Source organism: Paramormyrops kingsleyae, unplaced genomic scaffold (assembly GCF_048594095.1).
Source record: "Paramormyrops kingsleyae isolate MSU_618 unplaced genomic scaffold, PKINGS_0.4 ups95, whole genome shotgun sequence".
Taxonomy (NCBI): domain Eukaryota; kingdom Metazoa; phylum Chordata; class Actinopteri; order Osteoglossiformes; family Mormyridae; genus Paramormyrops; species Paramormyrops kingsleyae.
The window spans coordinates 41948-114036 of NW_027326033.1; the positions used below are offsets into that span (position 1 = coordinate 41948).

Here is a 72089-nt window from a genome sequence, read left to right on the forward strand (position 1 = left end):
TAGGTCGAACTCTTGTAGGGGAAGCGCAGGTTTCATGAAAACAACTCAGAATGTCAAGTTATAATGAAATCTTCATTTTGTGTTAGTTTGTCATGATTTCTTCACGAAAACACGTTTTCCTATAATGGTAGGTCGAACTCTTGTAGGGGAAGCGCAGGTTTCATGAAAACAACTCAGAATGTCAAGTTATAATGAAATCTTCATTTTGTGTTAGTTTGTCATGATTTCTTCACGAAAACACGTTTTCCTATAATGGTAGGTTGAACTCTTATAGGGGAAGCGCAGGTTTCATGAAAACCACTCAGAATGTCAAGTTATAATGAAATCTTCATTTTGTGTTAGTTTGTCATGATTTCTTCACGAAAACACGTTTTCCTATAATGGTAGGTTGAACTCTTATAGGGGAAGCGCAGGTTTCATGAAAACAACTCAGAATGTCAAGTTATAATGAAATCTTCATTTTGTGTTAGTTTGTCATGATTTCTTCACGAAAACACGTTTTCCTATAATGGTAGGTCGAACTCTTGTAGGGGAAGCGCAGGTTTCATGAAAACAACTCAGAATGTCAAGTTATAATGAAATCTTCATTTTGTGTTAGTTTGTCATGATTTCTTCACGAAAACATGTTTTCCTATAATGGTAGGTTGAACTCTTGTAGGGGAAGCGCAGGTTTCATGAAAACAACTCAGAATGTCAAGTTATAATGAAATCTTCATTTTGTGTTAGTTTGTCATGATTTCTTCACGAAAACACGTTTTCCTATAATGGTAGGTTGAACTCTTATAGGGGAAGCGCAGGTTTCATGAAAACAACTCAGAATGTCAAGTTATAATGAAATCTTCATTTTGTGTTAGTTTGTCATGATTTCTTCACGAAAACACGTTTTCCTATAATGGTAGGTCGAACTCTTGTAGGGGAAGCGCAGGTTTCATGAAATGAACTCAGAATGTCAAGTTATAATGAAATCTTCATTTTGTGTTAGTTTGTCATGATTTCTTCACGAAAACACATTTTCCTATAATGGTAGGTTGAACTATAATAGGGGAAGCGCAGGTTTCATGAAATGAACTCAGAATGTCAAGTTATAATGAAATCTTCATTTTGTGTTAGTTTGTCATGATTTCTTCACGAAAACACGTTTTCCTATAATGGTAGGTCGAACTCTTGTAGGGGAAGCGCAGGTTTCATGAAAACAATTCAGAATGTCAAGTTATAATGAAATCTTCATTTTGTGTTAGTTTGTCATGATTTCTTCACGAAAACACGTTTTCCTATAATGGTAGGTGGAACTCTTTTAGGGGAAGCGCAGGTTTCATGAAATGAACTCAGAATGTCAAGTTATAATGAAATCTTCATTTTTTGTTAGTTTGTCATGATATCTTCATGTAAACACATTTTCCTATAATGGTAGGTCGAACTCTTATAGGGGAAGCGCAGGTTTCATGAAATGAAGTCAGAATTTCAAGTTATAATGAAATCTTCATTTCGTGTTAGTTTGTCATGATTTCTTCATGTAAACACATTTTCTTATAATGGTAGGTCGAACTCTTATAGGGGAAGCGCAGGTTTCATGAAATGAAGTCAGAATATCAAGTTATAATGAAAACTTCATTTCGTGTTAGTTTGTCATGATTTCTTCATGTAAACACAAATGCACAAATGTCTTGGCATGCTCAGATCTCGATATACACCTTCTGCAGGTGCGCAATACGCCGTCGTCTCGAGAGTTAGCGTGTTATCATGTTAGCATTTAGCATGTCTTAGCATGCCCGGATCGGGCCCGAACTTTCGATCTACACGTTCTGCGCGTCCTAGGCGCGCAATCTGCTCTTATCGCAAAAGTTAGCATGTTAGCATTGTTAACATCCAAACCGGAAGTGGGCGTGTCTCCGCCTGGGAACATCGTAGACATTAGCAACAAAGTTCCTCAGATCCCTCTCCACCAGTAGAGGCCACCTGCACCAACCAAATCAAAGCCCGCCTACATGTAAAAAAAGTTACAACGTTTTTTCACAATATCTCGCAAACGGAGCAAGATACGGCCTTCCTTCGCACGCATGGCGCCTATGCGCCAGGCCACGCCCCCTGCAACGGCTGCGGGGCGGGCCAGGGGGGGTGCAGCCACAACCATTGCACCAGCCTCTCGCGATGCCGTAACCATTAACCTGGAAAATTACACAAAAATAATTTAAATTTAATTAAACAAAGCCACAGTTGTGGATATATGGATGGACTCAGATTGGACAGTGCACTGCTGTGGCCCTGGGACGCTGTGGTCACAGTCTCATATCCCTAACCAGCCCGTACCATTCAGGTCCATTACATCAAGGCCCAGTGGGCCTACAATTTTTTCGCCGGTTCCCTGATGAGGATGTGGCAGTCCGAAACAGCTGTTGGAGCCTGATCTAAAGATCACGGTTACCACTAATACTTTAGTATAGCCTTAACTGACAACCTGGCCCTAACCCTAAAGCCCAGTGAGGCCTAAACCTAAAGCCCAGTGAGGCCTAAACCTTAACCTTAAGGCCTAGTGAGGCCTGGGCCTGGAGTGTATATCACCCTGACTTTATATTAACCTTAAGAAAGGGAAATCTAACCATAGATGAGATTTAAAATTATGCAGAGTAACATAATTATTATATATATGCATTACCCACTGTGTACCCTCATTTGCCTCAATCCTCAGAGGAGGAAGGTCATGGGACACAGTTGAGGTGTTAAAATAGTTTATTTATTTATATTAGATGAGGATGGCAGTGGATTGACCTTGGGGGGTCACCGGCACTGGGATGTGCCTCCGGGGGACACCGGGAGCTGAGCCGGCACCGTACACAGGGCGGCGCTATAACCATAGTACGGACAACAAGCCTCAGTGAGGCACATGAAACCTTAGTAAGGACATAACCTGAGACAGGGAAAATAGGACAATTACCTCCTGAGCCGGCGTAGGTCTCATAGTCCAAGCTATAGTATAGCAGTTAAATATATAATATTTAGTGTATAAACCTCAGTGAGGACATTTAAAAAGTAGTACTTACCTGTTTGTGCTGTCGCTCCTCCTTCTGCTCCTCCGGATCACTTACCTGGTGTCTTCAGCTCTCCTGGATCCTTCTGCTCCGTCGCCCCTGGAAAATTACACAAAAACGATTTAAATTTAATTAAACAAAGCCCCAGTTGCTGATATATGGATGGACTAGGATTGGACAGTGCACTGCTATGGCCCTGGGACGCTGTGGTCACAATCTCATATCACTAACCCGTAACTGTAACCATAACCGTGACCATAACCACTAACCTTGACCGTAACCGTAACCCTCACCCATAACCATAACCGTGAAGAGTAGATTTTATAGGTCATCTTTTCTGAACCAATGGCTTTTGATTAAAGGACTAAAATTCACACTTCCTGTTGCTTGTAGGTGTCAAATAACATCTGCCTCAGATTAATTTAGTCTACTGAATGATGAAACAAGGTCAAAGTGGAAGTGGGCGTGCCCACTTGAAAAATGCAGATTATGTTGAATTTCAAGCATTTTCTCCTGAAGAGTAAATTTTATAGGTCATCTTTTCTGAAACAAAGGCTTTTGATTGAAAGACTAAAATTCACACTTCCTGTTGCTTGTAGGTGTCAAATAACAACTGCCTCAGATTATTTTGGTCTACTGAACAATGAAACAAGGTCAAAGTGGAAGTCTGCATGCCCATTCGAAAAATGCAGATTAGATAAAAATTTAAGCATTTTGTCCTAGAAAGTAAATTTTAAAGTTCCGCGGTCATCTTTTCTGAACCAATGACTTTTGATTTAAGGACTAAATTTCACACTTCCTGTAGCTTGTAGGAGTCAAAAATCATCTGCTTCAGATAATTCTAGTCTACTGAACGATGAAACAAGGTCAAAGTGGAAGTGGGCGTGGCCATTTCAAAATATAGTTTAGATTAAATTTCAAGCACATTCTCTTGGAGACTAAATTCTACATGTCGCACATACTATACTGGTCCAAAGGCATTTGATTAAAGGACTAAATTTCACACTTCTTGTAGCTTTGTAGGTGCCAAAAACCATCCGCTTCAGATTATTTTAGTCTACTGAATGATGAAACAAGGTCAAAGTGGAAGTGGGGGAAGTGGGCGTGCTCATTTGAAAAATGCAGATTAGGTTAAAATTTAAGCATTATGTCCTGGAAAGTAAATTTTAAAGGTCCGCGGTCATATTTTCTGAACCAAAGCCTTTTGATTAAAAGACTAAATTTTACGCTGACCTTAACATGTAGTTCTCAAAAATAATCTGCCTCAAAACGTATTAATCAACTTAATGATCAAACAAGGTCAAAGTGCTAGTGGGCATGCCTATTTTAAAATGCAGATTAGATTAAATTTTAAGCATATTCTCTTATAGACTAAATTATGTGTTTTAGCATGTTTCAACAATGAATCAAGGTGAAAGTGCAAGTATTTTCATTGCAGTCCGAATTCTACAGGTCCCAGGTCCTCTTTTCTGTATAAGATGCTTTTGATTAAAAGACCAAAATTTAAAAGTGTGGTAAAATCTGGCTTCCATCTCTTCCTGAAACCTTCAGTCAATTGGTTTGTATTGCTTTCTGAGACACACTTCTACCAAATCACAATTTTTGTTATTGCACTCATTATTGACATCAAACTTGCTTTTTAATGGCATCAAAAACATTCCCCAAGAATTCCAGCTGGGTTATTTTCAGACAAAAGTCAATCACATTCCAGTCAGCATAGTCATCTGACACTTCTCTCATTTTCACGCATAAGCATGATATGCTTTGGACTGGGCTAAATCTTTGCCAATGAAAGATTTTCTCGCTGGTTTATATTTCTCTGATTATTACAATCATCTATTATGAGCAGGTTTCCTGTTAAGGTCCATTGCAAGAGAAATATTACAATAGTTTCATTTAGGAACATGTCTTTTTCACAGCATGCAGTTTGATTAAGTTGAGGACCAGGAAAGCCAAGCAAAATATGGAATGCTTCACGAATTTGCGTGTCATCCTTGCGCAGGGGCCATGCTAATCTTCTCTGTATCGTTCCAATTTTTGTATATGTGCTGCCATAGCAAGCACATAGTTGGTGCCTGATGAAAGATTATATAGGTGAGGAAGTGGTATGAGCATTCCTCATGTCGGTGGCACAGCAATGGCTATGCCCTGGCCCTATATTTTGCCAGAACATGAGTATAAAGAAGCTAAAGTATTGGGAAATGTTTCTTTCACACTTCCCTTTGCATGTAGATGTCAAAAATCTGCCTCATAATATTTTTGTCAACTTAACGATCAAACGAGGTGAAAGTGCAAGTGGGCGTGCCTATTTAAAAATGCAGATTAGATTAAATTTCAAGCATTTTCTTGGAGACTAAGTTATAATTATCGCAGGTACTTCGAAACTAAAGGCTGTTGATTAAAAGACTAAATTTCACACTTCCTGTAGCTTGTAGGTGTCAAAAATGATCTGCCTCAGATTACTTTAGTCTACTTAACGATAAAATGTCAAAGTGGAAGTGGGCGTAGCCATTTTAAAAAATAGTATAGATTAAATTTCAAGCATATTCTCCTGGAGACTGAATTATACGTGTCCCACATACTCTTTACTGAACCAAAGGCTTTTGATTGAAGGACTAAAATACACACTTCCTGTAGCTTTGTAGGTGTCCAAAATCATCTGCCTCAGATTATTTTAGTCTACTGAACGATGAAACAAGGTCAACGTGGAAGTGGGCGTGCCTATTTGAAAAATGCAGAACTGCCCACCCGGGGAAAGAATTGTTTCAGCCCGCCTCCCCCGCTGAAAGAACTGTTTCGCCGAAATGACCCCGCGCGATTGGCCGAGCCGCAAGACTAGCTCCGCCCGCCCGCGCGCTTATATAAATGAAGACCACGGTTGCGGGGACATTATCGTCGCATCTGTCACTCCTTTTGCTTCGTCTCCGGCGTCCTACACAGCTCTAACAAGTAAGCCTGAGAAGCTGCTTATTCTTTTTTTTCGGTCCTTTAACCGATTGATTTCTTGTTTTGCAGATCGTTAGTTTGATGATGTCGATCCGATATGTCATATTGCATAAGAATGCCGATGCTCACAATGTAATTTTAAAAATATTTTGTATAGAAAAGTTATGTAGTCTTTGTCATTAATAATACTTCTTGCCAGTAATTTAACATAAACATAGCCCTGTTTACTTAACCTTATGCAGTGAACCAGGGGCCCCTTGCATGGGGGGGCATTTCTTCCCTCTTTGCAATAATTACCTTATAACTTCAGATATAAAAGTCACAGACACATGCCTGATACCTAAAAGCAAAGTTGACCACTTTACAATTGATTGTAGGAAGTTCAATAACGAAATGAATAACCTGTGTATAATTTATGGACATGCGAATATAACAAAAACAATATAACGTCTTTGTGTCTTAGATTTTTGTAAATATTTAAAAACTACCTAATGGAATAGGTCCAATTTTAAAAATCTGGTTCCCAAACTTGTTTTCTACATGTGTGCCCAATTTCATATCATTTGATGCAGCCCAACAGGTTTTACGGAGGAAAGAGCAAATGGTGCAACTGGGAGCCTTTCCTATCCAAAACCTAACCTAAACTAATCTGAAACTTATCCAAAATGGCAATAGTGTAACTAGCAGTGTTTTTTGCGGTAGCAACTTTCTTTCTAAATGCATTACCACTTATAGGTCATAAGTAACAATTTGTCACACATCATCACCACACATTTGTAGGAAAATCTATATTTTATTCACATGACTTGTGCCAAACATCCAAAACCTATCCAAACTGGCCACAGTGTAACTAGCAGTGTTTTTTGGGGTAGCAACTTTCTTTCTAAATGCATTACCACTTATGGGTCATAAGTAACATTTTGTCACACAAAATCACCACACATTTGTAGGAAAATCTATATTTTATTCACACGACTTGTGCCAAACCTATCCAAAATGGCCGCAGTGTAACTAGCAGTGTTTTGGGATAGCGTCTTTCTTTCTAAATGCATTACCACTTATTGGTCATAAGAAACATTTTGTTTCTAACCATAACCCTGCATAACTGTGCCCAAACAAAGCCCGACAAGTGCCCCGCATAACTGTGCCCAAACAAAGCCCGACAAGTGCCCCGCATAATTGTGCCCAAACAAAGCCCGACAAGTGCCCTGCATAACTTTTCCCAAACAAAGCCGACAAGTACCGTACATAATGTTGCCCAAACAAAGCCGACAAGTACTGTACATAACTTTGCTCAAACAAGGCCGACAAGTGCCCCGCATAACTTTGCCCAAACAAAGCCCCGCGTAACTTTGCCAAAGTGAAAGCCAAAAGCGCTGCATTACTTTGCACACTTCAAAGCTTGACAAAGGCGATGCGGAACTTTTCCCAATGTACCACAATACAAGTGTTACCAAAGCAAATGTTAATTGTAATTTGCTGAGTCACGTAATTATAAAAATCTATAGAATAAAAGAGTAAAATGTAAACTGTAAATAAATGTACTTATGTCGAGCGTTGCACCCTCTCCGCGCAAAAAAGCGTCCTCCATCGAATCAATGGATAAAAGCGACACTTTCTTCCCCCGAACCACTCTTCAAAATCATCTTCTGTGCTTTCTCAACAGTGAAAGTCATCCGAGCCATTTTTCTTCAGTCAAAAAAGTTGTTGTCCGAAAATAACTGGGTAAACTCACGGAGACTACGTGCGCAATGCGTACTCGAGACACTCCCACAAATACTGCACCTGCAGAGAATAATTTGCGCATTCATGTCCCCAGCGCGAAAAACAATGCCCTATCAGCACATCCCATACCATTTTGCAAACCTTAGACACACCTCTATTGGATGAAGCAAATGACAATGTAATTTGATGTTCATGTAAAAAGTTTATTATGGTGAAACATAACCATGGGCAAAGGTTCAGTGCGTAAAAAATAATGTGCTAGCAGGGAAGCAGAGCATATATCTGAAAAAATACTTGACAATGAAGGATTACAGTGATTGATTTATGTACATAAGAGATCAAGCTTTCAAACGAGGGTAACTTTGTCATTTTATTCACTGGTTTTCTTCTAAAACTACGAAGATAAAAAACATTGCACGAATGTACAGAATGCCGACTGACATTTTTCCACGATGAGTGAGCAAGCTATTTGAGAGCATTACAGTCATATTTATGGAAAAATGCGTGTTTTGTCTTAATACTGTGACGGTTTATGAATTATTGGCCATGAAAGAAATAGTTTGAAGTGCTTAGTTTTCATTTTATTAACACTTATATTTTACTTCCTGACAGTAGACCAGTTAAAAGATGGCTACCATGGTCATTTTATTTTTACTTGTTACAAAAAACCATGGCACAAAAATTGAGCAACTTTCTACAGATATTATCTGAAAGGTTTTTTGTAGTGTAACAAGCCGTTTTTGGTTGATTTGATACATTTGTTTCTTTTATTGAACGTCATTTTTTTCTGTTATTGAAAATTCTGACGTATGCGTCCGAACCACTAGGCGGCGACAATGAAAGAGTTAAAAAGATGCAAAAATTCTCCAGGAAACATTAAATCAATACATCAATAAATTTGCCAAATTCTCCAGGAAACATTATATTAATATATCAATAAATTTCACAGCCCTGTTTACTTCAAAAGATGCAAAATTATCCAGGGAATATTAAATCAATATATCAATAAATTTCACAGCCCTGTTTACTTAAAAAGATGCAAAATTATCCAGGGAACATTAAATCAATACATCAATAAATTTCACAGCCCTGTTTACTTAAAAAGATGCAAAATTATCCAGGGAACATTAAATCAATACATCAATAAATTTGCAAAATTCTTCAGGAAACATTATATTAATATATCAATAAATTTCACAGCCCTGTTTACTTAAAAAGATGCAAAATTATCCAGGGAACATTAAATCAATACATCAATAAATTTCACAGCCCTGTTTACTTAAAAAGATGCAAAATTATCCAGGGAACATTAAATCAATACATCAATAAATTTGCAAAATTCTTCAGGAAACATTATATTAATATATCAATAAATTTCACAGCCCTGTTTACTTAAAAAGATGCAAAATTATCCAGGGAACATTAAATCAATACATCAATAAATTTCACAGCCCTGTTTACTTAAAAAGATGCAAAATTATCCAGGGAACATTAAATCAATACATCAATAAATTTGCAAAATTCTTCAGGAAACATTATATTAATATATCAATAAATTTCACAGCCCTGTTTACTTAAAAAGATGAAAAATTCTCCAGGGAACATTAAATCAATATATATATTTTCATTTCATTATGTCTTGCATTATGTCCAAGAGATGTTTACATTTATTGAGCTGTTCAGTATTTTTTGCTGAGAATGCAAGTATAACATGGACACAGCTCTGTTTACTTAAAGATCTAAAAATTCTCCACGGAGATAATATATCAATATGTATTTTCATTTCAGTATGTCTTGGTTATGTTTGCATTTATTGAGCTGTTCAATATTTCTTTCCTATCAGAATGGATTCTGCACCAGTTTTCCGCTTTGAGCCCAGTGCGGAGCTCACTCTGTGCCCCTCACCCAAGGCACTGGCCACCCAGAGAGCCCGTGTGGGCCAGACTGGAGACGCCCGGGACCACCGGCTGGTAGCAAGCGAGTGTGCTATCCAGTTTGGCCAGTACCGGGGGAAAACCTTCAAGTGGCTTCTGTCCAATGACGCTGGCTATGCTGCCATGGTCCTGGCTGGGCATCAGGCGGAGAAGGAGTCCGGCAACCTGAGCGACACTACAGCAGCGAGCAGTGTTATGAGAAATAAGGATGTGTTCTTCAGGTAAGCCATTAAACCACAAGGCACAAAATCACTACATCCCAACAACATTGATAGAAAAGTCCAGTGTTAACCAATCCCTCATTCCATTTCTGCACATAGGTATGCCAGCTCCTTCCCCAAGATGAGTGAGGCCATCAGGCAGCGGCGGCGGGTGGAGGCTCCATCACACAAGTCACTTGTGGGATTTGGTGCACACCGGCATTGCACCTACAAGGAGCTGTATGAGTGCAAGGGCAGGGAGAGGAGGAGGTAAAGTCTCTGTTTTTGCTTTACATATTGTAGTTTTTGCAGTTATTTAAAGTTCATGCATAGGACGTGAGCACTCACTCTTAGTAGTAGCCTGCTAAATGTGCTTGTAATAGTAATGATTGTAATTTTTGTAATAATGACTGATGATTTATGTCCCCCCCCGCCCCCCGGTACCCTGCCCGTCATCCAGCTATGTCCAGTGGGTTAGGGAGCAGCCCAGCAAGCCAGGGACCAAAATGGATGCACTGAAGAAGTACATCCAGATGAAGGATGCACAGCGGGCACCGCCCAGCTCTGTGCCCTTCGAGGTCCCCCTTGCCGTTCCGGGCTCCTCTAAGGCGATGACCAGCACAGCTCCTGGTAAGCTTTAAATACAGTTTATGCAGAACTAACAACTGCAGTGTTCTTTTGTTCAGACTTATATACTAAGATATTTTCCATTCGTGTTTGTCAGAGCCCTCAGATGCAGACCTCCTGGCCTGTGCAGTGGAGCTTGAGACGTCAGGTGAGTCTAAATGTAGCGTCTCCTCCGAAAAATGGTCCAGCCTTAACTGATGGTTTTACCTTTTTATTGCGAACCTTGTGTAACAGAGTTAGAATTGCACTTTGTTAAAATTATAATATTTTCAGATTGTATTGTGATTTTTATTTAAAGGTTTTATTTAATATTTGTGAATTTTATCATTTTGAAAACACATTTTGCAGTCATTTTTATTCATTGTCTGTGGCAATTACAAACCTGCACATCGCCCCTTTTTGTACCTCCTGTGTTTCCGTAGTTCGCCTTTTTCCCCGCTTCCCCTCACAATGCTGCCGGGTATTGATGAGGGTAAGTTGTGCGGAGAGTTGCTCCTGAGAGTATTTAATCGTCTCTTTTTGTATTGAAAATAGTTGTCATTTGTGAAAGTTATATTACTATATTACGGTATTTTTGTCTCGGTTTTATTGCCAAATTAAGTTTGTGACAAATTTTACGGAGTTTAACATAAGTGCTAAATGCACGTGGGCAGTCCGCCATTTTGTGTTCGTCATTTTTATTTCGCAGTGAGAATACTGTTATTTTTGTATGTATAGGGGTCAGATGTGCACTGCAGTCCGAAGACAATATATATGTTTAATTGTCTTCTACAGGTACGTTTATTGTCTATCATTCTCTTTACAGTTTAATTACCTAAACATATTTAGCTCTGGTGCATTTCATTCTTTTTTTTTCCACATAAATCTTTGTATGTAGTTTTTTGAATTTGGTTTAAGGTTATAAATCAAAAATGTGTTAATTCTGTTGTAACTGGGAAGAAAAGAAAAACGTTTTCCTGTCGATTTTAATGTATCCTTATGTATGGAAAAGTGGATAAATTGTAAAATTTACGAAATGCTTTGACATACATGTTTCAGAAAATAATTAATCTGACCATACAATGCTGCCGGGTATTGATGAGGGGGTCAGATGTGCATTGCAGTCCGAAGACAATATATATGTTTAATTGTCTTCTACAGGATTCAATAAAATAATGGAAAGCAGCTTTTGGTGTTGTTCTGGTGTCTAAGAGTGAAAAGCAGATCCGTCACACTTGCATTAATTAAACAATACACTAATGTACCAACGTAAGGGCTTGTGCCGCTTCGGAGGGCGCAAATCAGTATGTCCTCCCCCTATTTCCCTTTACGTGAGTGCTTACCAGGGCTAAGCACGTGATTTCAAAATAAAAGTCCCACAAAACAAAGTAAAACCTAGGCAATATAAATTCACAAAATTATATAAAAATAATACCTTAGGCATATTAAATAATACAATATTCCCTTGTCCAACAAAAAATAGAAATTGGGCCATTTACACTAAATATATTTTTGAATAAATAAAATGATGCATTGTACATACAAAATTTGCTAAATTATACAAACATATGAACTGTATATTTACTGTTGTTGTTGTTGTTATTATTCATCTTTGTTAGCCGTAAATGCTGAAGTGGGATAAGGTAAGCAGCTAAGCTGAATGTTAGCCTCACTGTCCTTGGTGCTGGTGGTCTACGCTGCACTGGCCTGCATGTCCTGTCTGCTTGTCTGCCATAGTAGGATAATTACATAGAGAACTTAATACTTAACCACAACTTTTCTTTACATGCCTATGACTATGTGCTTAAACTTGCCTTTCATTAATTAATTAATTAATTAATTCATTCATTCATTGTCTTGCTCATCCTGTCATTTATTCTCTATTAATTTTTTAATCATTTAGTAGAAATCAAATAACAGTATGGCTTCTGCTAGTTGCTTTGTAACACTGCTCACAGTAAACTAAAAAAAATGCTGTATGTCATGTTTCCAACAACACTGGCCATGTAACTGTCAGTCTGTCTGTGCCCCCGCCCCCCACCCCCAAAGCGGTCGCTTCACGCTCCTCTCCCCGGAAAGCCTCCGCAAAGGCAGACGTCTCTCGTGCTGCTTCTGAGGTGAGATGTAGCCAAAACTGCATCCTGCTTCATTTATTTTATACTAAGAGTGAGTAGTAGAACGAGTTCCAAATCAGATATTGACATTATTATTGTTGTTTTTTTTGTAGGACGTCCCTCTTCCAGAAGCCTGGAAGCCCCAGCTGCCAAAGGAGCAGCACAAGTGGATCAGCCGCGCCCTGTTCAGGAGGAATAAGGACGGGAGGCCTGTCCTTATTGACTCCTTGCAGTTGTGGTGGCACCCGCCCGCACCACGCCCCGTCTTCAGTCAGCCGCCAGCTTCACCCGCCCCTTTCTTCACCCGCCCCTTCTTCCTGTGGATGCCCTACCGCATTTGGGCGTTTAAGCTCGTGTGCAGGCAGCCCGACTGCTACCGGGTCGGGCAGCGCCTGACGTCCTGCGGCCTGTACAAGACAAGTTAGGAGGGTGCTGGACATAGACGGCTGGTACTTCATGGCCACTGAGTACCTCGAATGCCGTCTGTGTAAGAAGGTGGCAGGCTGGTCACAGGACATCTTGGGGCAGCTGGACCCTGCGCACCGTGCAGAGTTTCCGGCCGTCCTGACGTACAGGTAAGCATTTCTCTATCTGTTATGCATTGGGATGCGAACATCTCTGAGCCCTGGTGTCTGTTTGATCTGACGTGAGGCTGCTTGGCCACTTTGGCAATCTAGCAAAAGGTCAGAGCAGGTCAATCACTCATGTCGCCTCGGAGCCACAGTGTCTGATAAAGTCCCTTTGATCTGACACCTGGCAGCTTGGCCTCTTTGACCTGCTCTGACCTTTTGCTAGATTGTCAATCACTCATGTCACCTCGGAGCCCCAGTGTCTGATAAAGTCCCTTTGATCTGACACCTGGCAGCTTGGCCTCTTTGACCTGCTCTGACCTTTTGCTAGATTGCCAATCACTCATGTCACCTCGGAGCCACGGTGTCTGAGAATCTCTTTGATCTGGCAGCTTGGCCTCTTTGACCTGCTCTGACATTTTGCTGGATTGCTACATGTGAAGTCGTTAGCACCCATTGTTCTTGCCTGGGCCCCACGCACCTTTGAATCACCCCGTACTGTGCTCTTTTACACCACCACAATTACCCTTCCACCCCCTGACAGAGACACACACACGCCTACCTCTTAGTGTAGTTGAAAGGTTGGTCTTTTTGAATGAAATCCTTTAACTTTGTGTGCATGTGTGTGTTTTTGTGCTTACAGGTTGTCCTATGACCTGAAGGTGGTGAGGCTGATGCGACAGCGTTCGCTCGGCAACAGTGTCTCCATGCTGCACAACAAGCTGAAGGAGCAGCACAGTGAGACCTGGATGGCACGCACACTGCGATATCTGGCAGTGTGCAGGAAGTTTCAGGTCCCTGGTGCTGTTGTGCAGCAGGTGGCACTACCACCACCCATGGCGCCCGTCCCCTCAGCCCAGTGGCTCCTCACAGTCCATGCTGAGGATGTCAGGTCTCCAATTGGGGAGATGAAGGCCAGGATCACTTCAATTTTTTGATTTGTCTTGAAGATGGATTCCACAAAGAAGGTAATTTTCACCACCTCTCTCTCTCTCTCTCTCACACACACACACACACACACAGGCTTTCAACAAAACTGGATTGATGGTAACCTTTTTCTTTTTAGGTGACCAAGAAGCTGGCAGGTGCAGCGGCTGGAACAATGGCCTGGTCAACCAACGTGGGCAATGAGCACGGGCAAGTCCTCATGTCCGTGCTCACTGCTCATGAGGGTGACGGGCTGTTGCCCATGGCAACGGGGCTGATGCGGCGCTACCGTGAAGCCGGTGTCCCTCCGCCCAAGCTCCTGTACGTGGACAGAGACTGCTGCTCGTCGGTGGGGAAGTCCAGAGCGGCCGCCATGTTCTGCGAATGGGAGGAGCTGGTCGTCAGGCTGGACGTGTGGCACCTGATGCGAAGATTCGCGGTGGGCGTCACCACGGACAGCCACCAGCTCTACGGCCTCTTCATGGCGAAGCTGTCGTCGTGCATTTTTGAGTGGGACAGTGCAGACGTGGCTCGCCTGAGGGAGGCTGTTCGGGCGGAACTGGAGGGGAAGCAGGGCATCGTGGGCCTGACCGAAGACCAGATCACCGGCAGGCTGACTGCGAAGATGCTGGCTCGGCACTGTCGGCGCCGTACGCGCGGAGCCCAGGAGACTGAGCGGCTCATCGCTGAACTGCTAGAGGCCTTCAGGGATGTGAAGGACACGATGGGCATCCCCCTGCTGGACAGCCAGAGGATGGACGTCATATGGGACACCCAGAGGCGCCACCTTGGTTGCATCCAAGACCTTCCTGGATTATGGCTTTACACGGAGACGGGGCAGCTGACCAAGGGAGGGATCGTCCTCCACACCTACCGCTGCGCGCGCGGCTCCACGTCGTTGTAGTCGTTCTACCTCCACCTCAACCGCTTCATCCCTGGTGAGTATGTCCTCCTTACACTTTCTGCATGTGCCTTTGCTACTGAATTAGTACACGTGTGTGCGTACTGAGCGACTTAACATGCACGTTTCCTTTGTTTTACAGGCACCTCCGCCAACGCTGAAAATTTCCAGGCCTACCTGCTGGAAGGGTTGGTGCAGTGGAACGAGGACAGAGCGGTGGCGGCGGACCAGCCGGAGCAGGTGCTGCGCTGTTACAGTGGGCAGCTGCAGCACAGCCTCAACCACCTCAGCCAGGAGCTCCTGGGCCTCAAGCTGGTTGAGGACTATACAAACCAGGGGGGAGTACACAGGTAGGTGTGGTTATGTGGACCATCACCATGTTCTAACCATGGACCATCTCCCCGGTTATGTAATGGTTACGGCTTTGTATGATCTGCCATAATTCTGTAAGCCGGATTTCGCTGCAGGAGAACTCATCGGGGTGGAGTACCTGTACTCCCAGCAGTGCAGATGGCACCCCCGATGTCCTGGAGAGCTTGGAGGATGAAGGCTTTGAAGAGGCAGACCAGGAAGAGGAACATGACCACACCATTTCCTCTCTGCACTTCCCTGATGGCTCCCTCCCTCTGCACTCCTCACCCGCTGCTGTGGCAGAGGTCCTCTCAGCTCATGCAGAGCTGCCCATGGACCAAGGCCCCAGCACTGTGACTCCTGGCACTGGTGATGATGAGGATGATGATGGCGATCATGTAAGGCCAAAACTGGCGACGCACAATCTACATTCACTGATTTTTTTAATTAATTTAATTTTTTTCAATTCACTTAATGGATATTTGCAGTGCTGTTTCACTCCACTCACACTTTGCTCCCTTTGTCATCCTGTCAGGCTTTCAGAGGCCCCGATGGAGCCCCGGGGTACGACCACGTGGTCAGGCTGGCGGGGTACCTGGTGGGGCTGCGCCACGAGCTCTGTCTCTCGGATCGTCACGTTGCCAGGATCGTCTCTCTCTGGAACAACCTGCCAGAGAGAGACAGGCAGCGTGTCTCGTACCCACCGAGGCACAGGGAGCGGCTCCTTCAGGGCAGGTTCAAGGCTAGCCACTAGAAAACGTCAGTGTGCGCAGGCAAGGAAAGCCTGAAGCGGTGAGTGAATTGTCTGTGATATTACAGATTTCCAGGCATGCACTCCTTTGCTGCTGTGTTACACTTGGCCTAACTTCTACATTTTTTTTGAGCAGCTGCCTGCTGGGCCAAGGCACCGGGCCTGCACAGTGGCCTCATGCGAGCAGGCTCGTGGAGGCCATCTGCTTGGAGCTCTCACTTCACCCAGCTGGCCAGAAGATCGCTAGGGTGAAGCTGAACCGCTGGGCTGCCATCCTGCAGTACTACGGCAGGATCAGATGGCTGGTCCTGAGCAGCCCGGGGCTCATGCAGGCCACGTCGCTGCAGCTTTTCGAGATAAACCAGCGTACGCTGTCTGTTTAGTAAGTGTGTTCAGCCACCATTTGAGATAATTTTTTTTTTTACAGCTTAATGGTAAATGCTGACTAAAGTTATTTACAATAGTCTTCCTGCAAGTGTAGCGGAAGCTAAAACCATAGGTTCCTTTAAATCAGAGCTAGATAAGATTTTAACAACTCTGAGCTATTAGTTAAGTTCTCCACAAACAAGCTTGATGGGCCGAATGGCCTGATTTAACTCTCGTTTGTAAATTTCTTATGTTCTTATTTAAAAAAATGTCTCGTTTCCCGTAGGCATAACGAGTTAGTCAAGCAGCAAGAATGTGCTGTGCTGTCCATGGACATCCCTCTCCCCACCACCAGCCTGACAACAGCCGCCCCTCTACCTGAGCCCAGGCAAAAGGAGCCAGAGTCTGCTGAACCGCCTTCAGACCTGAGCCAGTTCGGCTTTTCGTCCCCTCCTGACCTGTCCGGGCAGGCTGTGCAGAGACGGCAGCAAGCTCCCCCTACTGCAACTCCGCAACCCCAGCCTGCTCCCCTGCCCCCTGCATCAGTCCCGCCTGTCCCCTTCCCTGCCCCGCCGACACCTGCACCAGCCATAGCTGCCCCGCCGACACCACCGGCTCCCTCGCAGGCAGACTTCCCCGGCAGCCTGCCCGGGTTAAAGACTTGGAGCCGGACCACCGAGTGGAGGCGGAGGAAGGCAGCTGAAGCTTTGGCCGTTTCCCAGGGTCTCCCCATCACACCACTTGTCAGCCATCCGCACTACACGTGCACACAGTGTGGGCAGCCGCGGAGGCAGCAGTATGGACACAGGAGATTTAAAAATAAATTCTTCTGTGAGAAGGCGGAAGGGATGTCTTTTGAGCAATGGAAGGCACAGCACGAGGAGCCGCGTTAAATTATAATGTTTTGTTGTTATTTGTTGTTATGTGTATTATTTATTTCAATTGCTTTGTGTGATTTTTGTAAATAAATTCTTTTTCTTTTTTTCCCTGACTTTTCACAATATATTAATAAATATATAATTATTATATATTATTATTATAAATTTTATATTTATATTAAAATAATTATATATATTATACGTTTTTGTTTTGCTGAAGTAAGGCACATATAAGCAAAGTAGGGGTATTTTCAGACTTATTTCAGAGGTGAGGCGGAGGCCGGATTCGATCCCACGACCCCGTGCTCCGGAGCGCTGTCTCTTAGCCCTAGGCGGGTGTCTTAAAGGGGCAACAGCGCTGAGGTAGGCGGGTGTTTACATGAAGAAATCATGACAAACTAACACGAAATGAAGATTTCTTTCTGACTTCATTTCATGAAACCAGGGCTTTGCCTATAATAGAACGACCTAACATTATAGAAAAACGTCTTCACATCAAGTAATCATGACAAACTAACACAAAATGAAGATTTCTTTATAACTTGAATTCTGACTTCATTTCATGAAACCAGCACTTCCCATATAATAGAATGACCTACCATTATAGGAAAACTTGTTTACATGAAAAAATCATGACAAACTAACTGAAAATGAAGATTTCTTTATACCTTGAATTCTGACTTTATTTCATGAAACCAGCACGCCCCGTATAATAGAACGATCTACCATTATAAGAAAATGTGTTTACATGAAGAAATCATGACAAACTAACACAAAATGAAGATATAATTAAAACTTGACATTGTGACTTCATTCCATGAAACCTGCGTTTCCCTTATAATAGTTCGACCTACCATTATACGAAAATGTGTTTACATGAAGAAATCATGACAAACTAACAAAAAATGAAGATTTCATTATAACTTGAAATTCTGACTTCATTTCATGAAACCTGCGCTTCCCCTATAATAGTTCGACCTACCATTACAGGGGGTGCAGAATTATTAGGCAAATGAATATTTTGTCCACATCATCCTCTTTATGCATGTTGTCTTACTCCAAGCTGTATAGGCTCGAAAGCCTACTACCAATTAAGCATATTAGGTGATGTGCATCTCTGTAATGAGAAGTGGTGTGGTCTAATGACATCAACACCGTATATCAGGTGTGCATAATTATTAGGCAACTTCCTTTCCTTTGGCAAAATCGGTCAAAAGAAGGACTTAACAGGCTCAGAAAAGTCAAAAATAGTGAGATATCTTGCAGAGGGATGCAGCACTCTTAAAATTGCAAAGCTTCTGAAGCGTGATCATCAAACAATCAAGCGTTTCATTCAAATTAGTCAACAGGGTCGCAAGAAGCGTGTGGAAAAACCAAGGCGCAAAATAACTGCCCATGAACTGAGAAAAGTCAAGCGTGCAGCTGCCAAGATGCCACTTGCCACCAGTTTGGCCATATTTCAGAGCTGCAACATCACTGTAGTGCCCAAAAGCACAAGGTGTGCAATACTCAGAGACATGGCCAAGGTAAGAAAGGCTGAAAGACGACCACCACTGAACAAGACACACAAGCTGAAACGTCAAGACTGGGCCAAGAAATATCTCAAGACTGATTTTTCTAAGGTTTTATGGACTGATGAAATGAGAGTGAGTCTTGATGGGCCAGATGGATGGGCCCGTGGCTGGATTGGTAAAGGGCAGAGAGCTCCAGTCCGACTCAGACGCCAGCTAGGTGTAGGTGGAGTACTGGTTTCAGCTGGTATCATCAAAGATGAGCTTGTGAGGCCTTTTCGGGTTGAGGATGCAGTCAAGCTCAACTCCCAGTCCTACTGCCAGTTTCTGGAAGACACCTTCTTCAAGCAGTGGTACAGGAAGAAGTCTGCATCCTTCAAGAAAAACATGATTTTCATGCAGGACAATGCTACATCACACGCGTCCAAGTACTCCACAGCGTGGCTGGCAAGAAACGGTAAAAAAGAAGAAGAACTAATGACATGGCCTCCTTGTTCACCTGATCTGAACCGCATTGAGAACCTGTGGTCCATCATCAAATGTGAGATTTACAAGGAGGGAAAACAGTACACCTCTCTGAACAGTGTCTGGGAGGCTGTGGTTGCTGCTGCACGCAATGTTGATGGTGAACAGATCAAAACACTGACAGAATCTAAGGATGGCAGGCTTTTGAGCGTCCTTGCAAAGAAAGGTGGCTATATTGGTCACTGATTTGTTTTTGTTTTGAAATGTCAGAAATATATATTTGTGAATGTGGAGATGTTATATTGGTTTCACTGGTAAAAATAAATAATTGAAATGGGTATATATTTGTTTTTTGTTAAGTTGCCTAATAATTATGCACAGTAATAGTCACCTGCACACACAGATATCCCTGTAAAATAGCTAAAACTAAAAACAAACTTAAAAACTACTTCCAAAAATATTCAGCTTTGATATTAATTAGTTTTTTAGGTTCATTGAGAACATGGTTGTTGTTCAATAATAAAATTATTCCTCAAAAATACAACTTGCCTAATAATTCTGCACTACCTGTATAGGAAAATGTGTTTACATGAAGAAATCATGACATATTAACACAAAATGAAGATTTCATTATAACTTGAAATTCTGACTTCATTTCATGAAACCTGCACTTCCCTTTTAATAGTTCAACCTACCATTATAGGAAAATGTGTTTACTTGAAGAAATCATGACATATTAACACGAAATGAAGATTTCATTATAACTTGAAATTCTGACTTCATTTCATGAAACCTGCGCTTCCCCTACAAGAGTTCGACCTACCATTATCGGAAAATGTGTTTACATGAAGAAATCATGACAAACTAACACAAAATGAAGATTTCATTATAACTTGATATTCTGACTTCATTTCATGAAACCTGCGCTTCCCCTACAAGAGTTCGACCTACCATTATAGGAAAATGTGTTTACATGAAGAAATCATGACAAACTAACACAAATGCTAACACGCTAACTTGAGAATGCAATGGGGCTAAGTGCGTCCCAGTCCCTTTCCCGCACTCCTGCCTAAGCTGTTTGTTGGTTACGCTAAGCCTAGCCAGATTTGCTAGGTCTACTTGATGTATTTGATAGTTATGCAAAGGCTGCCCAGATTTGCTAATGTCGTTATAGATTTGATAGTTACGCAAGGCCTAGCCAGATTTGCTAGGTCTAATTGATGTATTTGATAGTTATGCAAAGGCTGCCCAGATTTGCTAATGTCAAGTTATGGATTTGATAGTTACGCAAGGCCTAGCCAGATTTGCTAATGTCAAGTTATTGATTTGATAGTTACGCAAGGCCTAGCCAGATTTGCTAGGTCTAATTGATGTATTTGATAGTTATGCAAAGGCTGCCCAGATTTGCTAATGTCAAGTTATGGATTAGATAGTTACTAGGGGTACACCGATTGCAGTTTTCTGGCCGATCAACGATCACCGATCCTTAGGCAACCTTACCTGCCGATCTCGATTTTTTTTTGCCGATCTTGTTTCTTTCATAACTAAAAGACAGTTACTTCAATGTTTCCATTTTTATTGAGTAAATTGATATGAATACTCACAAAACATGAGGTAGTGTCCTCAAATATAAATGAACATATAAATGAGCATTGCTGTTTGAACTACAACATCATATTTTTTCTTCCAGACTTTAATTTCTCTAATTTTGTAAAAAAAAAATATATATATAGCTGTTATGACACACTTGTCCAAAAAATAGGGAGGGAGGCAGCCTGCACTGCACCTCTCTCGGGAATGGGAGAAAAGGCTGATTTAACCCTCTGGGGCCTAGGGGTAGGAAACACACTTTCACTGACTGGGGCATGATCACACATTTCATCACACTTAATTCATGGCAAATAAATTATTTCTTATATATTTGTTTTGCCATTACACTCATCTTTATTTTAATATATATTGTAAATATGTCAGATTTTTGTTAAGTTTGAAATTTGACATCAAAGTATAGACATTGCAAAATGCAGTTTGGAACACTTGCAGAAACATTATAAAAGTACATAGTAAGCAATGCTGGCAGTTTGTTTTGATCCCAGATATCTGATCACCAAAGTCTTGGCTACATGAAGATGACTAAATGGTGTAGATGCAACATTAATTTGGATAAATAAATAAGAAAAACCTAACTCATGTAACTATTTCTGGCTCCTTTCATTGAATATGTAGCAACTTTCATGTGTATGAATGAGCCATTGTCACCTGGCCACGTCCCCAACCCCCTTTTATGGCGCTGAAGGGGATGTATCTGGATCGCGTTTCACCGTTGTGCTGTTAATCAAATTACCATGCGAATGCGATTTGAATACGCGCTAATGCGGCTATTTAGAATGTGAATAGCGATCTTCGGGTGAGAGCGGTACTACACGCCCCCGATGCAGGTAAAACAAAGTAAGATGACATGGTTTACTTTTTTGCCGATTTAACCTAATTAAAAAAACTTTAATACTTCCGACAATGGACGTTTTGAAAAGAAGACAGATTACGGATTTAGCCAGCGTTTTTTTCATGATTATACATTAAGATTTCAGCGAGATATTTATAAACTGAAATAGACGCGAAAAGTACGCGAAAAGTACGCGATGTCGTCGACGACATACTCGACCCCAAAGAGTTAAAAGCATATAACTAAGATCGGTGGATCTCATGGGAATATGGTCGATTTCTGATCCCCTCAAATTAACGTGATCGAGGCCGATCGATCGGTGCACCCCTAATAGTTACGCAAGGCCTAGCCAGATTTGCTAGGTCTAATTTTCATAATTACATTGTTTGTTTTATTCCGTTATTTCGTGTTTGTTGTTTGTGTTAGGTGTAATGTCTGTCTTATGTAAGGAATAAATGCATGTCTTTTACACAACTTTAGCCTCCGTCATTGTGTGTCTCATAATAAGTTCCTGCCTTTGTGCGATCACTACAACTGACATAAGACAGACATTGCACCTAACACAAACAACAAACACGAAATAACGGAATAAAACAAACAATGTAATTATGAAAATGCAATGACCGGATTTAAATGAGTAACCTGAAATGGGAAATACTGTTCTGCAAAGCAAGCACAGTTTGTGGAAACATGACCCTAAAATCTTATAGCAGGTTAACAGAACAGCTTAAGTTGTTAGAATGAAAGGAAGTTGGTTTACTTGGTTGAAGAGTGGGGGGGGGGGGGTCTTGGCAGTTGATGGCAGAGCTGCTGAGCTGATGGCACTCAGGAAGGCGCGGCGTTTGGAGCAGTGGAGTGGAGTCCCTTTAGATTCTCTCTCCTGGTGAAGCTTTGTCTTGGGTGCTGTTCTCTGTTCAGCTGGGCCTTCACCGGAGGACTTCTGTGGGCTTCTCTCCTCCCGGGCTGATGTTCTCCTTCGGGCTGGCGGTTATTCTCTGCGCTGCTGCTGGTTGTTCTCTGCTCAGCTTTTGTTCTGAGGTGCTAGATTTTTATGGTCTAAAGTAGGGGTGCACCGATCGATCGGCGCACCGATCGATCGGCCTCGATCACGTTAATTTGAGGGGATCAGAAATCGACCATATTCCCATGAGATCCACCGATCTTAGTTATATGCTTTTAACTCTTTGGGGTCGAGTATGTCGTCGACGACATCGCGTACTTTTCGCGTCTATTTCAGTTTATATATATCTCGCTGAAATCTTTTTGTATAATCATGAAAAAAACGCTGGCTAAATCCGTAATCTGTCTTCTTTTCAAAACGTCCATTGTCGGAAGTATTAAAGTTTTAAAAATTAGGTTAAATCGGCAAAAAAGTTAACCATGTCATCTTACTTTGTTTTACCTACATCGGGGGCGTGTAGTACCGCTCTCACCCGAAGATCGCTATTCACATTCTAAATAGCCGCATTAGCGCGTATTCAAATCGCATTCGCATGGTAATTTGATTAACAGCACAACGGTGAAACGCGATCCAGATACATCCCCTTCAGCGCCATAAAAGGGGGTTGGGGACGTGGCCAGGTGACAATGGCTCATTCATACACATGAAAGTTGCTACATATTCAATGAAAGGAGCCAGAAATAGTTACATGAGTTAGGTTTTTCTTATTTATTTATCCAAATTAATGTTGCATCTACACCATTTAGTCATCTTCATGTAGCCAAGACTTTGGTGATCAGATATCTGGGATCAAAACAAACTGCCAGCATTGCTTACTATGTACTTTTATAATGTTTCTGCAAGTGTTCCAAACTGCATTTTGCAATGTCTATACTTTGATGTCAAATTTCAAACTTAACAAAAATCTGACATATTTACAATATATATTAAAATAAAGATGAGTGTAATGGCAAAACAAATATATAAGAAATAATTTATTTGCCATGAATTAAGTGTGATGAAATGTGTGATCATGCCCCAGTCAGTGAAAGTGTGTTTCCTACCCCTAGGCCCCAGAGGGTTAAATCAGCCTTTTCTCCCATTCCCGAGAGAGGTGCAGTGCAGGCTGCCTCCCTCCCTATTTTTTGGACAAGTGTGTCATAACAGCTATATATATATATATTTTTTACAAAATTAGAGAAATTAAAGTCTGGAAGAAAAAATATGATTTTGTAGTTCAAACAGCAATGCTCATTTATATGTTCGTTTATATTTGAGGACACTACCTCATGTTTTGTGAGTATTCATATCAATTTACTCAATAAAAATGGAAACATTGAAGTAACTGTCTTTTAGTTATGAAAGAAACAAGATCGGCAAAAAAAAATCGAGATCGGCAGGTAAGGTTGCCTAAGGATCGGTGATCGTTGATCGGCCAGAAAACTGCAATCGGTGCACCCCTAGTCTAAAGTTCATGAATAGGGATGACCAGGAATTCGACTCCTGGCCCAATGGCTGGCCATCCATTTGGCGGGCTTTCGGAAGGGGGTCTGTATCAGTCCTTTTGGGATTTATGGCCCGCCTGATTCTACCTTTACTGATGATTTTCATTAAGCTGTTATCACTTTTGATACATCCACTTTTATCGTAATCACTGACCAGATTCGCAATCAGAGGTGATTAACAATCAGTTTGATACCAAACATGCCATAACAGCTTCACAGGTACATATCTCATACCATCTGCATTAATTGATTAAACAATTAATTATTTTATCCATGTGACTCATTCACATCAGTATGCGATACAGGTGTTTTGGGTTGCACCTCAACAGATGTTACACTTTGTGCAGATATTACATCAAATATTCATATTACAAACAGCACATCTTATCCATAGATAGGCGTGGCCGTTAGTTTGTGGTAATAACAATATAAGTGGCACATCTGGAAACAACATATTTTGTTTGGTGTGGCTTATGCCAATTCATCTTCTCCAAAATGGATAAAATACACCTTAATTCAGTTCTTTTAACATAGCATGGTAGAAACAAAGAAACTTGGTGAGGTCCACCAAGATCAGATAAGGACCGCAAAGGAATGTTGGAAGAGAAGGGGGCGGTTTTAACAAAGAAGACTGTAGTTAAGACACATTGGTTACATTCACTTTCCAGATTCTTCTGGTATACCATGAGAACATATATACAATGGTAGCTATTGTGGAAGTAGAATTGGACATTAGTAGGACCGGGAGGGGAGGCATATTCGGTCTGTTATGTCTTAGGCCTTAGGCCAGAAGAGATTGTTTTGAATACTGTGTGACCTCGCTTTGTGATAGCTGCCTGCAGTTGGCTCCGCAGAAGCTCGGACCTTGGAGGGGCAGACAGTGGAGCAAAGGGGGGGAGAAACCACTTGCAGGAAGAGACTCGAAGCCACCCCAACTGGTGCACAAAGAGTTATAGCTTAATAGAATAGTAGTAGTCAATATATAATATGTTATATGCAATTGATCGTATCATGTTAATCATACTTATGTTAATCATACTAATCATATGTTAACCATGTATTTTCAGTGATTCAGAGACAATACGTCAATGTGTTAATCATTAATCAAACATTAACACTGATTCAATGTCATATAATTAATATCTATATACATATCTCATGTAGAGTCTAGAAGCCGAGGCTGTCTCCAGTAAGTTGCGTACAATGGGTGGATTTTACCTTGCTACCAAAGTGAACCAATGGAGCGGGATAATTGTGTTTGTTATACGTTTCAGCTTAGTTTGTTGATGTTTCATGACCAATCAGGCCTTAGAAGGCCTGGTAGTTATGTTTTATCTACTGGTTGCTCTGTGTGCCGGGTGTGACTTGGTACCAAGTGCCAGAGTGTGATGGGAGCGCTTTGCTGAACTTGCTGGAATAAAAGAGATTTTCTTTACTCACCAAACTAAGAGGTCCAGACTTTTATTCCAAGTCCTTGATTTATAATTTTTCTACCACACTATACCAATCTATTTATTTAAATTTATATGTGTTCAAGAGCAAAGAGGTGAAATAGGTGATACTCCGTGAACATGGTTATAAGGGTGGCACACAAAACACTAAGATTGTCTAAGGACACATAAAAACATAACGTATTTGTATATTGAGACTAGTAGTCGTGAGTAAATCAATATACAGGGTATACAAAAGCCCAACTTAAATGAAATTTCCTTTAGGGTGTTTGTCTGTTGGGTGAGTGAAATGTAAGGCAGAATGTATGGGGAGGTGGTTGTGTGCCAAGTCGAGGGACCCCTGTCTGTGAAGTCCACTCTGCTTGTCTGTAGGTCCCTAAATCTTTGGGCAATAAAAGTTGGAGTGCTAGCCTCCCTTGATATCTGTGTTTGTGTGTGTAACCCCCCTTTGGTGCCTCTCGTACCAGGCTCGGCCTTGTCTCAGGCCACCTGGAATTTAGGCCCTGTGATATGTGCATGTGTGATCCTACATTATGGATTTGATAGTTACGCAAGGCCTAGCCAGATTTGCTAGGTCTAATTGATGTATTTGATAGTTATGCAAAGCTTGCCCAGATTTGCTAATGTCAAGTTATGGATTTGATAGTTACGCAAGGCCTAGCCAGATTTGCTAGGTCAAATTACTGATTTCAGGGTTTAGGTTATAGTATGTGGTCAGGGGAGAGGGTCTAATGGTTAGGGAAGACGGTCTTATGGTTAGGGAAGGGGGTTTCAGCGTTACGTAAGGCGGTTTTAAGGTTATGGAAGGGGGTTTCAGGGTTAGGGAAGGGGGTTTTACGGTTAGGGAAGGGGGTTTCAGCGTTATGGAAGGGGGTTTTAAAGTTAGGGAAGGCGGTTTCAGGGTTAGTGAAGGGGTTTTCAGCGTTATGGAAGGCGGTTTTACGGTTATGGTTAAGGTTACGGTTATGAAAGAGGGGTTAGAAACCCCAGGGCCTGTGACCCCAGCGTCCCAGGGCCACAGAAATGCACTGGCCAATTCGGGTCCATGCATCCACCCGCTTACGCGCACCACATCCAATCCCAAACTGGGGCTTTAATGATGTTTCTTTGCTTTGCAGGGGCGACGAGACGAAGAAGGACGACGAGGAATCCAGGATCCCAGGACAGCCCGGAGGAACAGGTAGGAGGAGCGACAACGCCATCAAGGTAGGTATTGGCCGTGAACTATGACTTATATACGTCTACTAGACTTTAAGGAAATCCATTCACCTCATTTTCAGGTTTACCAGTGCCGGACACCCAACGGCTACTGGCCTGCGAGGGATAAAGGGCACCATACCGTGGCCTCGTATCTCCCCCCGGTGTCCCCCGGGTGGAGTCACATAATGAACCCAGGAACCCCCCAAAGGTCCATCCACTCCCATCGATGTCGAAATGCTAATAAATAAAAGTTATTGCACCACCACTGTGTCCCACATCCTTCCTCCACGGAAGTCAGATGGATATTGAGGGGACACAGTGGGTAATTGCTATAGAAGTAAAGGGGCAAAGGTCAAAGTAAAATATTTTGTGAAAGACCCGGCTAAAGAGCCTTATGGTCAGGGATCTTAGGGTTAGGGATCCGGCATAGTAGCCTTATGGTTATGGTTAGGTTTATGTATAGGGGCCGAGACCCCTGCCTGCACCCTGGCATGCCAGGGACACAGTAAGGCACTGGCCAATCAATCAGGTTCATCGGTGCATCAGCCCGCTTACGCACCAACACATCATCCCTTTAAACAGGGTTTGGACATGCATAATTATCCCCATAGTAAAAAATGTCAATCTTTACCTTGTTTTCTCCAGGGGACGGCGGCGACGACGACATGGAAGGTCCAGGAGAGTCCCAGCAGTAGGAGGCCAATATGGGTTAAAGCCACACAGGGAGTAGTACACGATGCCAACAGGTTTATGCCCTTCCCTGCAGCTAAAGTACCCCGGTCCATCCTTGTTATGGGGTTTCGCCTAAATCGGATGTTGCCCCCTCAGATCTGCATTCCAATGTGGTTCACAGCGTGGAGGGCCTTTAACCTCAGCCTACGCCGGACCGCCTTCTCCCAGATCTGGCAAGCCGCCCACTATAGGCTGGCAACCACCTGTGGCACGGACTTTCACCTGAGGGCCCCCCAGAGGCACATCCCAGCATGCGAGTTAGCTCCAGATTCAATCCATTGCCATCCTATGCCAGGCACGATCCCAATAGAGATAATCCATTAGAACTGTGTCCCAACACCCTTCCTCTATGGAGGTTTTAGGGAGATTAGGATAACACAGTATAGAAAAGTTTAGTATATGGCAGTTATTTAAACTCTCCATAAATTTATGTGTGGGAGTTATTTAAACCATCCACAATCCAATATCTGGGGGGTGAATTAATCCTCCCCAGGTCTGATTTCAGGCCATCCAGTGCCAAGCACCTTTCCACTAACATTAGTTAAATAATTTTATTATTTCCACAGCATAAAAAGAGTGAGAAAGCCAATACCTGCAGCCTTGTGTCCCACGTCCTTCCTCAGTAGAGGCTTAAGGAGAATGAAGGTGACACAGAAAGAGAAACAGACATTGCCGCAACAAAATTAATCCATCCAGTGTTGTGTCATGCATCATTCCTCTGTAGAGGCTTAAGGAGAATGAGGGTGACACAGTGAGAGAGTAGAATACAACCACTGTAAAGTTGATCGATCCAATATATATTGTGTCCCACATCCTTCCTCTGCGGAGGCTTAAGGCAAATGAGGGGAGCACAGTGAAAAGTAGTTTTTATATATGGCGGTTATTTAACCCTGCACAATTTTAAAAGTCATTATAGACCTTATTATAATTATGTTTAATGGTTATTTAATCATTAATGATTTTAAAAGTCATTTTAGACTTTATTATATTTATATTTAAAAGTTATTTCAGATAAGTGTTAATTCATTTACATGTGGTGGTAATTTGACCCTGCATCATTGTAAAAGTCACTTTATACAGTAAAATCTTTTTATAATGGCGGTTATTTAACCCTCCAACACTTTCAAAGTCCCTTTGGACAGTAATATATTTATAATGGGAGTTATTTAACCCTCCATCATTATCAAACATGTCCAGACTATGAATTATATAAATAATTAATCCCCTCCAAGGGATGTAACCCAGTTGGATTACAATCAGGGGTGTATGGGTTCGAGGCCCCAAGTACAGTTGCCCTTAGGGTCGAGAATCGCTTAGGGTTTGGACCCCAAAGTAAATTATCCTTAGGGTTAGGATCAGAGGTGTAGTTTAGGTTTAGGGCCCTAAGGTAAGTTATCCTTATGGTTAGGGGTTTATTTGGGGTTAAGGCCCTAAGGTCAATTATCCTTAGGGTTGGGGTTGTTTTAGGATTAGGGCCTTAAGGTAAATTATCCTTAGGGTTATGGTTATGGTTACGGTCATGGTCAGGGTTATGGTTAGGGTTAGGGCTATGGTTATGGGTTATGGTTAGCGGTTATGGTTAGGGGTTAGGGTTATGGTTACGCTTAAGGTTATGGTTAAGGTTAGGGTTAGGGGTTAAGGTTAGGGTTAGGGGTTAAGGTTAGGGTTACGGTTAGGGTTATGGTTAGGGATATAGATGTGGTTAGAAACCCCGGGGGCCTGTGACCCCAGCATCCCAGGGCCACAGGCAATGCACTGGCCAATCCGGGTCCATCCATGATTCCACCCGCTTACATGCACATCCCCGACTGGGGCTTAAGTTAATTAAATATAACTATTTTTGTTTTACAGGGGCGACGGAGCAGAAGATCCAGGAGAGCTGAAGACACCAGGTAAGTGATCCGGAGGAACAGAAGGAGAAGCGACGACACAGACAGGTAAGTACTATTCTTCTTTAAGTGCCTCACTGAGGCTTACACACTAAATCTTATATTAATCATCTCCTATACTCTAGCTCGGACGTGGCTGACCAAACCTACGCCGGCTCAGGAGGTAAGTACCCTACACTAAACACTATATATTATATCATCTCCTATACTTTAGCTCGGACGTGGCCCACCAAACCTACGCCGGCTCAGGAGGTAAGTATCCTATATTCCCTGTCTCAGGTTATGTCCTAACTAAGGTTTTCATGTGCCTCACTAGGCTTGTCGTCCCCACTAGGGTTATAGCGCCGCCCTGTGTCCGGTGCCGGCGCAGCTCCCGGAGGCACATCCCAGTGCCGGTGACCCCCCAAGGTCAATCCACTGCCATCCTATCCAATTGAGTGACAAATAATAAATATCTCACCAGCACTGTGTCCTATGACCTTCCTCCACGGAAGCCAGATGGATATTAAGGGGGGGGGGGGGGCAAAGTAAAATAATGTTGCAGACCCGGCTAAATAGCCTTATGGTCCGAAGATTAGGGTTAGGGATCCGGCTAAATAGCCTTAGGAAGACGGGATTTAGGGTTAGGGACCCGGCCACTAGCCATAAGGTCCAAGGGTTAAGGGTTAGGGAACAGGCCTACTGGCCGTAAGGTAAGGGAAATAATGGTTAGGGATCCGGTCTACTGACCTTATGATTAGGGTTAGGGTTACGGTTAGGGGTTATGGTTAGGGGTTACGGTTATGGTTGTTAGGGTTAGGTTATGGTATATATCATCTTAACCCTTAGGAGTCGGCGGACCCGCCGGCGGGGACACTTGCATTTTTTTCTGGTAACCGTGAAAAGAACTTAAAATGCGTCGTCATGTTTGATCATACACGTAAGTGTAGTACATCATTTTAATCTGTAAATGGTCTACTTTTATTCATGTATACTCACAATATCCACGAAACATTGTGCTTTTGTAAAATAAAGAAAATAAACAGGGTGCGCTTTCAGCTGTCTCAGTCTCCGCGAAAATCTTTTTGAAACACGTCACTAAAATGAACTGAAACTCCGCGAATACTGCACAGACAGACATGAGAAATATATCTATAGAAAGCTTAAAGTGTCTACTTTTAAACAAAGCAATTTAAATTAAAAATAAATATTTTCAGTTTATGTAATTCATGTGAAACCAAGGAGGCACAGAATTTCTGTCGCACTTCATTATCTGCTAATGACCCGAGGCAGGGCACGCCCACAGCCATTCACACGGAAAACAGTCCGGGCAGCATGCGTATAAGGCCACGCCCCCCGGCTTAAAAACACATACAGTCTAATGGTGCGTTCGTTTTTCTCTCGGATCTCGGAAATTCTGAGTTGAGTGACATTATGGTGCGTTCGACTATTTCTCTCCAAGTCGGAACTCGGATGAAAACGTCACGAAACGTCAAGAAAAACGTCGCTTCCCGTCGGAAACAAGCCTCTTTTATTATGACGCTGAAGTCGGACAAGATTGGCCCCAAGAGCCTGTCAGCCAGTCAAAAAAAAAGAAAGGGTGTACACAATAGCCAATCAGAAAATATTACTATTGTATCTGGGTAAATTACAACACAACAACCAATGAAAAGGCATCCTGTGGAATGTCACTCTTGCCTGTCTTCAAAACTTGACAGCCCTGGGGTAAGTTATTAAGTCTTATATAACTCTTATTTTGATAATATTAAACTAATATTAGTAAATATTTTCCACACTTCAGCTAGCTTTTGTCAGCTTATGTGAAACATTGGCTTTCAATGCCATTTAGGTTAGTGTAGCATGTAGATAACTCTGCTAACATGCTGCCTTATGTAGCAAACATGTTGTTTCCTGGTGGCTAAGATAATGCCTTATGGAGTTTACAGATGTTTGTAAATGTTCTAATGTATTTCACCTCGTTTTGGATAGCTTTAGATTATGGTTGCTAATATATATTTGGCTCCGTTTTGATTAGCCTATAATACTGCTATCGGTAATGTTATTTAGCACAAACATTTCGGGTGTAAATGTTTGAGATGCTAACATTTTTTTATTTATTTGTTTTTAGCAATGTGTCTGCATCACCCTTGCCTTCACCAGCACCTCACATCGGGACATGCATGCTAAATAAACCACAAACCAAGAAATATGTTTCTGTCCTCAAATTATTTTCTTGTAGCACTTTCCTCTGTCCCATACCTGACTGAAAGGGGTAATTATACAGCTCATTATGCAGGTCTTTGTCTTCTCTGGTGTGAACTACAGCATTATTCATGAGTATTCCCACCTCCTCGCATATGGCCTTTCTAAACAAAAAGTGTCTTAGAAAATTTAAATTAATGTATTGTTTTCTGTAAATGAGTGAGTGAGATGATTGTCACATCATTTTGAAGTAAAACCTCTACACTACAAGATCCAGGTCACAAAAGTCTTGCACACAAATGTCATGAATGTGTTTTGTGGTCTAATTTCAGTGACTTATTTTTTTGTTGTTTTCAATAATCACGCATAACTGTTTTTTTCTCCAATATAAAGACTTGTACATACATACTGCTCATATATTATTGTAACCCAGTTTCTGCTGAATACAATGTTATCAGACTTTAGACATTTATATGTTTATAAGTAACTGAAAAATGCACAAATGTCAGGACATGTCAGAATCTGTTCAGGGCTCCAAAACACCTTCAGACTCCTAAGGGTTAAAATGCCATCATGGATGTTCTGAGTGCACTGGCTACATTCAACCTTTATTAACTTTTTCCCTTTTTCATTTTTACAGGTCCCCCTGGCGGAGATGCCCACACCCCCAGGCGAAGACGGCGAAAAGTCCCCAACGGCGGAAGCGGCGCCCCCTAGTGGTTTGGCCCCCATATTATGTCTTACGGGTGGCTACCTTTAGAAAGATGATATTGTATTTGGGATTTGTAAGCCCAAAAATATTTAATGAAAACTGAGAACTGTGAATAAAAAATAAAAAACCATTTTTGGAAAAAATAAAAAGGAAAATAAAAAAACCAGAAAACAAAAGAAATTAAAAAGGGTAAGTAGTAGGGACAAAGTATCCCAGTGGTGCTGCCCTCCCGTTCCCCTCCCCCCCATAATTCCTCCCTTCCTGGTCTATCTCCTTTGTCCCTCCCCGGAATCCCCGACGGAAACGACAGTAACGGCGGCATCCCAGACGGTGTTGGAGGAGTCCATAAGGGATCTTCTCCTAGGTAAGTATAGTTTTTTATTTTTATATTTTAACAAGAGGCGGTGTTTTTCTTTCCCCAATCCTGATTTGTATCGTATAGTTTACAAGTACACTTAGTAGCAGATGCCATTAGTGGTAAATGGCAGTAACAGAGGCCCATCTGGTAAGTATGTAGTAATTCTTGTAGGTAAGTAAGGCAGATTCCTGGATAACATTATGCAAAAGAAAACTTTAAAAAGAGTCATAAGTAGGCTTTACAATAAATACCTAATTGATGCTTAAAATATAATAAAATGAGTGTATAAAATATCTCATAAAATGACATAAGCCAAACATAAAATTTAATAAAAAGTAGTCACAGTTCATAAGTAATAAAAATGCAGGTCCTAAAGGTGAACACATCCTAAATCCGGGAGTGAGGAACTCCAAATGTCTCAAAAGGAATTCGATGTATGGATATATATTATTTAAACCATGCTCTAGGGTTAAAGGATCCCTTTAGATTAGGGTTTCAGGTTTTTAAGGGGTCCCTTAGGGTTAGGGGGAGGGGGGGTAAAGGGGAATCTGTAGGATAACAGGAGTCCCTTAGGGTTAGGACAGGAGGAAGTAGTAAAAGGGGAATCCCTAGGGTTATTAGGTCTTATAGGAATTAAGGTTAATCGGTCCCTTAAGGTTAAATCTTACGGTTAAAGGATCCCTTAAGGTGAGGCCTTAGGGTTAGGGGGTCCCTTGGGATTAGGCCTTAGGGTTAGGGAGTGCCTTGGGATTAGGCCTTACGGTTAGGGGGTCCCTTTAGGTTAAGGGGTCCCTTAGGGTTAGGCCTTAGGATCAGGTGGTCCCTTTGGGTTAGGCCTTATGGTCAACCAATCCCTTACGGTTAGGCCTAAGAGTTAGGGGGTCACTGAGATTTAGGGAAAGAAACAAGAAGGGGGGGGGGGGGATTGTTTTGGTTTGATCTATATCGTATGGTGGTCCTTATGGTTAGGGAAGAAGAAGGTAAAGGGGGTCCCTCAATTAACAGGGTCTCTTAGGATTGAGGCCTAGAGTTAAAATACCCCTTAAAGTTAGGCTTTGGGGCTGAGGGATCCCTCCAGGCCAGGGAAAGAGGAGGTAGAAGAAGGTCCAAATAATAAAAGTAATCCCTAAGGGTTAGAAAGGGAGAGGGAGAGCAAATAAATCCATACCAGACCAATTTTTAAAAACAATTCCTTTATTTCACTCCCTTCGATGTGGTAAGAGAGTAGGGCCCGAAAGTAAATAGAATTATTTGTTATCCAGATTTGTAAATGGAGGAAGCTCAGGGCCCAAGACCCTGTTATCAGTAGCAGAAGATGCCAGATCTAATAATTTTTGTTAAAATAACACCTATGACCATGATATATATAAAAAATATTTTTGTTATAATCAAAATATTAGTAAAATTCATAGAATACTGAGTAAATCCTTTTAAGAACTCAGCGTTATTATTTGTTAAAAAACTTTTATTGTTAATAATTAATTTATTTATATAATTATGTTATTTCCACTACAAACATTTAATTTTTGTTAGTCAAGTTAGGGACTATTAGTACAGTTCTTTACAGAGAGTGTCCTCCATAGGTACTCTCTGATTGGTCATGGGTGTTTCTAAAAGCCTGAGGGTCTGCCCAGGTCCTCCACTTCCTTACTGCCTCACTTACCTGTGATTCAGGCCGCGAGGGGACCACGTCTGCAGCCTTTGCATCCAGACATACTCCTTTCTGCGTCTTTGTGCAATGGACCAATTGATGCATGTCTCTAGGCCTGACAAAATCATGTTTTCCAAACCATGTTGGCGGAAATGCTGTACCAGAATTGTAGATCTATTGTTTTGAGAGACTGTATGTAAGTGTTGCTTTAGACGGACTGCTAAGGACTTGCCTGTCTCACCCACATATCTCATTTTACACCGGGTACACTGAATAAGGTAAACCACATTTTGGGTATCAAGGGAGATTCTTTCCTGCACGGGAAAGTTCCCCCCAGACCCTAATATTACTTTGATTGGTTTAAAATGTATTTGGAGATTTGTATGATTGTCCTTAGTAGAAAGGCCAAATTTGGCATGCACCAGCAGATCTTTAAGATTTTTGTTTTTCCTGTAGGCTGAAATGAGTCGGTAATCCCGAAGCTGAGGGACCACCTGTTGAACCTTGGAAAAATGTCTTTTAAGGTGAGTATTCAATTTAGTAGCTGCAGAGGAGTAAGTGGTGATTAATGGAATTATTTTGGAGTTAATTGTAGGCGGTTGTACCTTGTTTGTAATCTCCCGTAATGTATCTGCTTTGATGTGTCTTAAAAACCGTTTGGTATATCCCCGTCCCCTAAGGGCCTTAAATAGAATGGAGGTAGCAGTACCAAAGTCCTCTGCCTCTGTACAGATGCGGTGGAATCTAATCAGCTGTGATTTAATAAGCCCCGCAAAAGTGTGCTTGGGATGGTAACTGGTTTTGTGCAATAAACTGTGAGTATCCATATCCTTAAAGTAAACTTTTGTTTTAAAGGGTTAGAGTTAGGGTTATGAGACGGGGTTAGGAACCCCTAGGCCTGTGACCCCAGCGTCCCAGGGCCACAGTAATGCACTGGCCAATCCAGGTCCACCCATATATCCACCCCCCTACACGCACCATGTCCGTTTCCCCACTGGGGCTTTAAATATTAAATTGTGATGAATGTTGTTTTCTTTGGCAGGGATGATGGAACAGACGACGATCCAGGAGTCCAAGACAGGTAAGTGATCCGGAGGAATATGGAGGAGCATCGACGCAGACAGGTAAGTACAACGACTACACTGCAACAGGGCATGTCCCTACTAGGGCTTTAGGTCCCCCACTGGGGCTTTGGATCCCGCACTTGTATCTAAATATTATATGTTCCTCTCCTATATTCTAGCTCGGACGTGGCTGACCAGGCCCACGCCGGCTCAGGAGGTAAGTATCCTATTATGTCCACACTGTGGTTTTGTTTCCTCACTAAGGTTTCATCCTATTGCAGGTAGAGCGCCCCCCTGTGTACTGCGCCGGCGCCACTCCGGTGTCCCCCGGAGGCACCCCCAGTGTCCCAGACCCCCACAAGGTCAATCCATGTCCATCCTAATTAGTAGAATGCCCAATACACAAAACCACACCAGTACTGTGTCCTATGACCTTCCTCCACGGAAGCCAGATGGAAATGAGGAAGCACAGTGGGGGATTATTGTATAAATGGCCAGAGAAATTTGGTTTAGGGATCCGGCTGAATAGCCTTAGGAGGGGGGACTTAGGGTTAGGGACCCGGCCACTAGCCTTAACCCCCTGGGGCCTGAGGCCTTTTTTCCACTTTCGAGGTAGTCTGACATGCCTTGACATTTTAAAATATTTCACCTATCTAAAAAACATTTATCCCAAAGTGATACATTTGCTTTTATTCAGCACAAACTCAGCACCAATAATCTGAGACCTCTTAGAATGTTATTATTCTATTTTTTGTTAAAATCAACTTTAAACATATACTTTTCAAAAACCTATTTTCAGACATGCTGAGAAATTGTAAAAAATCACATTATAGACATTTCTAGGTAAGACTTTTGAGCTCTGAAGCTTATAGACACAGGGGTTGGCTACACATAGGTGAAAGTGACATTCAGAAATTTTATATGGTTTGATTACTAAAGTGTTAGAACTTTGGAGTGACACTCTTTTTCTCAAAGTCAGTGGTCTTCACAATGAATATTGATGAGATAGGTGTCCTCACACCTGTAGTAGTTTGCATACTGTCAATGGCCCATCAGTCTGGAATGTCACTGCACCCCACACCCATCACTTTGGAAAGGCAGTTTGAAACGCAAGAAAAGTAGCAACAATAAAATCCCTTTCACAGTTTATTGATAGATGGAATGAAAAATGAAAAACTGTGACTATATAAATATAGAAAGCGATAAATATGATGCAGTGACTATTATTGACGCTCTGGGGACGAGGGCATCATCGACCTCGTATCTTTCTCGTGTATTTCAGTTTATATCTCGCTGAAATCATTATGTAGAATCATGAAAAAAACACTGACTAAATCCGTTATCTGTCTTCTTTTCAAAACTTCCATTGTCAGAAGTATTAAAGTTTTTAAAATTAGGTTAAATAGGCAAAAAAGCAAATCGTGTCATCTCTCTTTGTTTTACTTGCGTCGGGAGCGTGTAGGACCGCTCTCAGCGGAAGATCGCTATTCACGTTCTAAATACGCTGCGTTTGAATCGGCGACCACGTGATTGCAGGCACACAGGCTTAGCCCACTGAGCTATGAACACAGGTATGAGCTTCGCTGCTGAAAGTGGCAACACTGGCGCAAAGCTTCAGCGGCAGAGACGTATCCGTGTGCTATATTGTAGCCGATCAGTGTAAACACTACCCAGACATGTGCTCTTGTTTATTTCGGTCACAATGGGCGTATTCACATATTTCTTTACCCAATACTAACTGTCGGATTATCATGTTATTATCATGCGAATAGCGCGATTTGCAAGTGGGTGGGCGATCAGAGCCGCTTCGAGACGCAGACGCTTAAGTCAGTCACTCTTGTTCTTTCAATTCGTATCACGAAGCTGTAAAAATATATTTAGTTTCTACCTATATATATTTGAAAAGTACACCGTCCAAGGTTTCTGAGAGTATTTTTAAAATGTGTATATGACAAAAACTCGCGCAGTTATTTAAACGGTTTTGTGAAATTTCTGTCAGATCCCGCCGGCGGGATCGCCGGTCCCAAGGGGTTAAGGTCCAGGGATTAAGGGTTAGGGATAGGGCCTACTGGCCGTAGATAGGGACATTAGGGTTAGGGATCCGGCCTACTGGCCTTAGGTTTAGGGTTAGGATAGGGGCAAGGCCTAGTTGGGCCATATTTGAAGTTTAGGCCTAGTTGGGCCATATTTTAGTTAATCGTAAATTCTTAATTTCAGGCCAAGTTGGGCCGTATTCTAATTCTAAATTTTTGTAGGCACTGATCTGGCCAAGTTGGGCTCAAAGATCAGGCTCCAACGCATTTCTGGCTGCCATGCCGTCATCAGGGAGCCGGCGAAAAAATTGGATAGGGCCTACATAGGCGTAGGACCGATGGAGGCGTGAGGAAGGTGGAAGACAATGGACCTGAATGGCACGCGCTGGTTAGGGTTATGAGACGGGGTTAGGAACCCCTAGGCCTGTGACCCCAGCGTCCCAGGGCCACAGTAATGCACTGGCCAATCCAGGTCCACCCATATATCCACCCCCCTACACGCACCATGTCCGTTTCCCCACTGGGGCTTTAAATATTAAATTGTGATGAATGTTGTTTTCTTTGGCAGGGATGATGGAACAGACGACGATCCAGGAGTCCAAGACAGGTAAGTGATCCGGAGGAATATGGAGGAGCATCGACGCAGACAGGTAAGTACAACGGCTACACTGCAACAGGGCATGTCCCTACTAGGGCTTTAGGTCCCCCACTGGGGCTTTGGATCCCGCACTTGTATCTAAATATTATATGTTCCTCTCCTATATTCTAGCTCGGACGTGGCTGACCAGGCCCACGCCGGCTCAGGAGGTAAGTATCCTATTATGTCCACACTGTGGTTTTGTTTCCTCACTAAGGTTTCATCCTATTGCAGGTAGAGCGCCCCCCTGTGTACGGCGCCGGCGCCACTCCGGTGTCCCCCGGAGGCACCCCCAGTGTCCCAGACCCCCACAAGGTCAATCCATGTCCATCCTAATTAGTAGAATGCCCAATACACAAAACCACACCAGTACTGTGTCCAATGACCTTCCTCCACGGAAGCATGATGGAAATGAGGAAGCACAGTGGGGGATTATTGTATAAATGGGCAGGGAAATTTGGTTTTGGATCCGGCTGAATAGCCTTAGGAGGGGGGACCTTAGGGTTAGGGACCTGGCCACTAGCCTTAAGGTCCAGGGACTAAGGGTTAGGGATAGGGCCTACTGGCCGTAGATAGGGACATTATGGTTAGGGTTATGGTTAGGGTTATGGTTAGGGTTACGGTTAGGGGTTAGGGTTAGAAAAACTATGGCATATCGAGACATCAATGTGTTTTTATGACAGTACTGCTCCCCACACGGATGAGAAAACAAAATTCAGCATGCTTTAGTAGCATATTGAGTACTTTCCAACTACCTGTTGATTCACCATAAGGCCCCAAATTAAGGTTAGTAAACTCAGGCTATGGTTAGGGTAAGAAAAACTATGGTATATCCAGACATCAACTTGTGTTTTTATGACAGTTCTGCTCCCCACACGGATGAGAAACCGCAATTCAGCTTGCTGTAGTAGCATATTGCCTACTTTCCAACTACCTGTTGATTCACCATAAGGCCCCAAATTAGGGTTAGCAAACTCAGGCTATGGTTAGGGTTAGAAAAACTATGGCATATCCAGACATCAACATGTGTTTTTATGACAGTTCTGCTCCCCACACGGATGAGAAACCACAATTCAGCTTGCTTTAGTAGCATATTGCCTACTTTCCGACTACCTGTTGATTCACCCTAAGGCCCCAAATTAGGGTTAGCAAATTCTGGCTACGGTTACGGTTAGAAAAACTATGGCATATCCAGACATCAACATGTGTTTTTATGACAGTTCTGCTCCCCACACGGATGAGAAACCACAATTCAGCTTGCTTTAGTAGCATATTGCCTACTTTCCAACTACCTGTTGATTCACCCTAAGGCCCCAAATTAGGGTTAGCAAACTCAGGCTACGGTTAGGGTTAGAAAAACTATGGCATATCCAGACATCAACATGTGTTTTTATGACAGTTCTGCTCCCCACACGGATGAGAAACCACAACTCAGCTTGCTTTAGTAGCGTATTGCCTACTTTCCAACTACCTGTTGATTCACCATAAGGCCCCAAATTAAGGTTAGCAAACTCAGGCTAGGGATAGGGTTAGAAAAACTATGGCATATCCAGACATCAACATGTGTTTTTATGACAGTTCTGCTCCCCACACGGATGAGAAACCACAATTCAGCTTGCTTTAGTAGCATATTGCCTACTTTCCAACTACCTGTTGATTCACCATAAGGCCCCAAATTATGGTTAGCAAACTCAGGCTATGGTTACGGTTAGAAAAACTATGACATATCCAGACATCAACATGTGTTTTTATGACAATTCTGCTCCCCACACGGATGAGAAACCACAATTCAGCTTGCTTTAGTAGCGTATTGCCTACTTTCCAACTACCTGTTGATTCACCATAAGGCCCCAAATTAAGGTTAGCAAACTCAGGCTACGGTTATGGTTAGAAAAACTATGGCATATCCAGACATCAACATGTGTTTTTATGACAGTTCTGCTCCCCACACGGATGAGAAACCACAATTCAGCTTGCTTTAGTAGCATATTGCCTACTTTCCAACTACCTGTTGATTCACCATAAGGCCCCAAATTACGGTTAGCAAACTCAGGCTACGGTTAGGGTTAGAAAAACTATGGCATATCCAGACATCAACATGTGTTTTTATGAAAGTTTTATGCTTTAGTAGCATATTGCCTACTTTCCAACTACCTGTTGATTCACCATAAGGCCCCAAATTAGGGTTAGCAAACTCAGGCTGCGGTTAGGGTTAGAAAAACTATGGCATATCCAGACATCAACATGTGTTTTTATGACAGTTCTGCTCCCCACACGGATGAGAAACCACAATTCAGCTTGCTTTAGTAGCATATTGCCTACTTTCCAACTACCTGTTGATTCACCATAAGGCCCCAAATTAGGGTTAGCAAACTCAGGCTAGTGTTATGGTTAGAAAAACTATGGCATATCCAGACATCAACATGTGTTTTTATGACAGTTCTGCTCCCCACACGGATGAGAAACCACAATTCAGCTTGCTTTAGTAGCATATTGCCTACTTTCCAACTACCTGTTGATTCACCATAAGGCCCAAATTAGGGCTAGCAAACTCAGGCTAGGGTTACGGTTAGAAAAACTATGGCATATCCAGACATCAACATGTGTTTTTATGACAGTTCTGCTCCCCACACGGATGAGAAACCACAATTCAGCTTGCTTTAGTAGCATAATGCCTACTTTCCAACTACCTGTTGATTCACCCTAAGGCCCCAAATTAGGGTTAGCAAATTCAGGCTAGGGTTAGGGTTAGAATAACTATGGCATATCCAGACATCAACATGTGTTTTTATGACAGTTCTGCTCCCCACACGGATGACAAACAACAATTCAGCTTGCTTTAGTAGCATATTGCCTACTTTCCAACTACCTGTTGATTCACCATAGGGCCCCAAATTAGGGTTAGCAAACTCAGGCTAGGGTTACGGTTAGAAAAACTATGGCATATCCAGACATCAACATGTGTTTTTATGACAGTTCTGCTCCCCACACGGATGAGAAACCACAATTCAGCTTGCTTTAGTAGCATATTGCCTACTTTCCAACTACCTGTTGATTCACCCTAAGGCCCCAAATTAGGGTTAGCAAATTCAGGCTAAGGTTAAGGTTAGAAAAACTATGGCATATCCAGACATCAACATGTGTTTTTATGACAGTTCTGCTCCCCACACGGATGAGAAACCACAATTCAGCTTGCTTTAGTAGCATATTGCCTACTTTCCAACTACCTGTTGATTCACCATAAGGCCCCAAATTAGGGTTAGCAAACTCAGGCTAGGGTTATGGTTAGAAAAACTATGACATATCCAGACATCAACATGTGTTTTTATGACAGTTCTGCTCCCCACTCGGATGAGAAACCACAATTCAGCTTGCTTTAGTAGCGTATTGCCTACTTTCCAACTACCTGTTGATTCACCATAAGGCCCCAAATTAAGGTTAGCAAACTCAGGCTATGGTTATGGTTAGAAAAACTATGGCATATCCAGACATCAACATGTGTTTTTATGACAGTTCTGCTCCCCACACGGATGAGAAACCACAATTCAGCTTGCTTTAGTAGCATATTGCCTACTTTCCAACTACCTGTTGATTCACCATAAGGCCCAAATTAGGGCTAGCAAACTCAGGCTAGGGTTAGGGTTAGAAAAACTATGGCATATCCAGACATCAACATGTGTTTTTATGACAGTTCTGCTCCCCACACGGATGAGAAACCACAATTCAGCTTGCTTTAGTAGCATATTGCCTACTTTCCAACTACCTGTTGATTCACCATAAGGCCCAAATTAGGGCTAGCAAACTCAGGCTAGGGTTAGGGTTAGAAAAACTATGGCATATCCAGACATCAACATGTGTTTTTATGACAGTTCTGCTCCCCACACGGATGAGAAACCACAATTCAGCTTGCTTTAGTAGCATAATGCCTACTTTCCAACTACCTGTTGATTCACCCTAAGGCCCCAAATTAGGGTTAGCAAATTCAGGCTAGGGTTAGGGTTAGAATAACTATGGCATATCCAGACATCAACATGTGTTTTTATGACAGTTCTGCTCCCCACACGGATGACAAACAACAATTCAGCTTGCTTTAGTAGCATATTGCCTACTTTCCAACTACCTGTTGATTCACCATAGGGCCCCAAATTACGGTTAGCAAACTCAGGCTACGGTTACGGTTAGAAAAACTATGGCATATCCAGACATCAACATGTGTTTTTATGACAGTTCTGCTCCCCACACGGATGAGAAACCACAATTCAGCTTGCTTTAGTAGCATATTGCCTACTTTCCAACTACCTGTTGATTCACCATAAGGCCCCAAATTAGGGTTAGCAAACTCAGGCTAGGGTTAGGGTTAGAAAAACTATGGCATATCCAGACATCAACATGTGTTTTTATGACAGTTCTGCTCCCCACACGGATGAGAAACCACAATTCAGCTTGCTTTAGTAGCATATTGCCTACTTTCCAACTACCTGTTGATTCACCCTAAGGCCCCAAATTAGGGTTAGCAAATTCAGGCTACGGTTAGGGTTAGAATAACTATGGCATATCCAGACATCAACATGTGTTTTTATGACAGTTCTGCTCCCCACACGGATGACAAACCACAATTCAGCTTGCTTTAGTAGCATATTGCCTACTTTCCAACTACCTGTTGATTCACCATAAGGCCCCAAATTAGGGTTAGCAAACTCAGGCTACGGTTACGGTTAGAAAAACTATGGCATATCCAGACATCAACATGTGTTTTTATGACAGTTCTGCTCCCCACACGGATGAGAAACCACAATTCAGCTTGCTTTAGTAGCATATTGCCTACTTTCCAACTACCTGTTGATTCACCCTAAGGCCCCAAATTAGGGTTAGCAAATTCAGGCTAGGGTTAGGGTTAGAAAAACTATGGCATATCCAGACATCAACATGTGTTTTTATGACAGTTCTGCTCCCCACATGGATGAGAAACCACAATTCAGCTTGCTTTAGTAGCATATTGCCTACTTTCCAACTACCTGTTGATTCACCATAAGGCCCCAAATTAGGGTTAGCAAACTCAGGCTAGGGTTAGGGTTAGAAAAACTATGGCATATCCAGACATCAACATGTGTTTTTATGACAGTTCTGCTCCCCACACGGATGAGAAACCACAATTCAGCTTGCTTTAGTAGCATATTGCCTACTTTCCAACTACCTGTTGATTCACCTTAAGGCCCCAAATTAGGGATAGGGTTAGCAAACTGAGGCTACGGTTAGGGTTAGAATAACTATGGCATATCCAGACATCAACATGTGTTTTTATGACAGTTCTGCTCCCCACACGGATGAGTAACCACAATTCAGCTTGCTTTAGTAGCATATTGCCTACTTTCCAACTACCTGTTGATTCACCGTAAGGCCCCAAATTAGGGTTAGCAAATTCAGGCTAGGGTTACGGTTAGAAAAACTATGGCATATCCAGACATCAACATGTGTTTTTATGACAGTTCTGCTCCCCACACGGATGAGAAACCACAATTCAGCTTGCTTTAGTAGCATATTGCCTACTTTCCAACTACCTGTTGATTCACCATAAGGCCCCAAATTAGGGTTAGCAAACTCAGGCTACGGTTAGGGTTAGAAAAACTATGGCATATCCAGACATCAACATGTGTTTTTATGACAGTTCTGCTCCCCACACGGATGAGAAACCACAATTTAGCTTGCATTAGTAGCATATTGCCTACTTTCCAACTACCTGTTGATTCACCATAAGGCCCCAAATTAGGGTTAGCAAATTCAGGCTAGGGTTACGGTTAGAAAAACTATGGCATATCCAGACATCAACATGTGTTTTTATGACAGTTCTGCTCCCCACACGGATGAGAAACCACAATTCAGCTTGCTTTAGTAGCATATTGCCTACTTTCCAACTACCTGTTGATTCACCCTAAGGCCCCAAATTAGGGTTAGCAAACTCAGGCTAAGGTTACGGTAAGAAAAACTATGGCATATCCAGACATCAACATGTGTTTTTATGAGATCTGCTCCCCACACAGATGAGAAACCACAATTCGGCTTGCTTTAGTAGCATATTGACTACTTTCCAACTACCTGTTGATTCACCATAAGGCCCAAATTAGGGTTAGCAAACTCAGGCTATGGTTAGGGTTAGAAAAACTATGGCATATCCAGACATCAACATGTGTTTTTATGACATTACTGCTCCCCACACGGATGAGAAAACAAAATTCAGCATGCTTTAGTAGCATATTGAGTACTTTCCAACTACCTGTTGATTCACCATAAGGCCCCAAATTATGGTTAGCAAACTCAGGCTAAGGTTACGGTTAGAAAACCTATGGCATATCCAAACATCAACATGTGTTTTTATGACAGTTCTGCTCCCCACACGGATGAGAAACCACAATTCAGCTTGCTTTAGTAGCATATTGCCTACTTTCCAACTACCTGTTGATTCACCATAAGGCCCAAATTATGGTTAGCAAACTCAGGCTATGGTTATGGTTAGAAACCTATGGCATATCCAGACATCAACATGTGTTTTTTTAACAGATCTGCTCCCCACACGGATGAGAAACCACAATTCAGCTTGCTTTAGTAGCATATTGCCTACTCTCCAACTACCTGTTGATTCACCCTAAGGCCCCAAATTATGGTTAGCAAACTCAGGCTACGGTTAGGGGTAGAAAAACTATGGCATATCCAGACATCAACATGTGTTTTTATGACAGTTCTGCTCCCCACACGGATGAGAAACCACAATTCAGCTTGCTTTAGTAGCATATTGCCTACTTTCCAACTACCTGTTGATTCACCATAAGGCCCAAATTAGGGTTAGCAAACTCAGGCTAGGGTTAAGGTTAGAAAAACTATGGCATATCCAAACATCAACATGTGTTTTTATGACAGTTCTGCTCCCCACACGGATGACAAACCACAATTCAGCTTGCTTTAGTAGCATATTGCCTACTTTCCAACTACCTGTTGATTCACCATAAGGCCCCAAATTAGGGTTAGCAAACTCAGGCTAGGGTTACGGTTAGAAAAACTATGGCATATCCAGACATCAACATGTGTTTTTATGACAGTTCTGCTCCCCACACGGATGAGAAACCACAATTCAGCTTGCTTTAGTAGCATATTGCCTACTTTCCAACTACCTGTTGATTCACCATAAGGCCCCAAATTAGGGTTAGCAAACTCAGGCTAGGGTTAGGGTTAGAAAAACTATGGCATATCCAAACATCAACATGTGTTTTTATGACAGTTCTGCTCCCCACACGGATGACAAACCACAATTCAGCTTGCTTTAGTAGCATATTGCCTACTTTCCAACTACCTGTTGATTCACCATAAGGCCCCAAATTATGGTTAGCAAACTCAGGCTAGGGTTAGGGTTAGAAAAACTATGGCATATCTAGACATCAACATATGTTTTTATGACAGTTCTGCTCCCCACACGGATGAGAAACCACAATTCAGCTTGCTTTAGTAGCATATTGCCTACTTTCCAACTACCTGTTGATTCACCATAAGGCCCCAAATTAGGGTTAGCAAACTTAGGCTAGGGTTAGGGTTAGAAAAACTATGGCATATCCAGACATCAACATGTGTTTTTATGACAGTTCTGCTCCCCACACGGATGAGAAACCACAATTCAGCTTGCTTTAGTAGCATATTGCCTACTTTCCAACTACCTGTTGATTCACCATAAGGCCCAAATTAGGGTTAGCAAACTCAGGCTAGGGTTAGGGTTAGAAAAACTATGTCATATCCAAACATCAACATGTGTTTTTATGACAGTTCTGCTCCCCACACGGATGAGAAACCACAATTCAGCTTGCTTTAGTAGCATATTGCCTACTTTCCAACTACCTGTTGATTCACCATAAGGCCCCAAATTAGGGTTAGCAAACTCAGGCTAGGGTTACGGTTAGAAAAACTATGGCATATCCAGACATCAACATGTGTTTTTATGACAGTTCTGCTCCCCACACGGATGAGAAACCACAATTCAGCTTGCTTTAGTAGCATATTGCCTACTTTCCAACTACCTGTTGATTCACCCTAAGGCCCCAAATTATGGTTAGCAAATTCAGGCTAGGGTTAGGGTTAGAAAAACTATGGCATATCCAGACATCAACATGTGTTTTTATGACAGTTCTGCTCCCCACACGGATGACAAACCACAATTCAGCTTGCTTTAGTAGCATATTGCCTACTTTCCAACTACCTGTTGATTCACCATAAGGCCCCAAATTATGGTTAGCAAACTCAGGCTAGGGTTAGGGTTAGAAAAACTATGGCATATCTAGACATCAACATATGTTTTTATGACAGTTCTGCTCCCCACACGGATGAGAAACCACAATTCAGCTTGCTTTAGTAGCATATTGCCTACTTTCCAACTACCTGTTGATTCACCATAAGGCCCCAAATTAGGGTTAGCAAACTTAGGCTAGGGTTAGGGTTAGAAAAACTATGGCATATCCAGACATCAACATGTGTTTTTATGACAGTTCTGCTCCCCACACGGATGAGAAACCACAATTCAGCTTGCTTTAGTAGCATATTGCCTACTTTCCAACTACCTGTTGATTCACCATAAGGCCCCAAATTATGGTTAGCAAACTCAGGCTAGGGTTAGGGTTAGAAAAACTATGGCATATCTAGACATCAACATATGTTTTTATGACAGTTCTGCTCCCCACACGGATGAGAAACCACAATTCAGCTTGCTTTAGTAGCATATTGCCTACTTTCCAACTACCTGTTGATTCACCATAAGGCCCCAAATTAGGGTTAGCAAACTTAGGCTAGGGTTAGGGTTAGAAAAACTATGGCATATCCAGACATCAACATGTGTTTTTATGACAGTTCTGCTCCCCACACGGATGAGAAACCACAATTCAGCTTGCTTTAGTAGCATATTGCCTACTTTCCAACTACCTGTTGATTCACCATAAGGCCCAAATTAGGGTTAGCAAACTCAGGCTAGGGTTAGGGTTAGAAAAACTATGTCATATCCAAACATCAACATGTGTTTTTATGACAGTTCTGCTCCCCACACGGATGAGAAACCACAATTCAGCTTGCTTTAGTAGCATATTGCCTACTTTCCAACTACCTGTTGATTCACCATAAGGCCCCAAATTAGGGTTAGCAAACTCAGGCTAGGGTTACGGTTAGAAAAACTATGGCATATCCAGACATCAACATGTGTTTTTATGACAGTTCTGCTCCCCACACGGATGAGAAACCACAATTCAGCTTGCTTTAGTAGCATATTGCCTACTTTCCAACTACCTGTTGATTCACCCTAAGGCCCCAAATTATGGTTAGCAAATTCAGGCTAGGGTTAGGGTTAGAAAAACTATGGCATATCCAGACATCAACATGTGTTTTTATGACAGTTCTGCTCCCCACACGGATGAGAAACCACAATTCAGCTTGCTTTAGTAGCATATTGCCTACTTTCCAAATACCTGTTGATTCACCCTAAGGCCCCAAATTAGGGTTAGCAAATTCAGGCTACGGTTACGGTTAGAATAACTATGGCATATCCAGACATCAACATGTGTTTTTATGACAGTTCTGCTCCCCACACGGATGACAAACCACAATTCAGCTTGCTTTAGTAGCATATTGCCTACTTTCCAACTACCTGTTGATTCACCATAAGGCCCCAAATTAGGGTTAGCAAACTCAGGCTAGGGTTAGGGTTAGAAAAACTATGGCATATCCAGACATCAACATGTGTTTTTATGACAGTTCTGCTCCCCACATGGATGAGAAACCACAATTCAGCTTGCTTTAGTAGCATATTGCCTACTTTCCAAATACCTGTTGATTCACCCTAAGGCCCCAAATTAGGGTTAGCAAATTCAGGCTACGGTTACGGTTAGAATAACTATGGCATATCCAGACATCAACATGTGTTTTTATGACAGTTCTGCTCCCCACACGGATGACAAACCACAATTCAGCTTGCTTTAGTAGCATATTGCCTACTTTCCAACTACCTGTTGATTCACCATAAGGCCCCAAATTAGGGTTAGCAAACTCAGGCTAGGGTTAGGGTTAGAAAAACTATGGCATATCCAGACATCAACATGTGTTTTTATGACAGTTCTGCTCCCCACATGGATGAGAAACCACAATTCAGCTTGCTTTAGTAGCATATTGCCTACTTTCCAACTACCTGTTGATTCACCATAAGGCCCCAAATTAGGGTTAGCAAACTCAGGCTAGGGTTAGGGTTAGAAAAACTATGGCATATCCAGACATCAACATGTGTTTTTATGACAGTTCTGCTCCCCACACGGATGAGAAACCACAATTCAGCTTGCTTTAGTAGCATATTGCCTACTTTCCAACTACCTGTTGATTCACCTTAAGGCCCCAAATTAGGGATAGGGTTAGCAAACTGAGGCTACGGTTAGGGTTAGAATAACTATGGCATATCCAGACATCAACATGTGTTTTTATGACAGTTCTGCTCCCCACACGGATGAGAAACCACAATTCAGCTTGCTTTAGTAGCATATTGCCTACTTTCCAACTACCTGTTGATTCACCATAAGGCCCCAAATTAGGGTTAGCAAATTCAGGCTAGGGTTACGGTTAGAAAAACTATGGCATATCCAGACATCAACATGTGTTTTTATGACAGTTCTGCTCCCCACACGGATGACAAACCACAATTCAGCTTGCTTTAGTAGCATATTGCCTACTTTCCAACTACCTGTTGATTCACCATAAGGCCCCAAATTAGGGTTAGCAAACTCAGGCTAGGGTTAGGGTTAGAAAAACTATGGCATATCCAGACATCAACATGTGTTTTTATGACAGTTCTGCTCCCCACACGGATGAGAAACCACAATTCAGCTTGCTTTAGTAGCATAATGCCTACTTTCCAACTACCTGTTGATTCACCCTAAGGCCCCAAATTAGGGTTAGCAAATTCAGGCTAGGGTTAGGGTTAGAATAACTATGGCATATCCAGACATCAACATGTGTTTTTATGACAGTTCTGCTCCCCACACGGATGACAAACAACAATTCAGCTTGCTTTAGTAGCATATTGCCTACTTTCCAACTACCTGTTGATTCACCATAGGGCCCCAAATTAGGGTTAGCAAACTCAGGCTAGGGTTACGGTTAGAAAAACTATGGCATATCCAGACATCAACATGTGTTTTTATGACAGTTCTGCTCCCCACACGGATGAGAAACCACAATTCAGCTTGCTTTAGTAGCATATTGCCTACTTTCCAACTACCTGTTGATTCACCCTAAGGCCCCAAATTAGGGTTAGCAAATTCAGGCTAGGGTTAAGGTTAGAAAAACTATGGCATATCCAGACATCAACATGTGTTTTTATGACAGTTCTGCTCCCCACACGGATGAGAAACCACAATTCAGCTTGCTTTAGTAGCATATTGCCTACTTTCCAACTACCTGTTGATTCACCATAAGGCCCCAAATTAGGGTTAGCAAACTCAGGCTAGGGTTAGGGTTAGAAAAACTATGACATATCCAGACATCAACATGTGTTTTTATGACAGTTCTGCTCCCCACTCGGATGAGAAACCACAATTCAGCTTGCTTTAGTAGCGTATTGCCTACTTTCCAACTACCTGTTGATTCACCATAAGGCCCCAAATTAAGGTTAGCAAACTCAGGCTATGGTTATGGTTAGAAAAACTATGGCATATCCAGACATCAACATGTGTTTTTATGACAGTTCTGCTCCCCACACGGATGAGAAACCACAATTCAGCTTGCTTTAGTAGCATATTGCCTACTTTCCAACTACCTGTTGATTCACCATAAGGCCCAAATTAGGGCTAGCAAACTCAGGCTAGGGTTAGGGTTAGAAAAACTATGGCATATCCAGACATCAACATGTGTTTTTATGACAGTTCTGCTCCCCACACGGATGAGAAACCACAATTCAGCTTGCTTTAGTAGCATATTGCCTACTTTCCAACTACCTGTTGATTCACCATAAGGCCCAAATTAGGGCTAGCAAACTCAGGCTAGGGTTATGGTTAGAAAAACTATGGCATATCCAGACATCAACATGTGTTTTTATGACAGTTCTGCTCCCCACACGGATGAGAAACCACAATTCAGCTTGCTTTAGTAGCATAATGCCTACTTTCCAACTACCTGTTGATTCACCCTAAGGCCCCAAATTAGGGTTAGCAAATTCAGGCTAGGGTTAGGGTTAGAATAACTATGGCATATCCAGACATCAACATGTGTTTTTATGACAGTTCTGCTCCCCACACGGATGACAAACAACAATTCAGCTTGCTTTAGTAGCATATTGCCTACTTTCCAACTACCTGTTGATTCACCATAGGGCCCCAAATTAGGGTTAGCAAACTCAGGCTAGGGTTACGGTTAGAAAAACTATGGCATATCCAGACATCAACATGTGTTTTTATGACAGTTCTGCTCCCCACACGGATGAGAAACCACAATTCAGCTTGCTTTAGTAGCATATTGCCTACTTTCCAACTACCTGTTGATTCACCATAAGGCCCCAAATTAGGGTTAGCAAACTCAGGCTAGGGTTAGGGTTAGAAAAACTATGGCATATCCAGACATCAACATGTGTTTTTATGACAGTTCTGCTCCCCACACGGATGAGAAACCACAATTCAGCTTGCTTTAGTAGCATATTGCCTACTTTCCAACTACCTGTTGATTCACCCTAAGGCCCCAAATTAGGGTTAGCAAATTCAGGCTACGGTTAGGGTTAGAATAACTATGGCATATCCAGACATCAACATGTGTTTTTATGACAGTTCTGCTCCCCACACGGATGACAAACCACAATTCAGCTTGCTTTAGTAGCATATTGCCTACTTTCCAACTACCTGTTGATTCACCATAAGGCCCCAAATTAGGGTTAGCAAACTCAGGCTAGGGTTACGGTTAGAAAAACTATGGCATATCCAGACATCAACATGTGTTTTTATGACAGTTCTGCTCCCCACACGGATGAGAAACCACAATTCAGCTTGCTTTAGTAGCATATTGCCTACTTTCCAACTACCTGTTGATTCACCCTAAGGCCCCAAATTAGGGTTAGCAAATTCAGGCTATGGTTACGGTTAGAAAAACTATGGCATATCCAGACATCAACATGTGTTTTTATGACAGTTCTGCTCCCCACATGGATGAGAAACCACAATTCAGCTTGCTTTAGTAGCATATTGCCTACTTTCCAACTACCTGTTGATTCACCATAAGGCCCCAAATTAGGGTTAGCAAACTCAGGCTAGGGTTAGGGTTAGAAAAACTATGGCATATCCAGACATCAACATGTGTTTTTATGACAGTTCTGCTCCCCACACGGATGAGAAACCACAATTCAGCTTGCTTTAGTAGCATATTGCCTACTTTCCAACTACCTGTTGATTCACCCTAAGGCCCCAAATTAGGGTTAGCAAACTCAGGCTAAGGTTAGGGTAAGAAAAACTATGGCATATCCAGACATCAACATGTGTTTTTATGAGATCTGCTCCCCACACAGATGAGAAACCACAATTCGGCTTGCTTTAGTAGCATATTGACTACTTTCCAACTACCTGTTGATTCACCATAAGGCCCAAATTACGGTTAGCAAACTCAGGCTATGGTTAGGGTTAGAAAAACTATGGCATATCCAGACATCAACATGTGTTTTTATGACATTACTGCTCCCCACACGGATGAGAAAACAAAATTCAGCATGCTTTAGTAGCATATTGAGTACTTTCCAACTACCTGTTGATTCACCATAAGGCCCCAAATTATGGTTAGCAAACTCAGGCTAAGGTTACGGTTAGAAAAACTATGGCATATCCAAACATCAACATGTGTTTTTATGACAGTTCTGCTCCCCACACGGATGAGAAACCACAATTCAGCTTGCTTTAGTAGCATATTGCCTACTTTCCAACTACCTGTTGATTCACCATAAGGCCCAAATTATGGTTAGCAAACTCAGGCTATGGTTATGGTTAGAAACCTATGGCATATCCAGACATCAACATGTGTTTTTTTAACAGATCTGCTCCCCACACGGATGAGAAACCACAATTCAGCTTGCTTTAGTAGCATATTGCCTACTCTCCAACTACCTGTTGATTCACCCTAAGGCCCCAAATTATGGTTAGCAAACTCAGGCTACGGTTAGGGGTAGAAAAACTATGGCATATCCAGACATCAACATGTGTTTTTATGACAGTTCTGCTCCCCACACGGATGAGAAACCACAATTCAGCTTGCTTTAGTAGCATATTGCCTACTTTCCAACTACCTGTTGATTCACCATAAGGCCCAAATTAGGGTTAGCAAACTCAGGCTAGGGTTAGGGTTAGAAAAACTATGGCATATCCAAACATCAACATGTGTTTTTATGACAGTTCTGCTCCCCACACGGATGACAAACCACAATTCAGCTTGCTTTAGTAGCATATTGCCTACTTTCCAACTACCTGTTGATTCACCATAAGGCCCCAAATTAGGGTTAGCAAACTCAGGCTAGGGTTACGGTTAGAAAAACTATGGCATATCCAGACATCAACATGTGTTTTTATGACAGTTCTGCTCCCCACACGGATGAGAAACCACAATTCAGCTTGCTTTAGTAGCATATTGCCTACTTTCCAACTACCTGTTGATTCACCCTAAGGCCCCAAATTAGGGTTAGCAAATTCAGGCTATGGTTAGGGTTAGAAAAACTATGGCATATCCAGACATCAACATGTGTTTTTATGACAGTTCTGCTCCCCACACGGATGAGAAACCACAATTCAGCTTGCTTTAGTAGCATATTGCCTACTTTCCAACTACCTGTTGATTCACCATAAGGCCCCAAATTAGGGTTAGCAAACTCAGGCTAGGGTTAGGGTTAGAAAAACTATGGCATATCTAGACATCAACATATGTTTTTATGACAGTTCTGCTCCCCACACGGATGAGAAACCACAATTCAGCTTGCTTTAGTAGCATATTGCCTACTTTCCAACTACCTGTTGATTCACCATAAGGCCCCAAATTAGGGTTAGCAAACTTAGGCTAGGGTTAGGGTTAGAAAAACTATGGCATATCCAGACATCAACATGTGTTTTTATGACAGTTCTGCTCCCCACACGGATGAGAAACCACAATTCAGCTTGCTTTAGTAGCATATTGCCTACTTTCCAACTACCTGTTGATTCACCATAAGGCCCAAATTAAGGTTAGCAAACTCAGGCTAGGGTTAGGGTTAGAAAAACTATGTCATATCCAAACATCAACATGTGTTTTTATGACAGTTCTGCTCCCCACACGGATGAGAAACCACAATTCAGCTTGCTTTAGTAGCATATTGCCTACTTTCCAACTACCTGTTGATTCACCATAAGGCCCCAAATTAGGGTTAGCAAACTCAGGCTAGGGTTACGGTTAGAAAAACTATGGCATATCCAGACATCAACATGTGTTTTTATGACAGTTCTGCTCCCCACACGGATGAGAAACCACAATTCAGCTTGCTTTAGTAGCATATTGCCTACTTTCCAACTACCTGTTGATTCACCCTAAGGCCCCAAATTAGGGTTAGCAAATTCAGGCTAGGGTTAGGGTTAGAAAAACTATGGCATATCCAGACATCAACATGTGTTTTTATGACAGTTCTGCTCCCCACACGGATGAGAAACCACAATTCAGCTTGCTTTAGTAGCATATTGCCTACTTTCCAACTACCTGTTGATTCACCATAAGGCCCCAAATTAGGGTTAGCAAACTCAGGCTAGGGTTAGGGTTAGAAAAACTATGGCATATCCAGACATCAACATGTGTTTTTATGACAGTTCTGCTCCCCACACGGATGAGAAACCACAATTCAGCTTGCTTTAGTAGCATATTGCCTACTTTCCAACTACCTGTTGATTCACCCTAAGGCCCCAAATTAGGGTTAGCAAATTCAGGCTACGGTTAGGGTTAGAATAACTATGGCATATCCAGACATCAACATGTGTTTTTATGACAGTTCTGCTCCCCACACGGATGACAAACCACAATTCAGCTTGCTTTAGTAGCATATTGCCTACTTTCCAACTACCTGTTGATTCACCATAAGGCCCCAAATTAGGGTTAGCAAACTCAGGCTAGGGTTAGGGTTAGAAAAACTATGGCATATCCAGACATCAACATGTGTTTTTATGACAGTTCTGCTCCCCACACGGATGAGAAACCACAATTCAGCTTGCTTTAGTAGCATATTGCCTACTTTCCAACTACCTGTTGATTCACCATAAGGCCCAAATTAAGGTTAGCAAACTCAGGCTACGGTTAGGGTTAGAAAAACTATGTCATATCCAAACATCAACATGTGTTTTTATGACAGTTCTGCTCCCCACACGGATGAGAAACCACAATTCAGCTTGCTTTAGTAGCATATTGCCTACTTTCCAACTACCTGTTGATTCACCATAAGGCCCCAAATTAGGGTTAGCAAACTCAGGCTAGGGTTACGGTTAGAAAAACTATGGCATATCCAGACATCAACATGTGTTTTTATGACAGTTCTGCTCCCCACACGGATGAGAAACCACAATTCAGCTTGCTTTAGTAGCATATTGCCTACTTTCCAACTACCTGTTGATTCACCCTAAGGCCCCAAATTAGGGTTAGCAAATTCAGGCTACGGTTAGGGTTAGAATAACTATGGCATATCCAGACATCAACATGTGTTTTTATGACAGTTCTGCTCCCCACACGGATGACAAACCACAATTCAGCTTGCTTTAGTAGCATATTGCCTACTTTCCAACTACCTGTTGATTCACCATAAGGCCCCAAATTAGGGTTAGCAAACTCAGGCTAGGGTTAGGGATAGAAAAACTATGGCATATCCAGACATCAACATGTGTTTTTATGACAGTTCTGCTCCCCACATGGATGAGAAACCACAATTCAGCTTGCTTTAGTAGCATATTGCCTACTTTCCAACTACCTGTTGATTCACCATAAGGCCCCAAATTAGGGTTAGCAAACTCAGGCTATGGTTAGGGTTAGAAAAACTATGGCATATCCAGACATCAACATGTGTTTTTATGACAGTTCTGCTCCCCACATGGATGAGAAACCACAATTCAGCTTGCTTTAGTAGCATATTGCCTACTTTCCGACTACCTGTTGATTCACCTTAAGGCCCCAAATTAGGGATAGGGTTAGCAAACTGAGGCTACGGTTAGGGTTAGAATAACTATGGCATATCCAGACATCAACATGTGTTTTTATGACAGTTCTGCTCCCCACACGGATGAGAAACCACAATTCAGCTTGCTTTAGTAGCATATTGCCTACTTTCCAACTACCTGTTGATTCACCATAAGGCCCCAAATTAGGGTTAGCAAATTCAGGCTAGGGTTACGGTTAGAAAAACTATGGCATATCCAGACATCAACATGTGTTTTTATGACAGTTCTGCTCCCCACACGGATGAGAAACCACAATTCAGCTTGCTTTAGTAGCATATTGCCTACTTTCCAACTACCTGTTGATTCACCCTAAGGCCCCAAATTATGGTTAGCAAACTCAGGCTAAGGTTAGGGTAAGAAAAACTATGGCATATCCAGACATCAACATGTGTTTTTATGAGATCTGCTCCCCACACAGATGAGAAACCACAATTCGGCTTGCTTTAGTAGCATATTGACTACTTTCCAACTACCTGTTGATTCACCATAAGGCCCAAATTAGGGTTAGCAAACTCAGGCTATGGTTATGGTTAGAAAAACTATGGCATATCCAGACATCAACATGTGTTTTTATGACATTACTGCTCCCCACACGGATGAGAAAACAAAATTCAGCATGCTTTAGTAGCATATTGAGTACTTTCCAACTACCTGTTGATTCACCATAAGGCCCCAAATTATGGTTAGCAAACTCAGGCTAAGGTTACGGTTAGAAAAACTATGGCATATCCAGACATCAACATGTGTTTTTATGACAGTTCTGCTCCCCACACGGATGAGAAACCACAATTCAGCTTGCTTTAGTAGCATATTGCCTACTTTCCAACTACCTGTTGATTCACCCTAAGGCCCCAAATTAGGGTTAGCAAATTCAGGCTACGGTTAGGGTTAGAATAACTATGGCATATCCAGACATCAACATGTGTTTTTATGACAGTTCTGCTCCCCACACGGATGACAAACCACAATTCAGCTTGCTTTAGTAGCATATTGCCTACTTTCCAACTACCTGTTGATTCACCATAAGGCCCCAAATTAGGGTTAGCAAACTCAGGCTAGGGTTAGGGATAGAAAAACTATGGCATATCCAGACATCAACATGTGTTTTTATGACAGTTCTGCTCCCCACATGGATGAGAAACCACAATTCAGCTTGCTTTAGTAGCATATTGCCTACTTTCCAACTACCTGTTGATTCACCATAAGGCCCCAAATTAGGGTTAGCAAACTCAGGCTATGGTTAGGGTTAGAAAAACTATGGCATATCCAGACATCAACATGTGTTTTTATGACAGTTCTGCTCCCCACATGGATGAGAAACCACAATTCAGCTTGCTTTAGTAGCATATTGCCTACTTTCCGACTACCTGTTGATTCACCTTAAGGCCCCAAATTAGGGATAGGGTTAGCAAACTGAGGCTACGGTTAGGGTTAGAATAACTATGGCATATCCAGACATCAACATGTGTTTTTATGACAGTTCTGCTCCCCACACGGATGAGAAACCACAATTCAGCTTGCTTTAGTAGCATATTGCCTACTTTCCAACTACCTGTTGATTCACCATAAGGCCCCAAATTAGGGTTAGCAAATTCAGGCTAGGGTTACGGTTAGAAAAACTATGGCATATCCAGACATCAACATGTGTTTTTATGACAGTTCTGCTCCCCACACGGATGAGAAACCACAATTCAGCTTGCTTTAGTAGCATATTGCCTACTTTCCAACTACCTGTTGATTCACCCTAAGGCCCCAAATTATGGTTAGCAAACTCAGGCTAAGGTTAGGGTAAGAAAAACTATGGCATATCCAGACATCAACATGTGTTTTTATGAGATCTGCTCCCCACACAGATGAGAAACCACAATTCGGCTTGCTTTAGTAGCATATTGACTACTTTCCAACTACCTGTTGATTCACCATAAGGCCCAAATTAGGGTTAGCAAACTCAGGCTATGGTTATGGTTAGAAAAACTATGGCATATCCAGACATCAACATGTGTTTTTATGACATTACTGCTCCCCACACGGATGAGAAAACAAAATTCAGCATGCTTTAGTAGCATATTGAGTACTTTCCAACTACCTGTTGATTCACCATAAGGCCCCAAATTATGGTTAGCAAACTCAGGCTAAGGTTACGGTTAGAAAAACTATGGCATATCCAGACATCAACATGTGTTTTTATGACAGTTCTGCTCCCCACACGGATGAGAAACCACAATTCAGCTTGCTTTAGTAGCATATTGCCTACTTTCCAACTACCTGTTGATTCACCATAAGGCCCAAATTATGGTTAGCAAACTCAGGCTATGGTTATGGTTAGAAACCTATGGCATATCCAGACATCAACATGTGTTTTTTTAACAGTTCTGCTCCCCACACGGATGAGAAACCACAATTCAGCTTGCTTTAGTAGCATATTGCCTACTCTCCAACTACCTGTTGATTCACCATAAGGCCCCAAATTATGGTTAGCAAACTCAGGCTACGGTTAGGTGTAGAAAAACTATGGCATATCCAGACATCAACATGTGTTTTTATGACAGTTCTGCTCCCCACACGGATGAGAAACCACAATTCAGCTTGCTTTAGTAGCATATTGCCTACTTTCCAACTACCTGTTGATTCACCATAAGGCCCAAATTAGGGTTAGCAAACTCAGGCTAGGGTTATGGTTAGAAAAACTATGGCATATCCAAACATCAACATGTGTTTTTATGACAGTTCTGCTCCCCACACGGATGAGAAACCACAATTCAGCTTGCTTTAGTAGCATATTGCCTACTTTCCAACTACCTGTTGATTCACCATAAGGCCCCAAATTAGGGTTAGCAAACTCAGGCTAGGGTTACGGTTAGAAAAACTATGGCATATCCAGACATCAACATGTGTTTTTATGACAGTTCTGCTCCCCACACGGATGAGAAACCACAATTCAGCTTGCTTTAGTAGCATATTGCCTACTTTCCAACTACCTGTTGATTCACCCTAAGGCCCCAAATTAGGGTTAGCAAATTCAGGCTAGGGTTAGGGTTAGAAAAACTATTGCATATCCAGACATCAACATGTGTTTTTATGACAGTTCTGCTCCCCACACGGATGAGAAACCACAATTCAGCTTGCTTTAGTAGCATATTGCCTACTTTCCAACTACCTGTTGATTCACCATAAGGCCCCAAATTAGGGTTAGCAAACTCAGGCTAGGGTTAGGGTTAGAAAAACTATGGCATATCCAGACATCAACATGTGTTTTTATGACAGTTCTGCTCCCCACACGGATGAGAAACCACAATTCAGCTTGCTTTAGTAGCATATTGCCTACTTTCCAACTACCTGTTGATTCACCCTAAGGCCCCAAATTAGGGTTAGCAAATTCAGGCTACGGTTAGGGTTAGGGTTAGGGTTAGGGTTAGGGTTAGGTGTAAGGAGTTCTATCTCGATGACTCTCCCCACTCTGTCTGACGACTAGAGCAGTTTGGTATAGAGAGCCAAAGGCAATGCACGGGCCGGCGCTTGTCACTCTGTTCCCAGGGTCCAGTTGATCACGTTCATTGCACACTTCATGAGTCACCATGTTGTCTAAATGACGTAAAAGTTTTTAGAGTATTAGGTTAAGGTTTGTTATGATGTCAATATACATTACAGTTAAATAGGTTTACATGATTTAATAAATGTTGAAGGCTTCGGTCTGAAAGTGTTAGTCCTGATTTAAAGGTTAAGTTTAGGCATATATCCTGATTGGTTAGGTTTAGAAAGAGACAAAGGTTAAGGCTAATTTAGTTAACTGGAATATTAGGTAGTCAAAAGAACTGATTTAGTTTTAGGTTTAGGCAGTAACCCTGAGTGGTTAAGGTTAGACAATGACTAAGGTTGAGGCTAATTAAAAGTTAGGTTTTAGGTCATTGAAGTTTAGATTGAAGTTTAGATTGAAGTTTAGATTGAAAAGGTTTACGGTTTTAAAAGAATTGTGGGACACCTCATCAGTGGTGTACCTCGAGATCATCGGGTGTTTCACCATTTACCACCAGACACCCTCACTCGAAGGCAGGACCCCGGGGTGATCAAGTCCCGGGGCGTGTCCCATAGCCAATTTAGGGTTATGGTTAGGCTAAGCTTGGCATTAACAGCTAAAGGTGGTTAATTGGATCTTTTAAGAGAATTTATTTTGGCCTGTGCCAAGCTTTAAGTTTTGTTTAAAATTATTGGCTTTGGAATTGAACGGTAAGTATTTTGGCTAAAATGGTTACATCTAAAGGTAAATTTGCGAAGGTAAGTGTTTAGCGATTTAAAGTTAAGCTAAAATTATGTAAGGCAGAATCAAACGTATGTGGTGCAAAAATGTGCTGTTGTATGAGTGGGGCTAACCCCCATAGAAGACTTGGCCACGATTAAGGTCTTTGACGCCATAGACCACCACATCCCACGTGCTGTCCAAGTGGACCTGGGAGGGCCGTATACTTACCCCTTGTTCAGGTTAACAGATTGCTTGTTGACACCGTAAGGTTACCACAATCTGCCCAGACAAGGTTGAGAAAGTGAGTCTCCTATGAAGAGGTCTGGTCAAGTCCGCAAGAAAAGGAGAACAAGCAGACACCCAGGGAACTGGATGTGGAGCAGACTCCCGGCCCGACCAGAGTCCAAGAAGAATCTTACTGATGGGTCTAGTAGGATGAGGGTCTCCTGGAGGATCCAAGGAAATAGCCTTCAAAAAGGCCTTGGAGATTGTGCTCAAGGTCCTGATGAGGATCTGGAAGTCTCGAAGGTCTAAACGACGATTCGTGACGATGGGGTGTGTGCAAGAAGGTCCAGGGCCAAGTGGGTACTCTATAATGGGAACCCGGCTTTTCGCTCGTGGTGGGGGAAAAAATAAAAAATAAAGAAGAATAATAAAGACTTACCGTGTAAGTAGATAGAGGAGGTCGAGACGAGTCCGGTGGTATGCTTTCTATCTTGATCGGACTTACGGAAGGCGAGATATTCGCGTGTAAAGAAAGTTTCCATCGACCAAGTGCATTATGGGTAAAAATCATGGATGGGCGTGGCTAAACTAATTATGCATAATGGTGCATTATGGGTAAAAATCCTTGATGGGCGTGGTTAAAATAATTATGCATTCAGGTGCATTATGGGTAAAAAGAACAAAATTGAAACCGCGAGTGAAAACACTCGTGAAATTCATGGGGTTCCGACCGAGATGAAGGCTGGGTCATGGATTTTCGGATCCGCCGGTGAGACCTCGTCTCCCATGGGGCCTCTTGGGGCCTCCTTTGTGAAATTAATACTGGTTATACTATGGTTATAGTAGAATCCATTATTGGTTGATTCAAGATTGACTCACCAATTGGAGTCTTGGCCAGGGAAGACTATGCCCTGTTGAAGGAAAACCCTGACAGGCCTCCAGGGTTAAGATTAGAGAACGCAGGGCTTCAAGATCTAGGGTTCCAGACAAGGAATAGAGGCTCCAAAAAGAAAATGGGCTCCAGATAGGAACTAGGCCAAGGGATCCAGGCCAGGGTTCCAGATAGGCGACAGTTTAAGGGTTCGGGATTGCAGTTGGGATTCCAGACAGGAATTAGTTGTTATGGCTAAGGTGTAAGTGTTACAGTATGGGTCTCTAAGGTGTAAAGGTTACGGTTATGGTTTCTAAGGTGTAAGGGTTATGGTTAGGGTTTCTAAGGTGTAACGGTTACGGCTATGGTTAGGGTTCCTAAGAGGTTAGGGTTAGAATGAGGTATCAGGATCAGGTTAAAAAGAGCCAAATTAAGGTGTTAAATTTAGGTTTAGGCAATGTCCTCAGTTTTTTAGGTTTAGGCATTACTGCCGAGGTTATAGTTTAGGATTAGGCAAAATCTCTCATTTTTTAGGGGTTAGGCATTGACCCTCAAAGTCTTAGGTTTAGGCAATGTAACTACAAGTAAACGAGTAAATTAGGGGCCGGAAGTTGGAAACCTGGTTAATCTCCCACTTAAATATTTTAGACTATTTAAAGTTGCGGATCCGGAGTGGAGATGGATCAGGGACTGGAAGTCGGACACCGGGTTAGGTCTCAACAACAACCCTGCCGGGGTAGGCAAACCCTGTTCCCATCACACCCCTCTAACTGCTAATCTCCTACTTAAATATTTTAGACTATTTAAAGTTACGGATCCAGAGTGGAGATGGACCAGGGGCTGGAAGTCGGACACCGGGTTAGGTCTCAACGAAATCCTGCCGGGGTAGGCAAGCCCTGCTCACATCACACCTCTCTAGCTCCTAATCTCCTACTTAAATATTTTAGACTATTTAAAGTTACGGATCCAGAGTGGAGATGGACCAGGGACTGGAAGTCGGACACCGGGTTAGGTCTCAACGAAATCCTGCCGGGGTAGGCAAGCCCTGCTCACATCACACCTCTCTAACTCCTAATCTCCTACTTAACTATTTTAGACTATTTAAAGTTACTGATCCAGAGTGGAGATGGACCAGGGCCTGGAAGTCGGACACCGGGTTAGGTCTCAACGAAATCCTGCCGGGGTAGGCAAGCCCTGTTCCCATCACACCCCTCTAACTCCTAATCTCCTACTTGAATATTTTAGATTATTTTAAGTTGCGGATCCGGAGTGGAGATGGATCAGGGGCTGGAAGTTGGACACCGGGTTAGGTCTCAACAACAACCCTGCCGGGGTAGGCAAGCCCTGTTCCCATCACACCCCTCTGACTCCTAATCTCCTACTTGAATATTTTAGACTATTTTAAGTTGCGGATCCGGAGTGGAGATGGATCAGGGGCTGGAAGTTGGACACCGGGTTAGGTCTCAACAACAACCCTGCCGGGGTAGGCAAGCCCTGTTCCCATCACACCCCTCTAACTGCTAATCTCCTATTTGAATATTTTAGACTATTTAAAGTTGCGGATTCGGAGTGGAGATGGATCAGGGACTGGAAGTTGGACACCGGGTTAGGTCTCAACAACAACCCTGCCGGGGTAGGCAAGCCCTGTTCCCATCACACCCCTCTAACTGCTAATCTCCTATTTGAATATTTTAGACTATTTAAAGTTGCGGATTCGGAGTGGAGATGGATCAGGGACTGGAAGTTGGACACCGGGTTAGGTCTCAACAACAACCCTGCCGGGGTAGGCAAGCCCTGTTCCCATCACACCCCTCTAACTGCTAATCTCCTATTTGAATATTTTAGACTATTTAAAGTTGCGGATTCGGAGTGGAGATGGATCAGGGACTGGAAGTTGGACACCGGGTTAGGTCTCAACAACAACCCTGCCGGGGTAGGCAAGCCCTGTTCCCATCACACCCCTCTAACTGTTAATCTCCTATTTGAATATTTTAGACTATTTAAAGTTGCGGATTCGGAGTGGAGATGGATCAGGGACTGGAAGTTGGACACCGGGTTAGGTCTCAACAACAACCCTGCCGGGGTAGGCAAGCCCTGTTCCCATCACACCCCTCTAACTGCTAATCTCCTATTTGAATATTTTAGACTATTTAAAGTTGCGGATTCGGAGTGGAGATGGATCAGGGACTGGAAGTTGGACACCGGGTTAGGTCTCAACAACAACCCTGCCGGGGTAGGCAAGCCCTGTTCCCATCACACCCCTCTAGCTCCTAAATAGATCAGAGAGGGACGTGGGAAATCCCATTTTTGGCTGTTTAAGGTAAGTAAAATGATTTATTTATTGTGGTATATAGATTAAAGGTAGTAATGGATACTTAAGGTAAGCAAATTGATCTAGTTATTATTATTCATAGAACCAGGTTAGGAATGGATCAGAGACTTGGAAGTTGGACACCGGGTTAGGTCTCAACAACAACCCCGCCGGGTTAGGCGTGCTCCGCTCCCATTGCTCCTCTCAAACTCCTCATCAGAGCAGAAAGGGGCATGGGAAATCCTGACCATGGATTCTAATAAATTATATTTTATTGGTGATCAGAAGTCTGCAAAGAAGATCCGTCGAACCAGTTAGATGGATTTCGGCAGAGGAGCAGGACACAGGGAATCTGTCTCAACCGCAACCTAAGCCTACCTCCCACCCACCGTTCCAACAGACCAGATCGTGATCATTAAGGCTTCCCATGGGAAAGGTTGTCCGAAGGCACTGGCGGGTTAGGTGTAAGGAGTTCTATCTCGATGACTCTCCCCACTCTGTCTGACGACTAGAGCAGTTTGGTATAGAGAGCCAAAGGCAATGCACGGGCCGGCGCTTGTCACTCTGTTCCCAGGGTCCAGTTGATCACGTTCATTGCACACTTCATGAGTCACCATGTTGTCTAAATGACGTAAAAGTTTTTAGAGTATTAGGTTAAGGTTTGTTATGATGTCAATATACATTACAGTTAAATAGGTTTACATGATTTAATAAATGTTGAAGGCTTCGGTCTGAAAGTGTTAGTCCTGATTTAAAGGTTAAGTTTAGGCATATATCCTGATTGGTTAGGTTTAGAAAGAGACAAAGGTTAAGGCTAATTTAGTTAACTGGAATATTAGGTAGTCAAAAGAACTGATTTAGTTTTAGGTTTAGGCAGTAACCCTGAGTGGTTAAGGTTAGACAATGACTAAGGTTGAGGCTAATTAAAAGTTAGGTTTTAGGTCATTGAAGTTTAGATTGAAGTTTAGATTGAAGTTTAGATTGAAAAGGTTTACGGTTTTAAAAGAATTGTGGGACACCTCATCAGTGGTGTACCTCGAGATCATCGGGTGTTTCACCATTTACCACCAGACACCCTCACTCGAAGGCAGGACCCCGGGGTGATCAAGTCCCGGGGCGTGTCCCATAGCCAATTTAGGGTTATGGTTAGGCTAAGCTTGGCATTAACAGCTAAAGGTGGTTAATTGGATCTTTTAAGAGAATTTATTTTGGCCTGTGCCAAGCTTTAAGTTTTGTTTAAAATTATTGGCTTTGGAATTGAACGGTAAGTATTTTGGCTAAAATGGTTACATCTAAAGGTAAATTTGCGAAGGTAAGTGTTTAGCGATTTAAAGTTAAGCTAAAATTATGTAAGGCAGAATCAAACGTATGTGGTGCAAAAATGTGCTGTTGTATGAGTGGGGCTAACCCCCATAGAAGACTTGGCCACGATTAAGGTCTTTGACGCCATAGACCACCACATCCCACGTGCTGTCCAAGTGGACCTGGGAGGGCCGTATACTTACCCCTTGTTCAGGTTAACAGATTGCTTGTTGACACCGTAAGGTTACCACAATCTGCCCAGACAAGGTTGAGAAAGTGAGTCTCCTATGAAGAGGTCTGGTCAAGTCCGCAAGAAAAGGAGAACAAGCAGACACCCAGGGAACTGGATGTGGAGCAGACTCCCGGCCCGACCAGAGTCCAAGAAGAATCTTACTGATGGGTCTAGTAGGATGAGGGTCTCCTGGAGGATCCAAGGAAATAGCCTTCAAAAAGGCCTTGGAGATTGTGCTCAAGGTCCTGATGAGGATCTGGAAGTCTCGAAGGTCTAAACGACGATTCGTGACGATGGGGTGTGTGCAAGAAGGTCCAGGGCCAAGTGGGTACTCTATAATGGGAACCCGGCTTTTCGCTCGTGGTGGGGGAAAAAATAAAAAATAAAGAAGAATAATAAAGACTTACCGTGTAAGTAGATAGAGGAGGTCGAGACGAGTCCGGTGGTATGCTTTCTATCTTGATCGGACTTACGGAAGGCGAGATATTCGCGTGTAAAGAAAGTTTCCATCGACCAAGTGCATTATGGGTAAAAATCATGGATGGGCGTGGCTAAACTAATTATGCATAATGGTGCATTATGGGTAAAAATCCTTGATGGGCGTGGTTAAAATAATTATGCATTCAGGTGCATTATGGGTAAAAAGAACAAAATTGAAACCGCGAGTGAAAACACTCGTGAAATTCATGGGGTTCCGACCGAGATGAAGGCTGGGTCATGGATTTTCGGATCCGCCGGTGAGACCTCGTCTCCCATGGGGCCTCTTGGGGCCTCCTTTGTGAAATTAATACTGGTTATACTATGGTTATAGTAGAATCCATTATTGGTTGATTCAAGATTGACTCACCAATTGGAGTCTTGGCCAGGGAAGACTATGCCCTGTTGAAGGAAAACCCTGACAGGCCTCCAGGGTTAAGATTAGAGAACGCAGGGCTTCAAGATCTAGGGTTCCAGACAAGGAATAGAGGCTCCAAAAAGAAAATGGGCTCCAGATAGGAACTAGGCCAAGGGATCCAGGCCAGGGTTCCAGATAGGCGACAGTTTAAGGGTTCGGGATTGCAGTTGGGATTCCAGACAGGAATTAGTTGTTATGGCTAAGGTGTAAGTGTTACAGTATGGGTCTCTAAGGTGTAAAGGTTACGGTTATGGTTTCTAAGGTGTAAGGGTTATGGTTAGGGTTTCTAAGGTGTAACGGTTACGGCTATGGTTAGGGTTCCTAAGAGGTTAGGGTTAGAATGAGGTATCAGGATCAGGTTAAAAAGAGCCAAATTAAGGTGTTAAATTTAGGTTTAGGCAATGTCCTCAGTTTTTTAGGTTTAGGCATTACTGCCGAGGTTATAGTTTAGGATTAGGCAAAATCTCTCATTTTTTAGGGGTTAGGCATTGACCCTCAAAGTCTTAGGTTTAGGGTTAGGGTTAGGGTTAGGGTTAGGGGTTAGGGTTAGGGTTAGGGTTAGGGTTAGGGGTTAGGGTTAGGGTTAGGGGTTAGGGTTAGGGTTAGGGGTTAGGGGTTAGGGTTAGGGGTAGGGTTAGGGTTAGGGTTAGGGTTAGGGTTAGGAGCCTGCCGTCATTATTACATAAAAAATCCGTCGTTTCATTGTCGATTAACATTGGAACAAGACGAAATTGTGTACGACGACGAGTATCTGGCCTTAATTTAAAGGTTCGGAATTATTATTGTGTTTCCAATGTTAAATCCCATAGGTTCATAAAGCCACAATTCTTAAGATCTTAAGATTCCTGGCTTTTTGAATTTGGGTCAAACTGCGTTTCCACCTTTTTTCCACCAGGGGGCGACTCATAAATTTATTCAGAATTATTAGGTTTTTTTTTTGGCTTTCCTGTCCTTTCTTAACAAATCAGTATGTACTATTACGAATTGTGTAATATCAGCAGCAATTTTAAGCAGGTGACGGAAATCCGTATTAAAACCTAGCAATTCCGAACCATTAACTAAGACAGCCGGCCAACTTAGGACAAAGGGCCCCTGACCTTAAGGCCCACATACGGTCAGGCCGACCCGGCTTTGAGTGCACCTTCCCCGGCTACACTTTGGACAAAGGGCCCCTAAACTTAAGGCCCACATACGGTCAGGCTGACCCGGCTTTGAGTGCACCTTCCCTGGGTACAGTTTCACCGAGGGCCCGCTGGTTCCCGGACTCCCCTGTGACTTAGGGTTACGCTTGCAGATGGCACTTAGGGTTATGCTTCCACCTGCTACTTAGGGTTATGTAATGGGCCCTTCGGGCTCATGGGAGAGGGCCCTTCGGGCCCAAGACAGTCCGGCCTGCAGGGCCCTTCGGGCCCGGGAGGATGAGCCCTGCGGGCTCATGGGAGAGGGCCCTTCGGGCCCAAGACAGTCCACCAGCAGGGCCCTTCGGGCCCAAGACAGTCCGGCCTGCAGGGCCCTTCGGGCCCGGGAGGATGAGCCCTGCGGGCTCATGGGAGAGGGCCCTTCGGGCCCAAGACAGTCCGGCCTGCAGGGCCCTTCGGGCCCGGGAGGATGAGCCCTGCGGGCTCATGGGAGAGGGCCCTTCGGGCCCAAGACAGTCCACCAGCAGGGCCCTTCGGGCCCAAGACAGTCCGGCCTGCAGGGCCCTTCGGGCCCGGGAGGATGAGCCCTGCGGGCTCATGGGAGAGGGCCCTTCGGGCCCAAGACAGTCCACCAGCAGGGCCCTGCGGGCCCAAGACAGTCCGGCCTGCAGGGCCCTTCGGGCCCGGGAGGATGAGCCCTGCGGGCTCATGGGAGAGGGCCCTTCGGGCCCAAGACAGTCCACCAGCAGGGCCCTGCGGGCCCAAGACAGTCCGGCCAACTTAGGACAAAGGGCCCCTGACCTTAAGGCCCACATTCGGTCAGGCTGACCCGGCTTTGAGTGCACCTTCCCCGGCTACACTTTGGACAAAGGGCCCCTAAACTTAAGGCCCACATACGGTCAGGCTCACCCGGCTTTGAGTGCACCTTCCCCGGCTACACTTTGGACAAAGGCCCCCTGACCTTAAGGCCCACATTCAGTCAGGCTGACAAAGGCCCCCTGACCTTAACAAGCTCATGTCTCATAAACCTTATGGTACCATTCCAATCATACCCCTGAGGCCCACATCTAAGACCAAGGTTCCCTGGGTACACTTATGACCTTAAGGCCCACATAGTCAGACTGACCAAGCATTAAGTGCACCATCCTGGACTACAAAAGATACCTAGCCACTGCCAACCTTTCTGGTTCTCAAGTTACTGCTGATAGATTCCATAATTATTAATTAGGCTAACCCTAACCACATTTGATAAGCAAAGTTACGGAATTGTTATGGCCAAATCTGACCACCTACAGCCAGGGAACCATAAGGGCCTCATCTCTTATGAAAGGTAGCCAGGATTCAGTGCACCATCCCTGGCCACACTTATGACAAAGGCCCCTGACCTTAATGACCTCCTAAGACCAGGCAACCTTCTCAAAGGTACCCAGGATTCAATGCACCTTCCCTGGGTACGGTTTCACCGAGGGTCCGCTGGTTCCCGGACTTCCCAGTGACTTAGGGTTACTGTTGCACCTGCTACTTATGGTACCACCCATAGTGCCCGCACCCAAGGGAGGGCGGGGCGGCGAGGCCCGCGCGGCTTCCCTTCTGCCCGGCTGGAGGCCTGGTTTCGTCTCGGGACTTTTGGATGATGATCATGTTGGCCAAAAAATCTAAACGTAAGACCAGGCAACCTTCTGAAAAGTTGGCCCAGGCTACCCAGGGTTAGATGCACCTTCCCTGGGTACGGTTTCTCCGATGGTCCCCTTGAACCCTAGGTCCATCTACCGGTCGGCCCCGGTAACCCTAGCCGGCTTTCAGTGCACCTTCCCTGGGTACCGTTTCACCGAGGGCCCGCTGGTTCCCAGACTCCCCTGTGACTTAGGGTTATGCTTCCACCAGCTACTTAGGGTTATGCTTACACCTGCTACTTACGGTTATGGAAGGACAGTTGGCCCAGGCTACCCAGGGTTAGATGCACCTTCCCTGGGTACAGTTTCACCGATGGTCCCCTTGAACCCTAGGTCCATCTACCGGTCGGACCCGGTAACCCTAGCCGGCTTTCAGTGCACCTTCCCTGGGTATCGTTTCACCGAGGGCCCGCTGGTTCCCAGACTCCCCTGTGACTTAGGGTTACGCTTCCACCAGCTACTTAGGGTTATGCTTACACCTGCTACTTACGGTTATGGAAGGACAGTTGGCCCAGGCTACCCAGGGTTAGATGCACCTTCCCTGGGTACAGTTTCACCGATGGTCCCCTTGAACCCTAGGTCCATCTACCGGTCGGCCCCGGTAACCCTAGCCGGCTTTCAGTGCACCTTCCCTGGGTACCGTTTCACCGAGGGCCCGCTGGTTCCCAGACTCCCCTGGGACTTAGGGTTATGCTTCCACCAGCTACTTAGGGTTATGCTTACACCTGCTACTTACGGTTATGGAAGGACAGTTGGCCCAGGCTACCCAGGGTTAGATGCACCTTCCCTGGGTACAGTTTCACCGATGGTCCCCTTGAACCCTAGGTCCATCTACCGGTCGGACCCGGTAACCCTAGCCGGCTTTCAGTGCACCTTCCCTGGGTACCGTTTCACCGAGGGCCCGCTGGTTCCCAGACTCCCCTGTGACTTAGGGTTACGCTTCCACCAGCTACTTAGGGTTATGCTTACACCTGCTACTTAGGGTTATGGAAGGACAGTTGGCCCAGGCTACCCAGGGTTAGATGCACCTTCCCTGGGTACAGTTTCACCGATGGTCCCCTTGAACCCTAGGTCCATCTACCGGTCGGCCCCGGTAACCCTAGCCGGCTTTCAGTGCACCTTCCCTGGGTACCGTTTCACCGAGGGCCCGCTGGTTCCCAGACTCCCCTGGGACTTATGGTTATGCTTCCACCAGCTACTTAGGGTTATGCTTACACCTGCTACTTAGGGTTATGGAAGGACAGTTGGCCCAGGCTACCCAGGGTTAGATGCACCTTCCCTGGGTACAGTTTCACCGATGGTCCCCTTGAACCCTAGGTCCATCTACCGGTCGGCCCCGGTAACCCTAGCCGGCTTTCAGTGCACCTTCCCTGGGTACCGTTTCACCGAGGGCCCGCTGGTTCCCAGACTCCCCTGGGACTTATGGTTATGCTTCCACCAGCTACTTAGGGTTATGCTTTCACCCGCTACTTAGGGTTATGGAAGGACAGTTGGCCCAGGCTACCCAGGGTTAGATGCACCTTCCCTGGGTACAGTTTCACCGATGGTCCCCTTGAACCCTAGGTCCATCTACCGGTCGGACCCGGTAACCCTACCCGGCTTTCAGTGCACCTTCCCTGGGTACCGTTTCACCGAGGGCCCGCTGGTTCCCAGACTGCCCTGGGACTTAGGGTTATGGTTTCAGCTGGCACTTAGGATTACGCTTGCACCTGCTACTTAGGGTTATGGTTGCAGCTGCTACTTAGGGTTATGGAAAGGGGCCCTTTGGGCCCCAGACGATGGGCCCTTCGGGCCCTGGGGAAAGGGCCCTTCGGGCCCAAGACAGTCCGCCCAGGGGAGAGGGCCCTTCGGGCCCAAGACAGTCCGGCCTGCAGGGCCCTTCGGGCCCGGGAGGATGAGCCCTACGGGCTCATGGGAGAGGGCCCTTCGGGCCCAAGACAGTCCGCCCAGGGGAGAGGGCCCTTCGGGCCCAAGACAGTCGGCCCAGGGTTAGGGTTAGGGTTAGGGTTAGGGTTAGGGTTAGGGTTAGGGTTAGGGTTAGGGTTAGGGTTAGGGTTAGGGTTAGGGTTAGGGTTAGGGTTAGGGTTAGGGTTAGGGTTAGGGTTAGGGTTAGGGTTAGGGTTAGGGTTAGGGTTAGGGTTAGGGTTAGGGTTAGGGTTAGGGTTAGGGTTAGGGTTAGGGTTAGGGTTAGGGTTAGGGTTAGGGTTAGGGTTAGGGTTAGGGTTAGGGTTAGGGTTAGGGTTAGGGTTAGGGTTAGGGTTAGGGTTAGGGTTAGGGTTAGGGTTAGGGTTAGGGTTAGGGTTAGGGTTAGGGTTAGGGTTAGGGTTAGGGTTAGGGTTAGGGTTAGGGTTAGGGTTAGGGTTAGGGTTAGGGTTAGGGTTAGGGTTAGGGTTAGGGTTAGGGTTAGGGTTAGGGTTAGGGTTAGGGTTAGGGTTAGGGTTAGGGTTAGGGTTAGGGTTAGGGTTAGGGTTAGGGTTAGGGTTAGGGTTAGGGTTAGGGTTAGGGTTAGGGTTAGGGTTAGGGTTAGGGTTAGGGTTAGGGTTAGGGTTAGGGTTAGGGTTAGGGTTAGGGTTAGGGTTAGGGTTAGGGTTAGGGTTAGGGTTAGGGTTAGGGTTAGGGTTAGGGTTAGGGTTAGGGTTAGGGTTAGGGTTAGGGTTAGGGTTAGGGTTAGGGTTAGGGTTAGGGTTAGGGTTAGGGTTAGGGTTAGGGTTAGGGTTAGGGTTAGGGTTAGGGTTAGGGTTAGGGTTAGGGTTAGGGTTAGGGTTAGGGTTAGGGTTAGGGTTAGGGTTAGGGTTAGGGTTAGGGTTAGGGTTAGGGTTAGGGTTAGGGTTAGGGTTAGGGTTAGGGTTAGGGTTAGGGTTAGGGTTAGGGTTAGGGTTAGGGTTAGGGTTAGGGTTAGGGTTAGGGTTAGGGTTAGGGTTAGGGTTAGGGTTAGGGTTAGGGTTAGGGTTAGGGTTAGGGTTAGGGTTAGGGTTAGGGTTAGGGTTAGGGTTAGGGTTAGGGTTAGGGTTAGGGTTAGGGTTAGGGTTAGGGTTAGGGTTAGGGTTAGGGTTAGGGTTAGGGTTAGGGTTAGGGTTAGGGTTAGGGTTAGGGTTAGGGTTAGGGTTAGGGTTAGGGTTAGGGTTAGGGTTAGGGTTAGGGTTAGGGTTAGGGTTAGGGTTAGGGTTAGGGTTAGGGTTAGGGTTAGGGTTAGGGTTAGGGTTAGGGTTAGGGTTAGGGTTAGGGTTAGGGTTAGGGTTAGGGTTAGGGTTAGGGTTAGGGTTAGGGTTAGGGTTAGGGTTAGGGTTAGGGTTAGGGTTAGGGTTAGGGTTAGGGTTAGGGTTAGGGTTAGGGTTAGGGTTAGGGTTAGGGTTAGGGTTAGGGTTAGGGTTAGGGTTAGGGTTAGGGTTAGGGTTAGGGTTAGGGTTAGGGTTAGGGTTAGGGTTAGGGTTAGGGTTAGGGTTAGGGTTAGGGTTAGGGTTAGGGTTAGGGTTAGGGTTAGGGTTAGGGTTAGGGTTAGGGTTAGGGTTAGGGTTAGGGTTAGGGTTAGGGTTAGGGTTAGGGTTAGGGTTAGGGTTAGGGTTAGGGTTAGGGTTAGGGTTAGGGTTAGGGTTAGGGTTAGGGTTAGGGTTAGGGTTAGGGTTAGGGTTAGGGTTAGGGTTAGGGTTAGGGTTAGGGTTAGGGTTAGGGTTAGGGTTAGGGTTAGGGTTAGGGTTAGGGTTAGGGTTAGGGATAGGGTTAGGGGTTAGGTTAGGGTTAGGGTTAGGGTTAGGGTTAGGGTTAGGGTTAGGGTTAGGGTTAGGGTTAGGGTTAGGGTTAGGGTTAGGGTTAGGGTTAGGTTAGGGTTAGGGTTAGGGTTAGGGTTAGGGTTAGGGTTAGGGTTAGGGTTAGGGTTAGGGTTAGGGTTAGG

The 72089-nt window shown here is 43.5% G+C and overlaps 2 protein-coding genes and 1 non-coding gene across 4 annotated transcripts; 2 read left to right on the forward strand and 1 right to left on the reverse strand.

Moving 5' to 3' along the window:
* Window positions 1–4983: 4983 nt before the first annotated feature.
* LOC140586926 (U6 spliceosomal RNA) lies at window positions 4984–5090 on the reverse strand. The gene has a single exon (XR_011988716.1). It is a non-coding gene; the product is annotated as a U6 spliceosomal RNA (small nuclear RNA).
* A 789-nt stretch (window positions 5091–5879) lies between these two features.
* On the forward strand, window positions 5880–13927 carry LOC140586924 (uncharacterized). 2 transcript variants are annotated; one of them, XR_011988715.1, is made up of 8 exons: window positions 5880–5975; window positions 9541–9852; window positions 9952–10101; window positions 10292–10461; window positions 10556–10606; window positions 12487–12554; window positions 12665–13126; window positions 13764–13927. XR_011988715.1 is itself a non-coding variant. In XM_072708462.1 (7 exons), exons 2-7 carry the CDS (start codon window positions 9542–9544, stop codon window positions 12974–12976), a joined length of 1062 nt encoding a protein of 353 aa, XP_072564563.1. In that variant the 5' UTR covers window positions 5880–5975; window position 9541; the 3' UTR covers window positions 12977–13159. The 2 variants fall into 2 exon arrangements, 1 of the variants encoding a protein (XP_072564563.1); XM_072708462.1 differs by lacking the exon at window positions 13764–13927 and having other exon boundaries at window positions 12665–13159.
* A 46-nt stretch (window positions 13928–13973) lies between these two features.
* On the forward strand, window positions 13974–15229 carry LOC140586925 (uncharacterized). The gene is made up of 3 exons (XM_072708463.1): window positions 13974–14088; window positions 14187–14985; window positions 15091–15229. Exons 1-2 carry the CDS (start codon window positions 14071–14073, stop codon window positions 14949–14951), a joined length of 783 nt encoding a protein of 260 aa, XP_072564564.1. The 5' UTR covers window positions 13974–14070; the 3' UTR covers window positions 14952–14985; window positions 15091–15229.
* Window positions 15230–72089: the final 56860 nt, after the last annotated feature.

Bases quoted from the DNA above. Each gene is read 5' to 3' on its own strand.
- LOC140586924 (XM_072708462.1), top strand. From the start codon at position 9,542: ATGGATTCTGCACCAGTTTTCCGCTTTGAGCCCAGTGCGGAGCTCACT. The intron at 10,462-10,555 runs GTAAGCTTTAAA...CGTGTTTGTCAG, and splicing joins GATGACCAGCACAGCTCCTG to AGCCCTCAGATGCAGACCTC. The intron at 10,607-12,486 runs GTGAGTCTAAAT...CCACCCCCAAAG, and splicing joins AGTGGAGCTTGAGACGTCAG to CGGTCGCTTCACGCTCCTCT.